The sequence below is a fragment of the Bos grunniens genome, chromosome 19 (genome assembly GCF_055505025.1).
Source record: "Bos grunniens cultivar Pamir isolate PY7600 chromosome 19, Bosgru_T2T1.0, whole genome shotgun sequence".
Lineage (NCBI taxonomy): Eukaryota > Metazoa > Chordata > Mammalia > Artiodactyla > Bovidae > Bos > Bos grunniens.
Window position 1 is genome coordinate 21,820,113 of NC_141183.1, and position 71,083 is coordinate 21,891,195.

General features: G+C 42.9%; 3 protein-coding genes and 1 long non-coding RNA gene across 4 annotated transcripts; 3 read left to right on the forward strand and 1 right to left on the reverse strand.

Moving 5' to 3' along the window:
* Positions 1-10,331: 10,331 nt before the first annotated feature.
* Positions 10,332-14,776, forward strand: LOC147351627 (keratin, type I microfibrillar 48 kDa, component 8C-1-like). Its single transcript, XM_086355367.1, has 7 exons — positions 10,332-10,734; positions 10,838-10,920; positions 11,443-11,599; positions 13,091-13,252; positions 13,347-13,472; positions 13,644-13,864; positions 14,310-14,776. Exons 1-7 carry the CDS (start codon positions 10,387-10,389, stop codon positions 14,386-14,388), a joined length of 1,176 nt encoding a protein of 391 aa, XP_086211493.1. The 5' UTR covers positions 10,332-10,386; the 3' UTR covers positions 14,389-14,776.
* A 7,594-nt stretch (positions 14,777-22,370) lies between these two features.
* Positions 22,371-29,502, reverse strand: LOC147351628 (uncharacterized). Its single transcript, XR_015146879.1, has 4 exons — positions 29,369-29,502; positions 24,499-24,588; positions 23,561-23,685; positions 22,371-22,607 (listed from the first exon to the last, which is right to left on the reverse strand). It is a non-coding gene; the product is annotated as an uncharacterized LOC147351628 (long non-coding RNA).
* LOC147351629 (keratin, type I microfibrillar 48 kDa, component 8C-1-like) lies at positions 26,516-32,980 on the forward strand. Its single transcript, XM_086355369.1, has 7 exons — positions 26,516-26,896; positions 28,637-28,719; positions 29,992-30,148; positions 31,012-31,173; positions 31,268-31,393; positions 31,565-31,785; positions 32,555-32,980. The coding sequence occupies exons 1-7, from the start codon at positions 26,549-26,551 to the stop codon at positions 32,673-32,675; spliced, it is 1,218 nt and encodes a 405-aa protein (XP_086211495.1). The 5' UTR covers positions 26,516-26,548; the 3' UTR covers positions 32,676-32,980.
* Positions 32,981-50,232: 17,252 nt separating this feature from the next.
* Positions 50,233-55,704, forward strand: LOC147351630 (keratin, type I microfibrillar, 47.6 kDa). The gene is made up of 7 exons (XM_086355368.1): positions 50,233-50,635; positions 51,630-51,712; positions 52,768-52,924; positions 54,240-54,401; positions 54,496-54,621; positions 54,793-55,013; positions 55,230-55,704. The coding sequence occupies exons 1-7, from the start codon at positions 50,288-50,290 to the stop codon at positions 55,336-55,338; spliced, it is 1,206 nt and encodes a 401-aa protein (XP_086211494.1). The 5' UTR covers positions 50,233-50,287; the 3' UTR covers positions 55,339-55,704.
* The last annotated feature ends 15,379 nt before the right edge of the window (positions 55,705-71,083 follow it).

Genomic DNA, 71,083 nt, shown 5'->3' on the forward strand with positions numbered 1-71,083 from the left:
CCCACCAGGCTCCCCCGTCCCTGGGATTCTCCAGGCAAGAACACTGGAGTGGGTTGCCGTTTCCTTCTCCAATGCATGACAGTGAAAAGTGAAAGTGAAGTCGCTCAGTCGTGTCCGACTCTTAGCGACCCCATGGACTGCAGCCCACCAGGCTCCTCTATCCATGGGGTTTTCCAGGCAAAAGTACTAGAGTGGGGTGCCATTGCCTTCTCCTCTTTTCTGCAAAGGTTCATTAATACCATTTTTTCTAGATTTCATAAATAGGTGTTAATATATGATAATTATTTTTCTCTTTTTGACTCACTTTGCTCTATAAAACAGGTTCTAGGTTCATCCACTTCACTAGAACTGACTCAGATTCGTTCTGTTTTATGGCTGATTGCTCTGGGTCTTTGTTGCTGCACATGAGCTTTCTCTAGTTTTGGCGAGTGGGGGCTGCTCTCTAGGTTTGGAGCAAGGGCTTCTCATTGCAGTGGCTTCAGTACTTGCTGAGCACAGGCTCGAGAGCATGGGCTCAGTAGTTGCGGTGCATGGACTTAGTTACTCTGAGGCATGAGGAATCTTCCGTTGTAGTTCCGTCACTAAGTCATGTCCAACTCTTTGCAATCTCACGAACTGCAGCACACTAGGCTTCCCTACCCTTCACTATTTCCTGGAGTTTGCTCAAACTCATGTCCATCGAGTCAGTGATGTATCAGGATCAAACCCATGTTCCCTGCACTGGCAGGCAGATTCTTAACCACTGGGTCAGCAAGGAAATCTCTATTTTTAATGTTTGTAAAGTTCATTTTACCTACTTTTTCTTTTGCTATTTGTGCTTTTGGTGTCATCGCCGAGAAATCATTGCCAAATCCAATGTCATGAAGGTTTTCTCTTTATGTTTTCTTCTAAGAGTTTTATTGATTTAGTTCTTATGTTTAGGTCTATGATCCATTTTGCAAAAGACATCACTGGAATTTTGATACAGAGTGCATTGAATCTGTGGGTTACTTTGGGCAATAATATCTTTGTAACAAGATTAAATCTTCCAATCCGTAAATACGGAATGTCTTTCCTGTTACATTGTTGTTGCTGTTCAGTTGCTAAGCCATGTCTGACTCTTTGTGACCCCATGGACTGAGCACCCCAGGCCTCCCTGTCCTTCATTATCTCCTGGAGTTTGCTCAGACTCACGTCCATTGAGTTGGTGATGCCATCCAACCATCTTATCCTCTGTTGTCCCCTTCTCCTCCCACCCTCAATCTTTCCCAGAATTAGGGTCTTTTCCAAAGAATCGGCTCTTCTCATCAGGTGGCAAAATAATGGAGCTTCAGTTTCAGCATCAGTCCTTACAACGAATATTCAGGATTGATTCCCTTTAGGATTGACTGGTTTGATCTCCATGCTGTCCAGGGTACTCTCAAGAGTCTTCTTCAGCACCACAATTTGAAAGCGTCAACTGTTCATCATTCAGTCTTCTTTACCATTTAACTCTCACATCCAAATGACTATAAATGATTTTATAGTCATTTTTCATGACTACTGGAAAAACCATAACTTTGACTATAGGGACCTTTGTCAGCAAAGTAATGTCTCTGCTTTTTTTTTTCTTCATTAAAAAAATAAATTAATTTATTTTAATTGGAGGCTAATTACTTTACAATATTGTGGTGGTTTTTGCAATACATTGACATGAATCAGTCATGGGTGTACATGCGTCTCACCATCCTGAACCCCCCCTCACCTCCCTCCCCAACCCATCCCTCTGGGTTGTCCCAGAGCACTAGCTTTGGGTGCCCTGCTTCATGCATCAAATTTGCACTGGTCATCTATTTTACTTATGTTTACATATGTAAACATGTAAATTTTACATATATTACATTACATAATATACATGTTTCAATGCTATTCTCTCATATCATCCCATCCTCACCTTCTCCCACATACTCTAAAAGTCTGTTCTTTACATCTGTGTCTCTTTTGCTGTCTTGCATATAGGGTCATCATTACTGTCTTTCTAAATTCCATATATATGTGTTAATATACTGTATTGGTATTTCTTTTTCTGGCTTACTTCACTCAGTATAATAGGCTCCAGTTTCATCCACCTCATTAGAACTGACTCAAATGTATTCTTTTTTTTTTTTATAGCTGAGTAATATTCCATTGTGTATATGTACCACAACTTCCTTACCTATTTGACTGCTGATGGACATCTAGGTTGCTTCCATGTCCTAGTTATTGTAAACAGTGCTGCAATGAACATTGGGGTACACTTGTCTCTTTCAATTCTGGTTTCCTTGGTGTGTGTGCCCAGCAGTGGGATTGCTGGGTCATATGGCAGTTCTATCTCCAGTTTTTAAAGGAATCTCCACACTGTTCTCCATAGTGGCTGTACTAGTTTGCATTCCCACCAACAATGTAAGAGGGTTCCCTTTACTTCACACCCTCTTCAGCATTTATTACTTGTAGACTTTTTGATGGCAGCCATTCTGACTGGCGTGAGATGGTACCTCATTGTGGTTTTGATTTGCATTTCTCTGATAATGAGTGATGTTGAGCATCTTTCATGCATTTGTTAGCCATCTGTATGTCTTCTTTAGAAATGTCTGTTTAGTTCTTTGGCCCATTTTTTGATTGGGTCATTTATTTTTCTGGCATTGAGCTGCGTGAGTTGCTTGTATATTTTGGAGGTTAATTCTTTGTCAGTTGCTTCATTTGCTATTATTTTCTCTCATTCTGAAGGCTGACTTTTCATCTTGCTTATAGTTTCCTTCATTGTGCAAAAGGATGTCTCTGCTTATTAATACACTGTCTAGGTTTGTCATAGCTTTTCTTCCAAGGACCTAGCATCTTTTAACCTCATGGCCGCAGTCACCATCCATAATGATTTTGGAGCCCAAGAAAATAAGATCTGCCACTGTTTCCACTTTTCCCCCAGAAGTGATGGGACTTGATGCCATGATCTTAATTTTTTGAATGTTGAGTTTTAAGCCAGCTTTTTCACTTTCCTCTTTCATCCTCATCAAGAGGCTCTTTAGTTCCTCTTTGCTTTCTGCTATTAGAGTGGTGTCATCTGTATATCTGAAGTTAGACATTTCTGCCAATAATCTTGATTCCAGTTTTTGATTAATCCAGTCTGGCATTTTCCATGATATACTATGCATATAAATTAAATAAGCAGGGTGACAATATGTGGCTTTGACGTACTCCTTTCCCAATTTTAAACCAGTTCATTGTCCCATGTCTGGTTCTAACTGTTGCTTCTTGGAAAGTCTTCTTTCATTTCTTTTGGCAATGTTTTGCAGTTTTCAGTGTATAAGTCTTTTGCCTCCTTGGTTATGCTTATTCCTAAGTATTTTATTCCTTTTGATGCTATTGGAAATATAATTTCTCCCTAATTTCTTTTTCAAATTGCTTATTGCTAGTGTTTAGAAATGAAACTCCATACCTTGATTTTAGACCCATGTCAGAATTCTGATTTATAGAACTTTACAATAACACATTGTATTGTTTTAAGTCACTAGACTTGAGGTCATTTGTGACAGCAGGTATACGAAAAAAATATAGCTTGCATCTATTGAATATCAACTACAAGTTAGGTAAAATACTAGGAACTTAATTAATCTTTATAAGTGCTGCAAATTAAATTCATTGTACAGATGAGGAAACTGAGCCTTAGAAATACGCTCCAAATCACAGTTAGTCATTAGCAATTATGGGATTTGAACCAAGTTCTGTCTATAGATATCCATAAGATACTATGGATACTATAAGGATACTTATAGCATATACTTATATCCATAAGATACTATGGAGAATAATTTAAAAATTGGAGCAGATTGACACATCCAGGTCAGTGTGTGCTCAGTCATGTGTGACTCTTTGTGACCCCATGAACTGTAGCCTGTCAGTCTCCTCTGTCCATGGAATTTTCCAGGCAAGAATACTGGAGTGGGTTGCCACTTCCTACTCCAGGGGATCTTCCTGACCCAAGGATCGAACCAGCATCTCTTGCATCCCCTGTATTGGCAGGAGGGTTCTTTACCACTGCACCATCCAAGTCACTGACATGTTTCAAAGTTGTCTTCTACACACAAATTCCAACTTTAGAATTCTCAACTTGATTGCGCTTTGGAATAACCCAGAACACTTAAAAATATGCCGAGGCTTGAGTCTGCCCTCAGAGAATCTGATTTAATTGGTCTGGGATGTAGCCTGGTCACTGGGAATTTTTGAAGCTATGTATATAGTTCTAATGAGTCAGTTTGCCAGGTTACCAGAATCCGGGTTTTAGTTCTAATTTTTGGCAAATCTATTTAGGAAATGGCATTCCAGTCAATTATGAGCCTCAGTCATATAGAAAAAAATTTTTATTATCTAATTTCATTGTCTATCTGATTCACAAGATTTCTTTTTGAATGAATTTCAAAAAATCAAACCCATTAATAAATTACAAAGGTTTGCATAAAAAAACAAACAAACTGGGTATTAGAAGGATATGTGAAAGTGAAAATGTTAGTTGCTCAGTTGTCTCTTTATGACCACATGGGGTGTAGCTCGCCAAGCTCCTCTGTCCATGGAGTTCTCCAGGCAGGAATACTGGAGTGGGTAGCCATTCCCTTCTCCAGGGGATCTTCCTGACCCAGAAATCAAACCTGTGTCTCCTGCATTGCAGGCAGATTGTCTGAGGCACCAGGGAAGCCCCTTAGAAGGACATAGACATTGTCAAAACAGAAAGGTCTAAACATGCTCTGAGCAGAGAGTATCAACAGAATAAAGGATAAATTCTGGCCAGAGACAAAGCTTTTTGGATCTGTAAACTCTGTCTTTGTAGCTACTCCTTAATTTTATAAATAAATGTCCTACAGTTGCTTAAATACTCCCATGTGGCTTTTAAATTGCTTATAGGTGCTCATCACCAAACACACACACCAGGATGTGGTTCTCAACTTGATTGTGCTTTGGAATAACCTAGAACACTTAAAAATAAGCTGAGGCTTGAGTCTGCCCTCAGAGAATCTGATTTAATTGGTCTGGGATGTAGCCTGGCCACTGGGAATTTTTGAAGCTATGTATTTAGTTCTAATGAGTCAGTTTGCCAGGTTACCAGAATCCGGGTTTTAGTTCTAATTTATCTTGTCATCAGCTCTGTGTCCTTGGACAAATATGTAGTCTCTCTGAGCCTCAGTTTTTCCAAAGGTAGAGTGGAGGTAACACTCTCCTCTCTATCGGCTTTGTATATCTACCAAGATGATCATGGAAGACCATGTTTATGGAAAGACTTTGCAAACCAGATATTTTTATTATGATTATTAATCATTTTGATTATTGCTGACTTAACACATAGCTAAGATTCTTAAGAATAAAAAACAGTGGTCTTCTTTTTTCTTTCATGCCCAACGTTAGAACTTTTATATCATCCTGTTCTTTTATGCCACTGTTTCTTTCTTCAAATCCCCCACCCAGCTCTGCAGCAGGAGTATATGCTTTACTAAGCATTAACCTGATACTCTGACTCCAGATCCACCTTCTGCTGGGGCCCAGTTCCTTCTCAGTTGTACATCAATGCTCTTGATGACCTGTTTTACTGGCTCCTGGTTGTCCTGGTCTGAACTCCTAGCCAAATGGACATACCATTCTCACACTTTGATTTTTCCCCAGGCTTACATTCTGGATATTTTTGCTGATTCTTTTTATTTCTGTTTCCCTCTTATTTTATATTTGCTTTGGGATAGAGGTAAGGCACTTTCCCCCATCTTCATATCTGATGTTAAAGCCATGGTTTCAGTTCTCTTTGGGGTCGGAGGCTGCTGTCAGGAAGATCAGGGCTGTCTAGGAGTGCTCAGCAGTTTCCTTTATACAAGCCCATCACATCACTTCCAGGATTCATGCCTCATCGCAAGCTTGTAGGACTGTCACTTTTTGACCCCTAGTTTACTGAGGAGCAAAGCAGTGTGCAGTAAGTCTAGGTATGTCTTCCTGTCTGTACTCAGAACTGGCCTCAGAACTCATGATCTCGTTTCTGTGTTTTCTCCTAGTTCTTGTGCTTTGACACATCTTGATCTCTAAACAGTGTCTCATGTCTAATTTACAACGAGTTAAATTGGGCTGGGCAAACTTGAGTCTACACACTTGTGTCATTTGCACAAGTTAAATCTATCCCTAATATCTTAGATTCTTCATCTCTGTTAATCAATGACAGTAACAGAATCCAAACACCCAGTGTTTTGGGTGAGGATGGAATACTACGTGTGAAGTGTCCTAGAAGACCATCGGACTAGAAAGATATCCATTGCTATTCATTTCCAGCCTACATCACTATCTGGTCCTCAGTTTTCTCCTTCATAAGTTCAGGTCTTTCTGGCTTCAGATTCTTTGATTCTAGAAAACAGAACTTACTTCTGAGGTGAACATTTACAGGGTAAGGCAGGTAGACTTTCTCCCAGATTCTAAATTGCCTAGGTCATGCCATTGTGCATTTTCATTTGCTTAGATGTTAAGAAAAGGCAATCTGATTTTCAATCTGGACAGATCAATCAATTGTGCAAAAGGATAGAAATTTCTCTTGGGAAAAAGTAAATGAGTGAAACTTGGTTATTTACCAAGTTCAGGAAGGTACTATGGTGCGTAGCGGGGTATAAGGACTGCTTGAGCAGAGAGGCCTTTGGAGGACTGATGAGGTAAGGGGAGTGGGGAAGAAGGCCCCAGCGGGGACCAGAAACAAAAACTATAAAGAGAGGGACGATAAGCGGAAATGAATCTAAGGTTTCTTTCCTCTCACAAAACCAAAGAAGCTTCTGTGCCAAATGTTCACACTGTGTTTAGGTATCCAGGCTCAGGAGTTAGACATCTGAATAGTTCAAATCCCTGCTCTGCTACTTATAGGCTTTGAAAATTCTGAGCCTTTCTCGTTCTGTTCCCTTATCTGTAAAATAGGAATAATTTTATAGGTCAATCTTACTGGGTTGTTGGGATGATGAAATGAGAAATGTGCCATAGCACTTAGCACCAGTTTGGCACATAATAAGTAAATTCGTGTGTGTGTGTGTGTGTGTGCTCAGTTGTGTCTGACTCTTTGCAACTCCATGGACTGTAGCCCGCCAGGCTCCTCTGTCTATGGAATTTTCCAGGCACGAATGCTGGAGTGGGTTGCCATTTCCTACTCCAGGGGATCTTCTGACCTGGGGATTGAACCTGCAACTCCTGCATTGGCAAGTGGATTCTTTACTACTGCATCACCTGGGAAGCTCTAAGTATTCATGAAATGGTGGCATCATCGTCGCCATCGTCATCATCAGGGGCAGCAGTAACACTATCATTATTTTATGAATGTTCACAGACAGCTGTAAGGCTGGAGGATTCCCAGAGGATGAGAAGAGCCTGTTTCAATGCAAGCACCAGAAAGGAGGCTTGTTGGCAATATCACCCCATGCGGAGAACTCTTCCTCCTCAAGAATCACCCCAAGTGAGGTAAACAAACCTAGAAGATGAGGAAGTTAGCAGAGAAAGTAGGGACAATAGACCGTCTGTCAACTTCCTAATCTAGCCACTAAATTAATGTTCATATTTGCATTTTTGTTGATTAACTCATGAATATAGTCCGGTGCCTCTACTATTCATGAGATGAGTAAGGTTTGATCACCACTGGGTTGGCTTGGACAACCTGCCTAGGTGTCTGCTCAACAAAATTGAATGTTCACAAAATTCTTCACCTGAGCCATTTGAGCCAACAGTAGGAAGGAGGAAGGTTACAGAAGTAACTATCATCACCCCCACTCATATTCACACACAACGTCTTAGTTACCTTTCACAATGAACCCATGAGGTGGGCAGCATTATCATTACTTCAAATTAAGAGATCAAGAAAACAAGAGTCAAAAAAGGGATCCACTTCTCTGAGCTCATACTGTCAAGAAGGATGTGCACCCAGGTCATTTAGATTCAAATGTGGTCCTTTCTGCTCTTCAACACTGCTTTTAAAATCTGGACACATTCTTGTAAAGTGTCTTATATTGTGTTCCCTGGTGGCTCAGAGGTTAAAGCATCTGCCTCCAATGCGGGAGACTTGGGTTCAATCCCTGGGTCGGGAAGATCCCCTGGAGAAGGAAATGGTAACCCACTCCAGTATTCTTGCCTGGAGAATCCCATGGACGGAGAAGCCTGGTAGGCTACAGTCCGCGGGGTCACAAAGAGATGGACATGACTGAGCGAATTCACTTTCACTTTTCATATTGTGTTCCACGAATAATCTTTTGGGACTTCTTTCTGAACCATGATTTTGTTCCTTTATGGAACAAAGGACAGCTGGAGAGGGACAGGGAATAGAAGGTGATCTGGGGAAGGCTAATTTATTAATATTTGTTACTTGGCAATAAGGGAGACTCCCTAGGGCTGGGAAGGGGTCAAAGGGTATCTGAACCCAGAGCTGATGGAGAGCTGTGTACTTATCAGGGTGGTGCCCTCTTCTTAGGGATGAGAATCAACTGCATTCTCATGGGCTCTGACTGTCTGAGAATATCTCAGGCTGGAAAAGTCATATCTCTAGGGGTATTCAGTGCTCTCAAAGGAGTAAGTCTAATAGCAAGGAAGAGAAATTTCTAGAGGCTTTGAGATAAGGTTGCTATGGATACAAAGATCCCTCTGAGTGCCTGATTCTGGTTTTACTTTCTTGTTGAGTCTGAAGTAGTCTGCTTTGTATTTAGGCTTCGACACTGACCCTTGAACTCTCACTCTGTGGAATATTTCCGTCATAATTTTTCTTCTAGGTATTTCTTCCCATTCTCACTTTTAGGGAGATTATGGCTTCAGTGCAGGTTGGTTGACGTTTTTTTGTAAAGAGCCAGATAGTAAATATTTTAGGTTTTGCAGTCTAAATGGTATTTGTTGCAACTACTCAACTTTCATGTAGCACAAAGGCAGCCATAGACAACACCTAAATGAAAAGGCCTGGCTGTGTCCCAACAAAACTTGATTTACAAAAAAGAGGCTGCCGGCTGACCTGTGGGCTGTAGTCTGCAGCTTCAGTGCCATTCCCATCTGTCCAGAGGTTTCATTTTCTAACCATGAACACTCAGTTATTTTCTTTATTTAAAATAATTTTATTTATTTATTTTTGGCTGTGCTGGGTGTTTGTTGCTGCGCGTGAGCTTTCTCTACTTGTGGCGGAGCACAGGCTGCAGGCGCACGGGCTTTGGTAGTTGTTGCGGTACACAGACTCAGTAGTTGTGGTACACGGGTTTAGTTGCTCCAGGACATGTGGGATCTTCCCTGACCAGGAATGAAACCCATGCCTCCTGCATTGGCAGGAGGATTCTTAACAACTGGACCACCAGGGAAGTCCCCTATTTTTTTATTTTTTAAAAAATTTTATTGAAGTACAGTTGATGTACAATATTGTGTTAGTTTCAGGTGTATAGCCGAGTGATTCAGTTACGCATATACATATATGTATTCTTTCTCAGTAGCTCAAACGGTAAAGAATCCTGGTAATGCGGGAGACCTGGGTTTGATCCCTGGGTCAGGAAGATCCCCTGGTGAGGGGAATGGCATCCTACTCCAGTGTTCTTCCCTGGAGAACTCCATGGACAGAGGAACCTGGGGGGCTGCAGTCCATGGGGTCACAAAGAGTTGGACGTGATTGAGCGACTTAGCACAATACACAGCACATTCTGTTTCCGTTTCTTTTCCTGTATAGGTTATTATGGAGTACTGAGTAGAGTCCTCTGTGCTTTACAGGAGGTCCTTCTTGGTTATCTATGTTACATATAATGCTCAATTATTTTCAGTCTCTTCGGGTATTGACAAATTCCCTAAGCCCCAATAAATACTCTCCCTGAGTAAGGCTCAGAATCCTCATAGTTAATACAGAAAAAGCTTCTGCTCTAAGGATGGGTTGAACTGAACAGTGAAGCATGGGAAGACTTGAGAGAAGCTGGCTGGCCATTGAAAAGACTATTCACTCCACACTCTCTTTCCAAGGAGTCCAATGAAAGAAATTCATGGGCGAGGAGTTCCTGATTCTTAAGCAACTCCACCCCATGTCCCTGGCTGTCCTCCCCTCTGAGTAATGGGGAGAGCCACTTGGGGCCATGATGATTCTACCTCCTTTGAAGCCATCTGATGAAACTCTGATATCACCAGCCATGAGCACCCTGGAGGAGCCTGTTATGACACAAGCTGAATGGAATAATTTTATGAGTTGAGGGGGGACTCTTGGGAGGCACCTAAGTAGCGTATTTTGGAGAGAAAAATTAGCCAAAGCATTAGGAAAGGAAACTATGTGGAGTGCCAAGACCCCACCCACCATTATGGGTATAAAAGGACCATGGAGAAAGGAGAGACTCAAACCTCATCCACTTCCACCTCCATCAGTTCACCTGCCCTTCCATCACCTCTCCCAGCACCATGCCTTACAGCTGCTGCCTGCCCACCTTGAGCTACCGTTCCAGCTGCTCCTCCCGGCCCTGTGTGCCCCACAGCTGCCGTGGTACCACCCTGCCCGGGGCCTGCAACATCCCTGCCAATGTGGGCAGCTGTAACTGGTTCTGCGAGGGCTCCTTCAATGGCAACGAGAAGGAGACCATGCAGTTTCTGAACGATCGCCTGGCTAGCTACCTGGAGAAGGTGCGGCAGCTGGAGCGGGACAATGCAGAGCTGGAGAGCCGCATCCTGGAGCGGAGCCAGCAGCAGGAGCCCCTCTTGTGCCCCAACTACCAGTCTTACTTCCGGACCATCGAGGAGCTCCAGCAGAAGGTGAGGGGCTGGGCTGCGAGGGTGCACAGCAGCAGCTTCCTGTCTTTGAGCAATAAAATGTTCTCAAGTTCAAATGGTCCTCACTATGGAATCTTGTTTTCAGATCCTGTGTGCCAAGTCTGAGAACTCCAGGCTGGTGATACAGATCGACAATGCCAAGCTAGCTGCTGATGACTTCAGGACCAAGTACGTTGAGATTTTGGGGCCAGGTGACCTCCAAGGCCCCTGTGTGGGCCTAACATTGCCTGGAAGAGAAGAGAAAGCCATTTCTCCCTTTTTATTTCTCCTGGCATTTTTTTTTTTTTTTTTTTTTTAAGGCTGGATAGGTAAAACCATTGGCAAACAGAGATCTGGACTCATGCGCTATTTGAGCTTCAGTTTATATCACTCTTTCTGAAAGGCCTTCAACCCCACAAATTCAGAGACTGTAGTGAATTGTTCTTGGTGGAGTTGATTGATTGGGTGATATATCAACCAAATTGACAGGAGAGAGAGTCCACCTCATGAGTCCCCTGAGTGCTTTCTGGTGTTAGGGTAAGTCCAAGGCTTCTCCATCCTGTTTATGTAGATCTTGAAGAAAGCATGGATACAAAGAGGCAGAAAACTGTCAGTGCAAAGAGAGCTAGGCCAATCCCATGAACACAAGACATGGGGCAGGGAGCAGGGCTTCTGCCTGGCTCATTCTCCCACTCTGGTCTGTGCGTGCAGGTACGAGACGGAGCGTTCCTTGCGGCAGCTGGTGGAATCAGACATAAACAGCCTGCGTAGGATCCTGGACGAGCTGACCCTGTGCAAGGCCGACCTGGAGGCTCAGGTGGAGTCCCTGAAGGAGGAGCTGCTTTGCCTCAAGAAGAACCATGAGGAGGTGAGAGGAAAAGAAACCATAGGCTTCAGGGATAAGCCTTTAGCATTGGGAGTCAGGAGGCAACTGCTGTCAGACCTCCTGGGCTGGGACTCTTCCCTAAGGAACTCAAGGTCAGCTCCGGGAACGGCGATGCTATCTCCATAGAGAGCAGGGGTGAGGGGAGCTCTGAGTAGTGGATGGTGTTGGAGATGCTGGGAAAGGACTTATATTCATTGAGGTCTCCTCTCTGCTGGTCCTGAATTTGGTGGTAGAGATAGAGGGGGAGAGAAAAAGGAATAACACGCTCTCTAGTCTTAAGGCTGTGGAAGTGACCATGTCAAAACACAGTGCATCATACAGGTAGAAGGAAATAAGTATTATATGAAGTATAAATATACAATAGCTGCTATCATGACATCATTATTTCCTTGCTATTACTCGCCCTACTAGAAAACAAAATCACTTAATTCCACAATTGTGTGTTCCTAGCTAGGTACTCCAAATGGAGAAAATAACACATTTCCTTTTCCTGGTGTGCCTCTGTGTTTGCAGTAGAAAGCTCTGTCACGTTTCATCCTTAGTGGATGTCACCGTTGTTCCTTGTGGGTTCAATGTCTTACAAAGCGCTCGTCACATGACTTTGACATTTTGCTGTTGCACTGATATTCTCTCCTATCACTGCTCCATGGGAACACATGTTGGTCAGGTGAAATTCTGGGAAGGAATTGGAAATACCCATTTGGGGGGAGTGTGTCCCACCTGCAATGAGGTTGACTGTGATCCTGGGTGGGCATCTTGGACGGTCAGGGAGATAGTTGGACCTCAAGGAAGTTTTAAATTCTGATTCTGATCTTATTCTACCATTTTAAGCGGAAGCCCTTAGTGATGACTCACTGCTTTTAAACAGTAAAAACACATTTTTGCTACATGTCTTCCAGGATAGGCATGTAGAATGGGAAGTTTAGATTTATCTTTTGCTTGTCAAACTTGCCCAATGGGTATTTTATTACAGAAGCTTTTGTTATATAGAGACAATCTTTATATGTACATGTTGTATGAGCCTCAGGCTCTGGGAACAATTTGATCTGCCTGAAGGGAGATTGGGAAGTCTTCTCAGAGGCAAATCAGAGGAAAGAGGAGGATTTCAGCACTTTGGTCTAAGGGAAGAGACTGAGCAAAGACACAGATGTGGCAGAGCATGGCATACCTGGGGAGTATGGCTGGGAAAGCAGTATCTACGGGGATGTAATGGGAAAGAGGTAGGAAGGACCTGCATGTGTGAACGAGTTTGGACTTAGGCTTACGGGAAAGGTGAGCTTGTTTCAGTGTTGGGGGAAGGGAATGGATGTGATGCCTGTTTGGGTTTATTCCTACACCTTATCTGTGTCAGTTTGGGGGAATGATCAGAATATTCCTTTCAGTACATTTTGGGCAGCGTTGTGCTCACTTCCCTGCAGCAGGAAGATTGCAGACCCATTTCTGTGGGTTCACTTCTTCTCCTCCCTCCCTCAGGAAGCCAATTCACTGCGGAGCCAGCTGGGAGATCGCCTCAATGTGGAGGTGGACGCCGCCCCCACTGTGGACCTCAACCGTGTGCTCAATGAGACCAGGGCTCAGTATGAGGCCTTGGTGGAGACCAACCGCAGGGACGTGGAGGAATGGTACATCAGGCAGGTGAGCATCTCGGCACGTGGTCTCTCAGGACCCTCAGCCCCTTGGGGCCCTTCAGGTGGGGTCTGATTGTCTCTTCTGCCCTTTGGTGTTTCAGACTGAGGAGCTGAACAAGCAGGTGGTGTCCAGCTCAGAGCAGCTGCAGTCCTACCAGGCAGAGATCATCGAGCTGAGACGCACGGTCAACGCCCTGGAGGTGGAGCTTCAGGCCCAGCACAACCTGGTGGGTATTGATGAGACTCCTGGTGAGGAGGTGAGGTTGGGGAGTCAGGGGCACTGGGATGCCCTCCGGACCACCCTCTCCTGAACTCTTGGAGCTGGTGACTTGTTTGGAAGCAATGGAGAAGCCCCTGAAGCAGCAGCTCTGTGACCTTCCTCCCCTTCCCTCTGATAGAGAGACTCCCTGGAGAACACCCTGACGGAGACGGAGGCCCGCTACAGCTCCCAGCTGGCCCAGGTGCAGGGCCTGATCGGCAACGTGGAGTCACAGCTGGCGGAGATCAGGAGTGACCTGGAGCGGCAGAACCAGGAGTACCAGGTGCTGCTGGACGTGCGGGCCCGGCTGGAGTGTGAGATCAACACCTACCGTGGGCTGCTGGACAGCGAGGACTCCAAGTGAGTAGGGAGAGAAGGGATCCTGGGAAAATGTGTGGTGGGTCTACAAGACACTGGGCATGCCCATGTTGGCCATGTTTTCAGTTCATCAAAGAGCACACATTCATGGAGTGTCTCCTTTGTGATGGTTAGGCAAATGTGAAAGCTCAAAGGTGAAAGGCAGTCATTCCCTGCCTCGGGGAGCTAACAGTGGAGGGGTGGTGGTAGAAACTGTTACAGTAGCAGCTGTTGGGTAAGGGAGACTGTTGAGTTCTGTGAGATCTCAAGAGCATTAGATAACAATTGTCCCCCTCTGCACATGGCAGAGAGGGAGAGAGGTTTGGTAACAATCAAAGTTGATTGCAACGAACTTCAACCACTGAGAAATCAGATGTATCTCGTGAAGTACCTCAGCACTCTTGCCAGTCTTCTCCCCAACCCATTCTAAATATTTGTGTTCTTCCAGGCTCCCCTGCAACCCGTGTGCCACCACCAATGCTAGTAGCATCTCCTGTAGGTCCTCCGCTCAAAATCGTTGCTGTTAATTCAAAAACCTGCCTTCTCTTTGAAGACGACAATGAAGCCTAGAACAAGCACAGGAAAGATCCCCAGGTCCTGCCTTGGCTGCAGCTCAGTTACCATTTAGATACCTTGTCAAGCCAGCTCTGAAATTTCTACCCATGGAAATGCTCTCCACGAGCCAAGACACACCTCATCTGCTTCCGATGTTTGGAAAACTCCCTCCGGCTGAAGGTCAAGTCTCTGTCTCTGAAGACAGTCCAGCAATCTGAGCTCCAGGTTTTACTTTAGGGTGTTTCCTCTAGGTATTGTGTTTCTTGCTTCCTGCTTTCCTAGCCTCTTTGATATTCTCTGGAATGCAAGGAGGCTACTTCATTTACTTCCCAATAAACTTTATTTCTCTGGCATAGTAAATGTGTTTCTCATCCATATGCATGCATTGTAAAGTACTTGTTATGGCTGTTTCATAAGAATAACCCTTCATTAGGAGGATGAAATGAGTTCAGTAACTGTCCTAGTCATATGCTCCACTGGTAAATACAGAGGGAGAGAGAAGGTTGTCCTCCTGGGAGGCTCCCACCCAGGAAGACTATGCAGAAAAACTGGCTTTTAAAACTCATGCTTTTTTTTTTTTTTCCTGGCCATGGCTGCAATTGTGAGCATCCTCCCCAAACCTTACACCTCTCTCCCACTCTCATCCCCATCACTCTGGAATTCTCTGTTTACATTTCTCTCTAACTGTGAAGACTAGCTCCTGTGGAGACTGTTCAAGAGGAGCTCTCCTCTCGTCTCAGCCTCTTGGCTGCACACGTGTCGCCAGTGGAGATGCCTACTCTTTCTAGAATGTACCTACAACGATTTCCATCACCCTGCACATTCTGGGTCCTCTTGTTAGATCTCTGTTTGTTCTGTCTTCTGATTAGCCTGCCTTCCTCTTTCTGTCTCAAGTGGAGGAAATGCCTGGATTTGTGAGCCTGCGTTTCTCCTTCTACATCTCTGCTCATGGAGAACTCACACCTCTATGCTGACAACTCCAAAATCTTGCACCTCAGCTTGAGTTCCAAGTCTTCACACATAGGACAGTTTCACTTGGTATCAAGTCATCACATCGCATTTAATTGGACGACAACTTGTCTTTGCCAAACTGGTGCATCTTGTTACCCACTTGTTATACTCAACACTTTGTAATCTAAGGACCCTTTAATGCAGACGGGTGTATCTCTTTACCTCCCTCTCTTCAAAGTTATTCTTTCCACTGGCTCTTTGCTCATATCTGGAATGTTCTTCCATAACCTTGTTATCATTTCATTGCCTATCATTTCAAGAAAGGCCAGTGTTCATTAAGTCTCCCTACAACAACCATGAATCCTACCCCACCCTCACTTGCCTCCTCTCTGAATATTCAACACTTTCAATTCTATTGGCCACTGTCTCAATGATTCATTCATTTTGATGCTGACTGACACAGCCCCCAACAACCATCTGTTGTGTAGTACTATGTGTGGTACTGCAGACACACAAATAAGTGAACCCCAATCCTAGACCCCAGTGTGTTAATAGTCTAGAGTGGGGAAGACAAAGAGACAAACATCATACAGACAAATATAAGTGTGGCTCCATAGTTCAAAAAGATACCTGCACTCCAATGGATACTGCAACACTATTTTTCAATAGCAAACTAAATGTCCATCAACAGAGGAATGGATAAAAAGATGTGTTACATATGTACAATGGAATATTACTCAGTCACCAAAATGATAGAAACTGTGTCATTTGCAGAGACATGGATGGACCAAGAGAATGTCATTCAGAGTGAAATAAGTCAGGAAGTGAAAAACAAATATCATATATTAACACTTATATGTGGAATATAGAAAAATGGTATAGATTAACTTGTTTGTAAAGTAGAAATAAAGACAGAGACATAGAGAACAAATGTATGGATACCAAAGGGGGAAGGGGGTGGGTGAGATGAATTGGGATCAACATATATACACTGCTGCTGTTGCTGCTAAGTCACTTCAGTTGTGTCCGACTCTGTGTGACCCCATAGACGGCAGCCCACCAGGCTCCCCCATCCCTGGGATTCTCCAGGCAAGAACGTTAGTGCGGGTTGCCATTGCCTTCTCCAATGCATGAAAGTGAAAAGTGAAAGTGAAGTTGCTCAGTTGTGTCTGACTCTTAGCGACCCCATGGACTGCAGCCTACCAGGCTCCTCCATCCATGGGATTTTCCAGGCAAGAGTACTGGAGTGGGGTGCCATCACCTTCTCCGCATATATACACTACTATATATAAAACAGATAACTAGTGAGAACCTACTATATAGCACAGGGAACTCTACTCAGTGCTCAGTGGTGACCTAAATAAGAAGGGAATCCAAGGAAGAGGGGCTATACGCATACATGTGGCTGATTCATTTTGCCTTACAGCAGAAGCTGACACAATAAAATTTCTCATAAAATGTTGCTCAAGAAAGGTGTAAATAAAAATGATGAATTTCCAAGATGTGAGAGTGTCAAGAGACTCTAAGAAGAAAGTAGCACTCAATCAAAGCTTTGAAAACCCAAACATTGTTCCTATAAATTTCACCTGCCTGCATCATTGATTATAGGTCCTTCAAGAGAGAGTATCTTCACCTAACTGAAGCCTAGTGTAAACCATGGAGCACTGTAAGTGGAATAAGGAACAGTAACACTAATGAGGGTTCATGAGAAGGTTATTAAAACTTTATATAATGCCCACAGTTGCAACTTCAATCAACTATTACTGTATGATATTAGCATAATTCTGAAATAGAGTTTGATGGGATTTGGTTAGACAGATGAATGTGTGCAAGTCTAAGCAGAGGGAAAGTTTTTTAAGCATTAACTTTGCCTGATAGGGAGATGAGAGAGCCTGAGGTGTGTTTAGAGCCTGACATACCAATTTCTATCTTGGAGCAGAGGATTAATGTGGTTTAGCAGAAGATGATACTGCAAATTAGTTAGGGAGGGCCATATCTAACAGTTCTTTGAATGGTTACCTGTAAGATTTGCTATTAAGGTAGGTTGACATAGGATCTATAGGGCAGCTATGTATATGATGGATTGTAATGGGTCCTAGAAGTTTGTGAAATAGAAGGAAGATCAATTGGGAGGCTGGTGAGAGAAAATGAGAACTGAGATGGTTGGTGGTGGTGGGAAGTAATGGTGCAAGTGGTGGGGTGGATTTCAGAGGCACATGGAAGCCAACTGCAGGTAGAGAAACAATGGAGAGAAAAGGAAAGAAACAGTACTGATTGACTATCTGGCAGTACTGATTGACTATCTGGTATGGTCAACATGAATAAAGTTTTTGAGGCTTAGAAAGTGAAGTAACAGTGGTTCTCCAGGAGAGAGAGCTGGAAAAGGATGACTAGACTTGGGAGAGATGTCAGAAAGTTACCTAAATAAAGATGATAATAGAACTGTGGGAGTTGTTTAGACTGTCAAGGAGAAGATCTTGGAGTAGGAAAGAATCTTGGGGATCATTGTAGAGGATGACAGAACAGGCCTGGAGTTCTCCAAAGTCCTTGACCTGAGGTTTGCCTTGGTTTAGCTTGCTAACATCTGCTGGATCATGGAAAAAGCAAGAGAGTTCCAGAAAAACATCTATTTCTGCTTTATTGACTATGCCAAAGCCTTTGACTGTGTGGATCACAATAAACTGTGGAAAATTCTGAAAGAGATGGGAATACCAGACCACCTGATCTGCCTCTTGAGAAATTTGTATGCAGGTCAAGAAGCAACAGTTAGAACTGAACATGGAACAACAGACTGATTCCAAATAGGAAAAGAAGTTTGTCAAGGCTATATATTGTCACCCTGTTTATTTAACTTATATGCAGAGTACATCATGAGAGACGCTGGACTGGAAGAAGCACAAGCTGGAATCAAGATTGCTGGGAGAAATATCAATAACCTCAGATATGCAGATGATACTACCTTTATGGCAGAAAGTGAAGAGGAACTAAAAAGCCTCTTGATGAAAGTGAAAGTGGAGAGTGAGAAAGTTGGCTTAAAGCTCAACATTCAGAAAACAAAGATCATGGCATCCAGTCCCACCACTTCATGAGAAATTGATGGGGAAACTGTCAGACTTTATTTTTCTGGGCTCCAAAATCACTGCAGATGGTGACTGCAGCTATGAAATTAAAAGACACTTACTCCTTGGAAGGAAAGTTATGACCAACCTAGATAGCATATTCAAAAGCAGAGACATTACTTTGCCAACAAAGGTCCGTCTAGTCAAGGCTATGGTTTTTCCTGTGGTCATGTATGGATGTGAGAGTTGGACTGTGAAGAAGGCTGAGCGCCAAAGAATTGATGCTTTTGAACTGTGGTGTTGGAGAAGACTCTTGAGAGTCCCTTGGACTGCAAGGAGATCCAACCAGTCCATTCTGAAGGAGATCAGCCCTGGGCTTTCTTTGGAAGGAATGATGCTAAAGCTGAAACTCCAGTACTTTGGCCACCTCATGTGAAGAGTTGACTCATTGGGAAAGACTCTGACACTGGGAGGGATCGGGGGCAAGAGGAGAAGGGGACGACAGAGGATGAGATGGCTGGATGGCATCACTGACTCGACGGACGTGAGTCTGAGTGAACTCCGGGAGTTGGTGAAGGACAGGGAGGCTTGGTGTGCTGCGATTCATGGGGTCACAAAGAGTTGGACACGACTGAGCGACTGATCTGATCTGAGCTGAGTCTCTGAGGAGAGGGAGGCTACAGGTCATGGGGTCGCAAGAGTCGGACACGACTTAGTGACTAAGCCACCACTGAGGAAATAGATGAGGTCTCGTTATAAACAGTTGGAGAGGGAGGTGGGGATGCAACTGAAGAAGCACAGAAGTCTAAAGGAGTCAGTTTTGACAAGGGCATGATCAATAGCATCTGGGGCAAGGAATATGGGTATTCAGACAAATCCACTGGGTACAGTAACAGGGAGATCACTGGTGGCTATATGGAGAGATGGTTGGACTCTGGGTGAAGGAGTCATATTTCAAGGTGCTTTCATATCTGTCTTAGATCACCAACTCCATAGTGAACTTAATGCAAGAATTCAACTCAGTGCATTGATAGTAAACATGAATTTTACCTTGCTTTTTTCTCTGTGTTCTTTGATAAATGTTTTAGCATCTGCTCTTCCCTTTGAGGGCTTCCCTGGTGGCTCAGCCGGTAAAGAATCTGCCTGCAATGTGAAAGCCCTGGGTTCAATCCCTGGGTTGTAAAGATCCCCTGAAGAAGGGAATGGCTATCCACTTCAGTATTCTGACCTGGAGAATTCCATGGGGTCACATAGAATAGTCCATGGGGTCACAAACAGTCAGACACGACTGAGCAACTTTGATTTCTTTTTGAGGGGCAGAGCAGTCACATAATCAGGCTTTCATTTCTTTTCTGAGTGGGCCCTGAATCCAGCTCACCCAGAAGATTAAAACCATTGAGATTACATTGTCCTGGATTGTTTCACATTTTTTTAACTTTTTTATTTTAGACTGGTAGAGTTAAAAACATAGGGAATAATTTTGCATTTTTCTAACTTGGCTTGTCTCTTAGAACCTCCCTGGACTCCATTCCTATTGAGAATCCAGGACTAAGTGTAAGAGAAAAAATGTGTGCTCTGGAGAGGCTTTGTGGAGTGGTCCCTGAATCCTCTCTGAAGTGTCTATATCTCTCTTTGCTCAGCTCATTTTGCTCCTGAGGTGATTCATTCTCCAGGTCCTCTGCTACTTGTCCCTCAATAGAAATCCTGTGTGAGTATCTTCTCAGAGCCAAATCTGCTGGCTTAGTTCCTATATCACCATCACAATTTCTCTCCTCAATGCAGTGAGGCTGGATAATTAGTAAATTGGTAACATGGCACCCCACTCCAGTACTCTTGCCTGGAAAATCCCATGGACGGGGGAGCCTAGTAGGCTGCAGTCCATGGGGTCTCTAAGAGTCGGACACGACTGAACGACTTCACTTTCACTTTTCACTTTCATGCATTGGAGAAGAAATGGCAACCCACTCTGCTGTTCTTGCCTGGAGAAACCCAGGGATGGGGGAGCCTGGCGGGCTGCTGTCTATGGGGTCACACAGAGTCAGACACGTAGCAGCAGCCTTTATGGAACAGTCTGTGGAAGCCTTATATCCTGTTCTTATAAGCACCTCTAATTTGGGCTGATTTGGGTGGCCTGGTGTTGTTATTGGACACTGTTTCTGATTTTGTTGTCACTCAGTGAGCGATACTTCATCACTCTTTGGCATTAGTCGATCCCCCTGATCTGTGTGCACCTAGTGACTCCACTCCTGGCCTCTCCTTGCTGTGTGTAAACATTAAAACTAGGTAATTTATTTTAACTGGAGAATAATTACCTTAAAATGTTTGTGGGTTCGTCACTCAGTCGAGTCCAACTCTTTGTGGCCGCATGGTCTGTAGTGCACCAGGCTCCTCTGTCCATGGGATTCTCCAGGACAGAATACTGGAGTGGGCTGCCATTTCTGTCTCCAGGGGATCTTTCTGGCCCAGGAACTTAAGCCAGGTCTCCCTCATTGCAGGCAGATTCTTTACTGGCTGAGTCACTAGGGAAGCCCTTTACTTTAAAATGTTGTGATGGTTTTTGCCATACTTCAGCATGAATTGGCTGTAGGAATACATGCGTCCCCTCCCTCCTGAACCCCCCTCCTACCTCCCTTCCCACCCTATCCCGCTTGGTCAGATGTTACTTCACATCTCCCACAGAATACATTTTACATTTCTGGTGGTGAGAACTTCAGGTGCAGTGCCTGGCCATCAGGGGAGAAGGTTTTGGGAAGGAGGAGAGAGGCTTCTGATGCCTTTAAATTCCTGCCAAAGGGAGGATGCCTCAGCACATCTGCCCTGACTCTACTCCATGGTTAAGAGTTTGCGTGTGATCTCTCCCACAGAAATAGCCTTGGCTTCCATAATAAATAGTATCCTTCAACCTCAACTGCAATTTGCTCACATCTGGAGACCAGAAGCCTTACCATGGCGTCTGCCACAATTACATGAGCAGGTGTAAAACCTTTCTGTTTGTTAGCGGTTGATTTGCTCATCATTTTTATTGAAGGATCATTGACTAGGGACAAGGCCATTACTAACACAAAGGTAAGAATTCACAGAACACAGTAAGTAGAAAAAATAAAAGGCAATTGCCTTCCAGAATTTCTGGGAAGTGAATTAAAACTTGGCTGTTTTCTTAATAGATACAGGTCCTCTCAACCATCATCTAATGACCACTATGCAGTGATCATAGTTACTTCTATGCAAGATGTGAGATGGTTGCCTTTTCTAAACATTGCCCTCCACTTTTGAAGATACAGGATACTTACTTCTGGATTATTCCTAACTGAGGTGAAAGCTACAGTAATGGTTATAGGGATCCCCATGGACATATTTACCAGTCTACAATACACTATTCCTTTCCTATTCCTTAAAAAGTGCTGTTGTCTAGATTTTTATCTTTTGAAGCTTGGGGTATTGAAGAAGGGGAGAAAGAGAAAAGCTAATGAATTCAGCTATTCCCTGATGGCTCAGAGATAAAGAATTTGCCTGCAATGCAGAAGACTTGGGCTTGATTCCTGAATCAGGAAGATCCCCTGGAGAAGGAAATGGCAGCCCACTCCAGTATCCTTGCCTGGGAAATCCCATGGATGGAGGAGGCTGGAGGGCTATAGTTCATAGGATTTCAAAAGAACTGGACAAGACTGAGTGACTAAATAACAACAAAACAACAAATTGGCTTTACGTTATCAGATCTTGTCCAGGAATGCTTCAGTCAATTTGGTAGTGATTTTGAACTAACACACCTGTTCCACATCTCCCTAAAGGTAGAGATTCAGGCAGGAGGAGCAGATTGTGGATTGTGAATGTGGGCGAGGATATAATTACCTTCAAAATGAAACCACTAGGTGGCATTTTAGGGGGCTCCTAAGAGCTCTGGTCCTTGATGTCTTAGCCCAGAAAGAATTCACCAAGAAGCAAACTGATAGATAAGAAGTGATTTATTAGAATAGGATACTTGTGAGGCTTATGAGTGGGTGGACAAGAGGGTGCTGCCCCAAGAACTTAGAGGGCTACCATTTTACAATCAGAGGAAAAAGTGAAGAGGGGGAAAAGACTACTTTCTTCCTCATTCTTGAGTAGACGTCGTGCTTCCAACATCAGCTCCTCCTCCAAGTTGGGTTGGGGGGTTTTCTTGTCTCTACATGGTCAAGCCAGAACTGTCATGGCACAATGGAAAATTATTTCAGGTTTCAGTATAATGAGGATCTTTACTTTGAAATGTCACTTTTCCATAATTTTTCATCTATGTAGAGAGCATATCCGAGGAGTCATTAATTTACTGAGCTCACTGGGCAGAATGTGGGTCTCATGACACCATTGTTTTGTTGTTTTGGGTCATGTCTCATGCTTCTGCTGCATGATTTTTTTTTCGCTAAGCATGCCTGCTGTTTTATGGTTAAGCAAACATGCTTTCTTGAGTAATCATCAACTAACAGGGTTTACTACACTTTTTCTTTACTTAAAATTCTGTAGTGGGATGAACTATATAATTGCCTACTTTGTGCCTATCAAAAACATACTTTCTGGAAGAATACAAGTTTATTCCAATGCTGCTGTCTTTTATGAATACATAGTTGAAGTTCCACACTGGAAATGACTTTCAGAATCACCCAAGAAAACATACATTATAATTTTATAGTCACAATGTGTATCTGACCCACTGAAGATGCTATTCAGTTTGGTTTTTATCCAACTCACTGGACTGGGTCCCAAAATAACCACACTCTCTTGGAGATAAAGACTTGTTTTCAGTGAGGATAACCAAAAGAAAGAGCCTAGTGAGAGCAAGTTAGAAGAAGGGGTGATCTGAGTAAGGCTATATGGGAAGAATTAGCACGTAGCTACTAAAAGGAACTTTAGCTACTAAAGGTAGCTACTTTAAGGCATATTTTTCATATCTTGAGCACTGATAGATTGAACATAAAATCCTCATGTTTCATATCTCCATCTGGAATAGTAAAAGGGTAGAATATGTTTGCCAAAATGTACAGATGGTCTTGAAATACCAATAAAGCATGTAATTTAAATCTAAGTGGGGCACATTGTTTACTTAAGAAAAACCAGTCCTATGTAGGGGCTTCCCAGGTGGCACCAGTGGTAAAGAACCTACCTGCAATGCAAGAGTGCTGGTTCAGTCCCTGGGTTGGGAAGATCCCCTGGAGAAGGAAATGGCAACGCACTCCAGCATTCTTGCCTGGGAAATCCCATGGACAGAGAAGCATGGCAGACAGCAGTCTACGGGTGACAAAGAGTCAAACATGACTGAACACGCATGTATTAGTCCTATTTAAGTCATTCTCTAGTGCCTCCTTTGAGCAGGCCTTTATCTTAAAAGACTCTTGTGTGTTAATTGATCAGGTACTTTGGTTCAGAGGATGAAGAATGTCACATACCTTATATTGCAGTCAACAAGACATCAGACACTGCAGCCACCCCCTGAGGGGATTCAGGATAGAGAAAAACAAGATACCATCCCAAAATGTTGTTCAGTTACTCTCAGTTGTGTCTGACTCTTTGCGACCCCATGGACTGTAGCATGCCAGGCTTGCCTGTCCTTCACTATCTCCCAGAGTTTGATCAAACTCATGTCCATTGAGTTGATGATGCCATCCAACCATCTCATTCTCTGTCGCCCCCTTCTCGTCCTTCCCTCAGTCTTTCCTAGCATCAGAGTCTTTTCCAGTGAATTGGCTCTTTGGATCAGGTGGCCAAAGTATTGGAACTTCAGCTTCAGCATCAGCCCTTCTAATGAGTATTCAGGGTTGATTTCCTTTAGGATTGACTGGTTTGATCTCTTTGCTGTCCAAGGAGCTCTCAAGAGTCGTCTCCAGCAGCACAGTTCGAAAGCATCAATTCTTCAGATAGCTGAGGTGCATATCAAAGGAATGATTTCACTGTGCCCAGACTCTTACATCTTCCCATATGTAGAAAAGTGCTAAATTCATTCACTTGAGATATTTGGTTTTCTTTAATTAACAATTATCCTTTGATAGTCTGACTACCTGGTTTTTATTGCAAAACTCCCATGCATCCTGGATCCTCCCTTACCTCTTTGAAGCAGTCTCTCAGAGCTCTCTGAGAGGCTGTCTTCTGGGCTTAAGCCCTCAGGAAGTCCACTGGATAAAACATAATTATCAACTGAAAAAAAAAGAAAGCACGTAACTTAATGTGATGACTTTTTAAGAGTCACGTCCTTTGGAAAGGGCTTCCCAAGTGGCGCTAGTGGTAAAGAACCCACCTACCAATGCAGATATAAGAGATTTGAGTTTGACCCCAGGTTGGGAAGATCCCCTGGAGGAGGGCATGACAACACACTCCAGTATTCTTGCTTGAAGAATCCTATGGACAGAAGAGCCTGGTGGGCTATAGTTCATAGGGTCGAAAAGAGTAGGACACAACTGAAGTGACTTGGCACACGTAGCTCGCATATCATTTGGAAAACTGGGATCAGGCGTTTTGACATCGAACCCAGTAAATCTCCCTTTCCCCCCAAGCCTTAGTGGGTATTACATTTTCTTTTAGTAGATTTCCTTCCACTAGAGTAGAAGTGACCTTTGGTTCTTTGATAGAGAACAGACTTTTAATTCTTGGTCAATTATAATTTAGGAGGTGATATTGCCTAGTAGTGCATTCAATTGCACTCAATCCTTTTGTGCATCATTGCATCTCGCAGTGAGAAGATTGGAAGAGGGAGATAGTGTGAAGGAGAGAGCAAGGCCATTGGAATCAGAGAAGTGGGGGTTGTAATGCTGGCTCCACACGCAAGAGCTCTGTGACCTTGAACAACCTCTCAAAGGTTTGGCATCCTCATTTGCAAACCCTGCAGTGTTATGTGTGGACTTAAAGAGACAGTATAAATAGGGTGCTCAGCACAGTGGGTTCTCAGTAAGCAGAAGCCATTCTAACAACATGAGAAATGGATATTTCCTGCCATATCAGTAAACAAAGGGTGTCATAATCTTCAATGATTGCAGCCACCACCGTTGGTGAGCTGTTGAACCCTGAAGGAAGTCAGGAAAGAAAGAATACCTGCCATCTAGCCATCAGACTGCAGCCATTCCCCTCGATGAGCCCTGAGGAAACTCAGGATGTGAAATCACAGGATACTGGCCCCAGAGAGCTGGGATGCATATCAAAGGAATGATTTCTGTGAGCCCAGACTCTTGCATCTTCTCATACACAGGAAACTACTAAATTCCTTAACTTGGGATATCTGGTTTTCCTTTAACAATTATCTTTTGATGTTCAGACTACCTGTCCATTGTTGCAAAATTTATGTATAACCTGGCTCCCTGCCTTGCCTCCTCAAAGCAGTTCTCTCAGAGTTACTTGAGATGGTGTATCCCAGGCCTGAAGTCCTAAAAATTCCTGCTGAATAAAACATAACCCTCAACTTTTAGGTTCTGAGTATTTTTTAAGTCAACAAATGTCATACTATGTACAAGTACAGAGTAAAATCTTCCTGAAGAGTAGGTGCTCCCAAGATGTTAGTTTTCTTAATGTTCTGTGAACATTGAGTAATAACAGAAATGGAGCCTGGGGGCTTCCTGAAGCCCCCTAGGAAGAGGGTAGAATTGCCTCCACCTGGCAAAGGGGCCTTGGACAAGATGGCCTCATAATCCTTTCCGATCTCAGCTTCCAGGATTCCCTACTGAATAGTCTGCTTTTTCTCACAGAGTCTCTACTGAGCATGACGTAGATGAGCCACTGACCTTTCCTTGTGTAGGAGAAGAAGTGCCCCCAACTCTGGAGGACAGGACATAGCTATCACTAACTCTATAGCCCATGAGTGAGTGCTGCTGTTGGAAAGATATGGGTGGGTCACTTTGAAGCTTTTCCTTAACCAACCAGCATGATTGTTGATGAGTCCTGACTTAGCAAGAAGCCCAAGTAAAACATTTTATGAGGTAAAGGACTCGCGTGAGGTGGCTAAATAACATGGAAAAATTGGTAGAGAGGGTAAAAGAGGGTAACGCTAAGCGTGGCTACCACACCCACCGCTGGCAGAATATAAAGAGCTGGAGAAGACCAGGGCTTACACCACAGAAAGGAACCAGGCTTAGAAACAGACCTTCAGAGCTCTGCTCCCTCCAGCACCATGTCTTACAGCTGCTGCCTGCCCAACCTGAGCTTCCGCTCCAGCTGCTCCTCCAGGCCCTGCGTGCCCCCCAGCTGCTGTGGCACCACCCTGCCCGGGGCCTGCAACATCCCCGCCAATGTGGGCAGCTGCAACTGGTTCTGCGAGGGCTCCTTCAATGGCAGCGAGAAGGAGACCATGCAGTTCCTGAACGACCGTCTGGCCAGCTACCTGGAGAAGGTGCGGCAGCTGGAGCGGGACAATGCAGAGCTGGAGAGCCGCATCCTGGAGCGGAGCCAGCAGCAGGAGCCCCTCGTGTGCCCCAACTACCAGTCCTACTTCCGGACCATCGAGGAGCTCCAGCAGAAGGTGAGGGGGTGGGCACTGCCAACTGATGAGCTGCCAGTTGAAGAACTACTTATCTAAATTTGACAGACCTACTTCCAAGTGGATTTAAGTTTGGTCAAACCTAATGTTGAAAATGATAAGGACAGAGACATAGAAGTCACTGGCTTACATAAGACACATCACGTCATCCTAGAGAATCGATGTGGGATGCCCCAGGAAGGAGAGGTACAGACAGGGGAGAGGGTAAGGCATTAGACCAAAGTCATAGCAACCTAACACTGCTTCTTGTTTAAAACCAGACTGACTGATGCTTTAGTCCTATTATGGTATTCTGGTCTTGTTTTCCGAGCTTATAGCATTAAAAGGGGCTTCCCAGGTAACTCTAGTGGTAGAGAACCGACCGGCCAATGCAGGAGATGTAAGAGACGTGGGCTGGATCCCTGGGTTGGGACGATCCCTTGGAGAAGGAAATGGCAACCCATTCCAGTATTCTTGCCTGGAAAATTCCATGGACAGAGGAGCCTGGCAGGCTATAGTCCATAGGGTTGCAAAGAGTTGGACACAACTGAAATGACTTTAGCATACAAGCATGCAGCATGCATAGCATTAAAACATAATAATATGCACCTGAATTATTTCTTGGAGCTAGGAATTTCCTGCGTGAATCCTTAGATATTTCAAGATATAACAAGACAGTGTGTCTATAACAAAGTAAAAGAGCCACCAGCTCCAAAATCCTCCCTAGTATACACAGAGCGGGCTTGCATACACATGAGAATTCAGGGCCAAAAATATGGGAGTAGAAGTGGGATAAGTACAGAGTGAGCATAGAAGTGGGGCTTAATGCATCGTGTAGGTCAGGGAGGGCTTCTCAGAAGAGGCACTATCTGAGCATGGTTTGAAGGATGAAGAGGAGTTTATATTCAATTGCACAAGCCCTTGATTCTCTGACAGAATTAACTGTCCACCATTCAGTAGTTCTGGCAAAGTGAGTGTCAGAAAGGCGGTGTGGGATTTGAAGATCATGCACTGATTTCTGCACATTTAGTGAGAATGAGGCACAGTGCTGGAACAAGAGATAAAGTACTGAGTGAGACAGTCTCTTTCCTTCAGGAGCTCACAGTGTAATAGGGGAGATAGGAAACAAATAACCACAGTGAAGGTGATTAGATGTGTAACTGGCTAGGTGCAAGTTACTGTGGGAGCACCAGGAAGAAGTGACTCCTGCAGGAACTGGGGAAGGAAGGGGAATGTGACTTACGTAGGGGGTCTTACTAGGTGGGTGAAGGCATCCAGGCATTCCAGGTAGAGGCAGAAGCTTTGTGCAAAAGCTTTGTCCAGGGCAATGTGAGGGGAGAGTGGAGAGTGGTCAGCAGGGCTGGAATGGTGGTGTGTGAGCATAGGATAACCAACTTGTCTTTGTTTGCTTGGGTTTTTTTGGGGTTTAGCACCCCACCTCCCACTAAGCAAACAGGAACACTATGAGAGATTTGGTTCCCAGTATGTTCAGTTACTGCAGGAAACAAGAGGCAGACCAAGAAGAGAAGAATTTATGACAAAAGGCACATTTTCTCTTGACTGTTTTAGTTTTGAAATGATCAGTTCTATTAATGAATCCTCCCCTTATCCTCAAACTGAGAATGTGAGAAGACTTGAAGCTTTTTGGAAGGAATATCTGTTTGAAAGAAAATAGTTTTTAATTTTAAGTTATGAGACATTCATTCTTACTACAACTGATTTCACAATTAATCCTGTGCCCAGATCCTGGCCAACAAGGCAGAGAATGCTAGGCTGGTGGTGCAGATCGACAACGCCAAGCTGGCTGCAGATGACTTCAGGACCAAGTAAGATTTCTCTAATGATCAGACCAATTTAGTAATGGACAGGCTGAGTTGCAAAGTGATGAACTCTGTCCTGGAAGCATGCAAGCAGAAGCTGTCTGTGATCATAGTGGGAGGTTTCTTGCATTCAGTGAGTTAGGTTAACTGTCAGTCTCCTCACTGGAAGCAAGCATTCTGTGTTTTAAATTTAGTTTGAAGGAGCTCAAGCAGTCATCTATTCACTCTCTTTTTCAACTTAACATCTGGATCAACTTTAAAAGTATATTCCACACAAGTCTCTTAATACAGTTGAGTTATGATCAGCCCATTGGAAAAAGTTAAATGACACAATGAGAGCCAAAATTCATTTCAGAGAATCCATCAGTTTTTCTAGGTATGACCATTATAATCGTCAAGAATCCATTGCATTTTTATGAGACTTTATAGTTTGCAATGTGATTCTACCTATATCATTTTTTCATCTTTGGACCAACCTGACGCATGTTTTTTTTGGGGGGGTGGAGCAAGATGAAGTAGGAAAAAATAGCCTTATTGCTTTGCCTAGGGGGCCACAGAGGGCTAATGTCCTTAAAACTGTGTGTCCCTGACATGTCAGTTTGGTTCCCATTTTACAGATGAGGAAATTGAGGTTGAGAGAGATTAAAGAGCTTACCACTGTCCTCACGGCAGGGCTGAATCTCACTGCCTTCTAATCCAGTGCTGCTCTCATGATACCAGGTTGCTTCTCAGGGTGGTTGGTAAGGATGGTGAGGAGGTCCATAGCGGGCTAGTGAAGTCACCAACTCACTTGAGAATGGAAGATGACAGGGCTTAGTTGTTAGCAGCCTGTGATGGGGAATCAGAACAAATGAAGTTAAAGGTAGATTTAAACTATACAGTGGCTTCCCTGGTGGGTCAATGGTAAAGAATCTGCCTGCAAAGCAGGAGATATGGGTTTGATAATCACTGGGTCAGGGAGATCCCCTGGAGAAGGAAATGGCACCCGCACTCCAGAATTCTGGCCTAGGAGCCAGGCCTGGGTTGCAAAAGAGTCAGACATGACTTAGTGACTAAACAACAACAAAAACTATACAGGGGTGCCCCACCAATACCTTCTCTGTGGGTCTCAGGGAGGAAATAGCCTTTTCACTCTGTGCAGTGGTCTTTTTCCCTTTCAAAAGACTGCAAAAATTCCAAATATTTCACAATGTAATGAATTAGACCAGGTGAGCCAAGTAAAGCCTAGGAAAAAGTCTTCCTCTTTGACCTCCTTTGACTGCTGTTTGTGTGTGCAAGGTACCAGACAGAGCTGGGCTTGCGGCAGCTGGTGGAGTCAGACATCAACGGCCTGCGTAGGATCCTGGATGAACTGACCCTGTGCAAGTCCGACCTGGAGGCCCAGGTGGAGTCCCTGAAGGAGGAGCTGATCTGCCTCAAGCAGAACCATGAGCAGGTAAGAGAGTCCCAGCCCCTGACATTCCTATACTGAGAGTCCTGTAACTGCCCTGAGCAGGGTAATATAGGTCTTTAGGTCTTTGCTAGACATCCTAGAGCTGAGAACATTTTGCTGGATGCTCAAAACACCCTTGGTGGGTTGTTGGGGAAGCTTACTTCTTTTACCTAAAAGGGTGTGGTCATCTAATCTATTTCCATTTGGGGCTAGAGCTTTAAAATACTTTCTACTGCTTGATGAGATTGGTTGTCTTCTGAATAGATTGTCTTCCCATTAATGACTTAGACTGAAAGGAGATAGCAAACTTCTTTATGTGTCACCTAGACAGTAGAACCCAAGCTAGAATAAATGGATGGAAGGATGGATGGATAGATAGAAAAATAGAAGAAATGAAGGCACTGAAATAGTGGTTGATTCAGACCTCATGGTTGAATGTAACACTAGGATATCAGAAACATGTCTCAAACATTAGATGTTTAGATGAAGAGGAAAAAACCCCTCATGGACAGGGTGTGATGATAAGACATGAAGTAAATGGGACCAGTTAAGCCTAGTTTCTCTCTATTTAAGTAGCATTTAAGTGGCAACAATTATAAACCAGTTATCATGCCAGGTTTATCACTGAGCAAAAGAAAAGTAAAAAAGAAATGGTAGAATCTTGGAGTGGCAAGAAACATTAGCAATCAAGCAGCCTCATGATACAGATGTGGAGACTCTCAGACAGGAGGCCTGACTCACAGGAAGTAACTTCATCGAGTTTTATATCAATATGTGTCCTAAATTCTAATGCAACCTTTCCACCACAAGAGAATTCATATATAGATTTCTTTCTATGAGTTCATTCTTTCCCCTTCCTCCATCAGGAAGTCAACACCCTGCGGAGCCAGCTGGGAGACCGCCTCAACGTGGAGGTGGACGCCGCCCCCACTGTGGACCTCAACCGTGTGCTCAACGAGACCAGGGCTCAGTATGAGGCCTTGGTGGAGACCAACCGCAGGGACGTGGAGGAATGGTACATCAGGCAGGTGAGCATCTCGGCATGTGGTCTCTCAGGACCCTCAGCCCCTTGGGGCCCTTCAGGTGGGGTCTGATTGTCTCTTCTGCCCTTTGGTGTTTCAGACTGAGGAGCTGAACAAGCAGGTGGTGTCCAGCTCAGAGCAGCTGCAGTCCTACCAGGCAGAGATCATCGAGCTGAGACGCACGGTCAACGCCCTGGAGGTGGAGCTTCAGGCCCAGCACAACCTGGTGGGTATTGATGAGACTCCTGGTGAGGAGGTGAGGTTGGGGAGTCAGGGGCACTGGGATGCCCTCCGGACCACCCTCTCCTGAACTCTTGGAGCTGGTGACTTGTTTGGAAGCGATGGAGAAGTCCCTGAAGGAGCAGCTCTGTGACCTTCCTCCCCTTCCCTCTGACAGAGAGACTCCCTGGAGAACACCCTGACGGAGACGGAGGCCCGCTACAGCTCCCAGCTGGCCCAGGTGCAGGGCCTGATCGGCAACGTGGAGTCACAGCTGGCGGAGATCAGGAGTGACCTGGAGCGGCAGAACCAGGAGTACCAGGTGCTGCTGGACGTGCGGGCCCGGCTGGAGTGTGAGATCAACACGTACCGTGGGCTGCTGGACAGTGAGGACTGCAAGTGAGTACTGAGCAGGTGGTACCCCTGGCATGGTACAGGCACAGTCCTACCAAAAGACAAAACGGGGGCTTCCTGGGTCAAGTTTCTGATGCCAATATATCTGCAAAGACTAGAGTTTAATACTGCAGCAGTGGGAAGTGAAGGGTGTTTGCTGCTGTCACGACCAGGCCTAAAGGTATTGTCTGCTCCAAAAGATACTCCTGAGCCTGACTGTTTCCTCTACTGGTGAGCTTTTGGAGGCTGATGGGTAAATAAAGCTTTGTACCTTCAGCAAAAGGGAAAACAAACCTGTAACCACCATCACATGTACTTGAATAATGCTTTTGGATTTAATCCCCAGTTTCACACCTATTGTTTCATGGACCCTGGCTGGGATTCCCCTGAGACAGGCAGAGTGGGGATCTGGGGATCTGGGGATCAGGGCAACCACCTTATGGATGAGCATTTGAGTATCAAAAAGGGGAGGTTACTCAAACACTTCTAGGGTCCAGCACTTTTCGCCTGAGTATTTTCATGAACATGATCTGTGCGGTAGATATTATCAATCTATCTCACAGGTGAGGAGGGATGAAGGGCTTTCCCCACAACTTCAGGCTTATCGATCTGGTTCCATCTCAAGGCTTATTTAGGAGTGATCCGAATAACACTTGGCTTCCTAAGAAGTCAGAGAATGGCTTCTATTTGTCCCCTGTCTCCTTGGGTTGAACTCCCTCCTTTATTTTTGTTATTATCCATCTTATGCTGATGAGCTAATGGTTCTGTGTCCCAGGCTGCCCTGCAACCCCTGCGCCACGACCAACGCATCATCAGTCGGGTCCTGTGTCACCAATCCCTGCACCCCCTGCGGCCCACGCTCCCGCTTTGGGCCCTGCAACACCTTTGGGTGCTAGACAGCCAGGGCCAGCAGGAGGACTGTGAAGACAGAGGACCATTGATGGACCAGCCCTGCTCTCTGACAGCCATCAGCCATTGGATAGTACCCCAGTCACCACCATAATTCACAGTTTGGAAAGAGAATGTCCAGGCCCACCTGATCCTCTTAATTCAAGGCCAGTTTCTTGTGACCTGATGGTCTGACAGGTTTGGGCTGGGGAGTTGTCACATGAGGAGTTTTGTGGTTCTCTCTGCTGCTTTGATCTGTCTTGCAGTTCCCCAAATCCCCTTGTTAACCTCCTAATAAACTTTCCTCTTGCAAAGCAGTGATGATTCTCATTTGTATTCATTCCTTTTAAAGTGTTCATTCTATGTGTTCATGCTTCATATAAAAGCCACTTGAAAGTGAAGGAGGACTTGTCATTTAATCCTCTCCTTAAAGGTCTTTATTACCATTTGTTAACATTCACTAAACACAATGTGTCCCAGTAGAGACTCAGGCCAGCAGGGAACCAGTGGGACCACTAAGGCAAGAAGTCTCATCTGAATATGATAAACATGTTAGTTATGGGATCTTACTAAGTAAAGTCCAATGGCTAACATTTCTCAAACATTCCACCTTTCCTTTTCCAAAGGCCTACAAAAGGACAGGCACTAACATTTATTAAATGCCAACCAAGCACTAGAAACTGCATGACTAATTTTTTTCTCTTATGGTTATAGTAAGTAGCAATGTTAGGATCGAACCCAGAGCTTATTCTCTGAATGTCAGTTACATGTGAGGTGTGACTATGAGAGGGTAAAACTGATTTTGAATAAACATCCTTCATGATTTTTACCTGGGAAGGGAGGTTGCTATTAGTACCCCAAACACATCTGCAGAAGCTCTCCTTCAGCAAATACTGAAGAACTCATAACAGTAAAAAAGGGTGATCTCTGTTTCTCTTCTCTCTTGAAATTTTTTATCCACTGGATGGATGAATGGATAAAGATAAATATACATAATGGAAGGAAAACAAAGAAGAAAATCCTGACATTGAGACAACATGGATGAACTTGGAGGGCATTATGTCAGGTGAAATAAGCCAGACATAGAAAGACAAATACTGCATGATCCTGCATATATGTGAAATCTGAGTCACATTCATAAAAGCGGAGTAGAATGGTGATTTCCAGGGGCTGAAGGATGGGAGAAATGGGAAGATATTGGCTAAAGGGTACAAAATTTCAGTTATGTAGGAGGAATAAGTTCTGGTGATCTAATGTACAACATTATGATGATAGTTAATAATACTGTGTTGTGTAGCTGAAATTGACTTCTGTTTGTTTCCAAGACAAGCCATTCAAATTCACAGTAATCCAAGTCTATGCCCCAACCACTAATGTCAAAGAAGCTGAAGTTGAACGGTTCTATGATGACCTATAAGACCTTTTAGAACTAACACCAAAAAAAAAAAAAGATGTCCTTTCATCATAGGGGGCTGGAATGCAAAAGTACGAATTCAAGAGATACCTGGAGTAACAGGCAAGTTTGGCTTTGGAGTACAAAATGAAGCAGGGCAAAGGCTAACAAAGTTTCACCAAGAGAATACACTAGTCAGAGCAAACACACTCTTCCAACAACACAAGAGAAGATTCCACATGTGGACATCACCAGATGGTCAATAACAAAGTCAGATTGACTACATTCTTTGCAGCCAAAGATAGAGCAGTTTTGTACAGTCAGCAAAAAAATGACCAGGAGCTGACTGTGGTTCAAATTATGAACTCCTTATTGCTAAATTCACACTTAAATTGAGGAAAGTAGGGAAAACCACTAGACCATTCAGGTATGACCTAAATCAAATCCCTTATGATTATACAATTGAAGTGACAAATAGATTCAAGGGATAGATCTGATAGACAGAGTGCTTGAAGAACTATGCACAGAGGTTCATGACATTGTACAGGAAGCAGAGATCAAGACTATCCCCAAGAAAAAGAAATGCAAAAGGCAACATGGTTGTCTGGGGAGGCCTTACAAATAGCTGAGAAAAGAAGAGAAACTAAAGGCAAAAGAGAAAAGGAAAAATATATCCATCTCTACCTAAATGCAGAGTTCCAAAGGATAGCAAGGAGAGATAAGAAAGCCTTCCTCAGTGATCAATGCAAAGAAATAGAGGAAAACAACAGAGTGGGAAAGACTAGAGATCTCTTCAAGAAAATTAGAGATATCAAGGGAACATTTCATGCAAAGATGGGCACAATAAAGGACAGAAATGGTATGGACTTAACAGAAGCAGAAGATATTAAAAAGGGGTGGCAAGAATACACAGAAGAACTATACAAAAAAGATAGGAATGACCTAGATGTGTGTGATCACTCACCTAGAGTCAGACATTCTGGAATGCCAAGCCAAGTGGGCCTTATGAAGCATCACTATGAACAAAGCTAGTGGAGGTGATGGAATTCCAGTTGAGCTATTTCAAATCCTAAAAGATGATTCTGTAAGGTGCTGCACTCAGTATGCCAGCAAATTTGGAAAACTCAGCAGTGGCCACAGAACTGGACAAGGTAAGTTTTCATACCAATCCCAAAGAAAGGCCATGCCAAAAGAATGCTCAAATTACCACACAATTGCACTCATCTCACATGCTAGCAAAGTAATGCTCAAAATACTCCAAGCCAGGCTTCAATAGTACATAATCCAAGAACTTCTAGACATTCAAACTGGCTTTAGAAAAGGCAGAGGAACCAGAGATCAAATTGCCAACATCTGTTGGATCATAGAAAAAGCAAGAGAATTCCAGAAAAACATCTACTTCTGCTATATTGACTATGCTAAAGCCTTTGACTGCGTGGATCACAACAAACTGGAAAATTCTTTAAGAGATGGGAATACGAGACCACCTGACCTGCCTCTTGAGAAACCTTTATTCAGGTCAAGAAGCAACATTTAGGACTGGACATGGAACAACAGACTGGTTCCAAATTGGGAAAGGAGTACGTCAAGGTTGGATATTGTCAACATGCTTATTTAACTTATATGCAGAGTATATCATGTGAAATGCTGGGCTGGATGAAGCACAAGCTGGAATCAAGATTGCTGGGAGAAATATCAATAGCTTCAGATATGCAGATGACACCACCCTTATGGCAGACAGAGAGGAAGGAACTAAAGAGCCTCCTGATGAAAGTGAAAGAGGAGAGTAAAAAAGCTGTCTTAAAACTCAGCATTCAAAAAACAAAGATCATGGCATCTGGTCCCATCACTTCATGTCAAATAGATGGTGAAACAATGGAAACAGTGACAGACTTTGTTTTTGGGGGCTCCAAAATCACTGCAGATGGTGACTGCAGCCATGAAATTGAAAGACATTTGCTCCTTGGAAGAAAAGCTGTGAGAAACCTAGACAGTGTATTAAAAAGCAGAAACATTGCTTTGTGACAAAAGTCTGTCTAGTCAAAGTTATGGTTTTTCCAGTAGTCATGTATGCATGTAAGAGTTGGACCATAAAGAAGGCTGAGCACTGAAGAATTGATGTTTTTGAACTGTGGTGTTGGAGAAGACTCTTGAGAGTCCCTTGGACAGCAAGAAGATGAAACCACTCAATCCTAAAGGAAATCAGTTCTGAATACTCATTGGAAGGACTGACACTGAAGCTGAAGCTCCAATACTTTGGCCACCTGATGCAAGGAGCCAACTCACTGGAAAAGACCCTGATGCTGGGAAAGATTGAAGGCAGGAGGAGAAGAGGACAACAGAGGATGAGATGGTTGGATGGCATCACCGACTCAATGAAGATGAGTTTGAACAAACTCCTGGAGTTAGTGAAGGACGGGGAAGGCTGGCATGCTGCAGTCCACGGGGTCGCAGAGTCAGATCCAACTGAGCAACTGAACTGAACTTATACTTGAAGTTCTCTAAGAGGATATATCTTAAATATTCTTAAAACAGACACAGTCACATATAAAAGGGAACCATGTAGAGGTTGATAGATAAGTTATTTAGCCTGATCGTAATATTCTTTTCACAATATATGCACAAAAGTAACAGCATTTAGTTATATATCCAGCAATACCTTAACAGCCCTCTGGGTGATTCTATTACATTCAAATTTCAAGAATGTTAACAAATTTAGCAAATATTGGCAATACATACGAGTATCATGGTATCCTGTTATTTTAAAATCCTGTTTTCTTATTCATAGAGAAAATAAGCATTTGAAATATTTTTTATTAGTCATTTGAGTTTCTTATCTGTAGGTTCAATTTAATTCCACTTGAAGTAATAGCACTTAAAATGTACCTACAACAGTGCCTGGAACTGTCTGAGGTGTCAGGACAAAAGTGAATGAAACTAAGACCAGATCTCAAGGTGGGGAGAGTTCCTTTCAACTGAGGGGAGATGGGCAGTAAAGAATCAAATAAACCTCATCAAGAAAAAAAGGGGTAAGAATCAAATCAACAAAATTAGAAATGAAAATGGAGAAATCACAACAGACAACACAGAAATACAAAAGATCATAAGAGACTACTATCAGCAACTATATGCCAATAAAATGGGCAACTTGGAAGAAATGGACAAATTCTTAGAAAAATATAACTTTCCAAAACTGAACCAGGAAATAGAAAATCTGAACAGACCCGTAACAAGCACGGAAATAGAAAATGTAATAGGAAATGTTCCAGCAAACAAAAGCCCAGGACCAGACAGCTTCACAGCTGAATTCTACCAAAAATTTAGAGAAGAACTAACACATATCCTACTCAAACTCATCCAGAAAATTGCATAGGAAGGTAAACTTCCAAACTCATTCTATGAGGTCACCATCACTCTAATATCAGAGTGATATTTGATGCCACAAAAAAGGAAAACTACAGGCCAATATCACTGATGAACATAGATGCAAAAATCCTTAACAAAATTCTAGCAAACAGAATACAACAACATATTAAAAAGATCATACGTCATGACCAAGTGGGCTTTATCCCAGGAATGCAAGGATTCTTTAATATCTGCAAATCAATCAATGTGATACACCACATTAACAAATTGAAAGATAAAAACCATATGATTATCTCAATAGATGCAGAGAAAGCCTTTGACAAAATTCAACATCCATTTATGATAAAACCCTCCAGAAAGCAGGCATAGAAGGAACATATACCAACATAATAAAAGCCATATATGATAAACCCACAGCAAACATTATCCTCAGTGGTGAAAAATTGAAAGCATTTCCCCTAAAGTCAGGAACAAGACAAGGGTGCCCATTCTCACCACTACTATTCAACATAGTTTTGGAAGTTTTAGCCACAGCAACCAGAGAAGAAAAAGAAATAAAAGTAATCCAGATTGGAAAAGAAGAAGTATTTTTTCAAACAGTCATCTCACCGTTTGCAGATGACATGATCCTCTACATAGAAAACCCTAAAGACTCCACCAGAAAATTACTAGAGCTAATCAATGAATATAGTAAAGTTGCAGGATATAAAATTAACACACAGAAATCCCCTGCATTCCTATACACTAACAATGTGAAAACAGAAAGTAGGGAAACAATTCCATTCACCATTGCAATGAAAAGAATAAAATACTTAGGAATAAATCTACCTAAAGAAACAAAAGACCTATATATAGAAAACTATAAAACCCTGATGAAAGAAATCAAAGATGACACAAATAGATGGAGAAATATACCATGTTCATAGATCAGAAGAATCAATATAGTGAAAATGAGTATACTACCCAAAGCAATCTATAGATTCAATGCAATCCCTATCAAGCTACCAACAGTATTTTTCAGAGACCTAGAACAAATAATTTCACAATTTGTGTGGAAATACAAAAAACCTCGAATAGCCAAAGCAATCTTGAGAAAGAAGAATGGAACTGGAGGAATCAACCTGCCTGACTTCAGACTATACTACAAAGCTACAGTCATCAAGACAGTATTGTACTGGCACAAAGACAGAAATATAGATCAATGGAACAAAATAGAAAGCCCAGAGATAAATCCACGCACCTACAGACACCTTATCTTTGACAAAGGAGGCAAGAATATACAATAGAGAAAAGACAATCTCTTTAACAAGTGGTGCCAGGAAAACTGGTCAACCACTTGTAAAAGAATAAAACTAGAACACTTTCTAACACCATACACAAAAATAAACTCAAAATGGATTAAAGATCTAAATGTAAGACCAGAAACTACAAAACTCCCAGAGGAAAACATAGGCAAAACACTCTCTGACATAAATCACAGCAGGATCCTCTGTAACTAAAAGCAAAAATAAACAAATGCGACCTAATTAAACTTAAAAGCTTTTGCACAATGAAGGAAACTATAAGCAAGGTGAAAAGACAGCCTTCAGAATGGGAGAAAATAATAGCAAATGAAGCAACTGACAAAGAATTGACCTCAAAAATATACAAGCAACTCCTGCAGCTCAATTCCAGAAAAATAAACGAAAAAAAATTTAAAAATGGGCCAAAGAACTAAACAGACATTTCTCCAAAGAAGACACACTGATGGCTAAAAAACACATGAAAAGATGCTCAACGTCACTCATTATCAGAGAAATGCAAATCAAAACCACAATGAGGTACCATCTCATGCTGGTCAGAATGGCTGCTATCAAAAAGTCTACAAACAATAAATGCTGGAGAGGTTGTGAAAAAAAGGGAACCGTCTTACACTGTTGGTGGGAATGCAAACTAGTACAGCCACTATGGAGAACAGTGTGGAGATTCCTTAAAAAACTGGAAATAGAACTGCCATACGACCCAGCAATCCCACTGCTGGGCATACACACTGAGGAAACCAGAATTGAAAGAGACACGTGTACCCCAATATTCATTGCATCACTGTTTACAATAGCCAGGACATCAAAGCAACCTAGGTGTCCATCAGCAGATGAATGGATAAGGAAGTTATGGTATATATACACAATGGAATATTACTCAGCCATTAAAAAGAATACATTTGAATCAGTTCTAATGAGGTGGATGAAACTGGAGTCTATTATACAGAGTGAAGTAAGTCAGAAAGAAAAACACCAATACAGTATACTAACACATATATATGGAATTTAGAAAGATGGTAACGATGACCTTATATGCGAGACAGCAAAAGAAACACAAATGTAAATAACAGTTTTTTGGACTCTGTGGGAGAAGGTGAGGGTGGGATGATTTGAGAGAATAGCATTGAAACATGTATATTATCATATGTGAAACAGATCGCCAGTCCAGGTTCAATGCATGATACAGGGTGCTCAGGGCTGGTGCACTGGGATGACCCTGAGGGATGGGATGGGGAGGGAGGTGGGAGAGGGATTCTGGATGGGGAACACATGTACACCCATGGCTGATTTATGTCAGTGTATGGCAAAAACCACTACAATATTGTAAAGTAATTAGCCTCCAATTAAAATAAATTAATTAAAAAAGAGAATCAAGTAAGCATAACTGTTTCAAGTGGTAAGTGCTATGAAGAACAATAAAACTAGTGCTATGGACCAAATGTTTTTGTGCCCCAAACTCATATGTTGAGATCCTAATCTCCAATGTGACAGTATCAGGAGGTGGAGCCTTAGGCAGCTGATCAGATACAGGGGTGACGCCTCATGAAAGTTAACCAGGAAGGCTTAATGTTGAATTCACATTTGATCTGCTCTGTGACTTTAACCCTTATCTTGTCACTTTTGTTATTATGTGCTCAGTCTCTTCAGTTGTGTCAGACCCTTTGTGACCCCATGGACTATAGCCCTCCAGGCTCCTCTGTCCATGGGATTTCCCAGGCAAGAATACTGCAGTGGGTTGCCATTTCCTCCTTCAGGGGATCTTCTCAACCCAGGGATCAAACCTGTGTCTCCTGTACTGTAGGTGGATTCTTTACCACTGAGCTACCAGGGAGGCCCACTGCAGCATTTACTGTTGAATAAAATTCACATATAAGTGGATCCATGAAGTTCAAAGCCCTGTTTTTCAAGGGTCCACTGTATATATATAATTATTATACTATAAAGTTCACCTATATAAAGTATCTAATTCAATAATTTTTATATTTTATAACATTTCATCACCCATTAGTAGCTCTTCCCCATTTTCCCTACCCCCAGGCCTAGGCAATCATCATTGTTTCTATGGATTTGCCTATTTTAGATATTTGTTGTGAGTGGAATCACACAGTACGTGGTGTTTTGTGACTGACTGCCTTTATATAGCATCACGTTTAAATTTAGAGCCCAGGAAGAGATAGCCCAGTTTTTTCTTTTTCTTTCTTTTTTAAAAAAAGTCTTCCTGTGGTAATGAGCATCTTTTAAAGATTTCTAGGTCACCTTTTCACTAAGGGTGCAGTCTTTTGAGAGATGTTTCTTCATTGGTCTGAGTTCTGACTCTCTCATAAAGACCAAAGGACTTGACCCTGGTCTCTCATTTCTCGAATTTGATTTACTCTTTTTCAATCTAGGCTCTTTCACAGATTCTCCATGTAAGCTTGAGCAAGTCATTTCCCTCTTTGGGTCAATGTTTTCTCATTTGTAAAACAATGAGTTGAATGAGATGACCACTTGGGCTGTTGGTAGCTCCAACATTCTAAGATTCTAAGCTTCCTCTGACTTAGACATTGTTTCCATAAAAGAATTTCCATCACCATCTATACGTGTGGGGGAAATCTGTTCTAAGAAAGTGGTTCATTTTCTTAGAATGGGCTTGCAGTACTTGGCAGTACATTTCCCTAAGGGTGATGCCTCTTTGCATTCTCTTGACATGAAGCTCAGATCTTGACATGACTTCCCTTATGAAGCTCACATCAGTCAGTTCATGAGCTACAGGTTGTATGATCCCATAGCAAGCTTGTTTTCCCTTCATCACTTTTTAATAACTCACCTTTGGAATTGACAAAGTCAGCAGTAATCACAAAGGTGTGAATGCCAATCATGACAGAGACTTTATTTCCAGAATAACAAGCTTGAGTGCGATTTACTGATCGTTTTGGACTAGGATCTTTACTTGTGTCCTTTAAGAACTTTTTATTTCTTTAGAGGACTTGTAAGAATTTCCTTTTGGGGTTTTTTTTTTTTCCTTTTTGGGTTTTTAATGTAAATTTTATTTCTTTTTCTTGTGAGGAAGTAATTAATATATACATTTTCAGAAAAATTTGGAGAGGACAAAAGTATAGAGAAGGAAAAGAAAAGCATTCATAATCTTACCATTTAAAAGCATCCAGTGTCATCACTGTAGTGTGGTTCTATTTATCTCTCAATTATCATTGTTAAAGTCATATTTTAAAGTTTGTTATGATGATATTTATTTGTGGTAAGTGTAAAGCTCTTGAGTAGGGTCACCATCATTTGAACAGTTGTGATTCTGAGTTCTTCCAAGTGACAGGATATACTTGTAGCTGAATTGCTCCAAACTGTTAGGATATAATAGTGTCATTGATGTAGAAATAATAGTTGGAATCAGGGAGACAACAAGGAACTTCAGTATTGCTGAATTCTACTTACTTCCACACTCATCCTTCATTCTTCTTCAACAGAGTCTATCTATGGATAACAAGATTTTGTTCGTTTTTATTTTTTCTCACTGACTTTGATTTCTGCCCTGAGGTAATGGCAGATCAGATTGTTGTGAAATTATTCAACATTTCTGCAGCATGGTTATTGGGGCTGGAAATACAGTGAGGATCAGCAGATTTGAGTTCTAACTATATTACCCTAAACAAGCCATTTCTCCATTCTGAACCTCAGTTTCTCCGTTTGTAAAATGAGAGGATTGGGTGAAATGAGCATTAAGATCCCTGACATTACTTGCTCCAAGTTTCCCCCTCTTTTCACTATTTTGGCATTTGGGATCTACCTTAGGAAGTGGAAGGGAAGAAGGGAAGAGCCAAGTGCAAAGCAGTCTTTGATCAGTAGCTGTAGCAGAGATGCTTGGACTCTGCTGCAAGCATCCTTCTCCAAGTTCTGTTCTGTCCCTGGCTTGGATGACAATAAGGAGCCTCTTCTTCACTCTGTATAATAGGTTCCAGTTTCATCCATCTCATTAGAACTGATTCAAATGTATTCTTTTTAATGGCTGAAGTAAGCCAGAAAGAAAAACACCAATACAGTATACTAACGCATATATATGGAATTTAGAAAGATGGTAACAATAACCCTGTGTACAAGACAGCAAAAGAGACACTGATGTATAGATCAGTCTTATGGATTCTGTGGGAGAGGGAGAGGGTGGGGAGATTTGGGAGAATAACATTGAAACATGTATAATATCATGTATGAAACAAGTTGTCAGTCCAGGTTCGATGCACGATACTGGATGCTTGGGGCTGGTGCACTGGGATGACCCAGAGGGAGGGTATGGGGAGGGAGGAGGGAGGAGGGAGGAGGGTTCAGGATGGGGAACACAGGTATACCTGTGGCGGATTCATTTCGATGGGTGGCAAAACTAATACAATATTGTAAAGTTTAAAAATAAAATAAAATTAAAAAAGAAAAAAAAGGAGCCTCTTCTCTTCCTGGGCAATGTATATAGGCACACAACTGAATTCTTTCCTCATTGCCTCCCTTTAGGATATCAAATAAGTCTCATCTTATGCTTAGTGGCAAAATAGAAGTAGATGAAATAGAAGTAAAATTATACACATGGGCAGTTCCAAGTGCTTATGCTTCCTGGGTAATTAGTCCCAAATCACTATTATGAATCATCAAATCCAAACAAGCTTGACATCTTTAAACTGCTTAACACACATTCTAATTATTGTAAAAATTCTATATTGGTAAGACTAAAGCTTTATAATCAGGTATACAAAGTGATTGTGACAGCACTTTTCTAAATAATGAACATCTCAACTCTGGGTATTTAAGGGTCAGTTTACCAAGGCTCATTTTGGGTGTTAAACAACTTGGGTGCCATATTAGAGATGTCCTGGGGACATAATCAGGTCTCTGTCCATGGTTTCATCTTAGGAGGTCTCTTTACTGCCCTTGACAATTTTCACCTTCACCTTCATGTTGGAGCTCTCTCCTCCCTGACCTTCTGTGAGCAGGTCTGCTCTCCCAGCCTGATCTCTGGTTGGGAAATTCCCCCAAATTTGGTCCTCAGCCCCTTGTTGCTTTTTTCTTCATATACTGTCCTTTGGCTCTCTCTCCAACTCTCACATCTGTACTAGGTTCGTATCTGCCCTTTTCATCCCCAACTCATCTCATGAATTCTAGTCTAGCAACTCCAAGGACTTGTTGAAGATTTCCTGTATGAAAATATACAATGCTAATCAAAATTGCATACAATGTTTATCAGAAATAAACTACATCATCCCTCTCCTTAGAACCTTCAATGGCTCCCCATTTCCTTCCTTTGTCCTTTCCCCTTCATTTCTTCTTCCTTCCCTTCTTCCTTCCCTCCCTCCCCTTCCTTCTTTCTGTCATTGAAGTTAGTTTACCCACAATATTGTGTTAGTTTCAGGTGTACAATATAGTGATCTGACAATCAAATACATTTCAAAATGATCTCCACAGGTCCAGTGACCATGATACAAAATCACTGCAGTATTCTTGACTCTATTCCACCATCACATCCTGTAACTTATTCAGTTTATAACTGGAAATATGTATCTCTTAATTACCTTCACCCATTTTGCCCAACCTCCAAACCCCTCCCCTCTAGCAACCACCAGTTTGCTCTTTGTATCTGTGACTCTGTTTCTGTTGTTGGTTCATTATTTTGTTTGTTTGCTTGTTTTTTTAGATTCCGATTATAAGTGGGATGGTAAAGTATTTGTCGTATTCTTTCTGACTTATTTCACTGAGCATGATAGCCTCTAGGTCTACCCAGTTGTTGCAAATGGAACATTTTCCTTTTTTTTTTTTTTTATGGCTGAATAGTATCTTTCACACCTTCTTATCCACTCATCTATTGATGGGACATTTAAGTTTCTTCTGTATCTTGGATATTGTAATCAATGCTGCAGTGAACATAGGGGTGCATCTATCTTTTTGAATTAGTGTTTTTGTTTTCTTTGGGTAAATACCTAGAAGTGAAATTTCTGGATATTTTGGTAGTTCTATTTTAAATTTTGAGTGATTGCTATTCTGTTTTCAACAGTGGCTGCACCAATTCACATTCCCAACAACAGCATATGAGTATTCCCTTTTATCCACATTCTCACTGATACTTATTTGTTGTCTTTCTGATGGTAGTCATCCTGAGAGTGGTGAGGTGATATCTCATGGTAGTTTCTAAAAAAATTAATTTATTTGTTTATTTTAGTTTTGGCACTGCTGGGTCTTTATTGCTGCACAGGCTTTTCTCTAGTTGCAGCGAGAGACGGCTACTCTCTAGATGTGGTGTTTGGGCTTCTCATTGAGGTGGGTTCTCTTGTTTCAGAATACAGGTTCTAGGGCTTTACACTGTGGTGCACCGGCTTAGTTGCTCCAAGGCATGTGGGATCTTCCCAGATCAGGGATCAAACCCGTGTCTCCTGCATTGGCAGGCAGATTCTTTACCACTGAGGCACCAGGGAAGCCCTCTTGTTATAGTTTTGATTTACATTTCTCTAATAATTATCAATGGAAAGCATTTTTTCATATGCCTGTTGGCCATCTGTATGTCTTTGGAGAAACTTGTATTTAGGTCTTATGCCCATTTTTTGATTGGGTTATTTGTTTTCTCATATTGGGTTGTATGAGCAGTTTATATATTTTGAAAATTAAGCCCTCATCAGTTGCATCATTTGAAAATACTTTCTTCCTGTCCATAGGTTGTCTTTTCATTTTGTTTATGGTTTCTTTTTCTGTGTAGATATTACATTTAATTATTGATTACATTTTGAGTTTATTTTTGGATATGGTGTAATAAAATGTTCCAGTTTCATTCTTTTGCATGTAGCTCCCCAGTTTTTCCAGCACCATGTATTAAAGAGGCTCTCTTTTCCTCACTGAAAATTTTTGCCTCATTTGTCAAAGATTGATGATATAAGTGTGAGCTTATTTCTGGGATTTCTCTTCTGTCCCATTGATCTATATTTCTGTTTGTGTGTGAGTACCATACTGTTTTAATTTCTATAACTATGTAGTAAATTTTGAAGTCAAAAGGCATGATACTTTAGACTTTTTCTTTCTCAAGATGTCTTTGATTCTCAGGGTCTTTTGTAGCTCTATACAAATGTTAAGGTTATTTGTTCTAGTTCTGTGAAAAATTCTGTTGGTATTTTGACAGGGATTGCATTGAATCTGCATATCTTTGGGTAATATGAACATCTTTATAAAATTAATTCTCCTGGTCCATAAACACAGTATATTTTTCTCTTTATTTGTATATCTTCAATTTCTTTCATCAAAGTCTTATAGTTTTTAGCATACAGGTCTTTCACCTCTTTGATAGATTTATTCCTAGATACTTTATTATTTTTGATACAATTATAAATGGAGTTGTTTTCTTAATATCTCTTTCTGATAGATCATTTTTCATGTATAGAAACACTACAGATTTATATGTGTTAATTTGTATTTTGCAACTTCACTGTATTCATTTATTCTATTTTTTGGTGGCATCTATAGGGTTTTCTGTGTGCTGTGTGCTAAGTCGCTTCAGTTGTGTACAACTCTTTGTGACCCCATGGACTGTAGCCCACCAGGCTCCTCTGTCCATGGGATTCTACAGGCAAGAATATTGGAGTGGGTTGCCATTTCTTCCTCCAGGGGAATCCTCCCAACCCAGGGATTGAACTCCCTTTCTTATGTCTCCTGTATTGGCAGGCAGGTTCATTACCACAACACCACCCAGGAAGCCCGTACAGTTTTCTATATATAGTATAAAGTCATATACAAATTATGAAAGCTTTCTTTGTTCCTTTCCCATTTAGATTTCTTTTCTTTTTGTCTCATCTAATTGCTATGACTAAGACTTCCAATAATATGCTGAATAAAAGTGGCACAAAAGGCATCCTTGTCTTATTTCTGATCTTAGAAGAAATGTTCTTAGCTTTTCACCACTGAGTATGAGGCTAACAGTGGGTTTATCATATATGGGCTTTATTAAGTAGAAGTATGTTCCCCTCTATGCCCACTTTGTTGAGATTTTGTATCATGAATAGATGTTGAATTTTGTCAAAAGCCATTTCTGCATCTATTGAGATGATACATGCTTTTTATTTTTCCTTTAGTTAATGTGGTATAACATATTGATCGATCTGGAGATATTGAACCATCTCTGAATCCCTGGGATAAACCCCACTTAATAATGGTGTGGATCCTTTTAATATATTGTTAAATTTAGTCTGCTAATATTTTGTTAAGAATTTTTACATCTGTGGTCATCAACGATATTTACCTGTAACTTAATTTTTTGTAGTGCCTTTGTCTGATTTTGGTATCAGGGTAATTCTGGCCTAGTAGAAAGAATTGAGAAGCATTCCTTCCTCTTCAATATTTCATAATATTTTGAGAAGCAAGTACCAAATTTCTTTAAATGTTTGGTAGGATTGACCTGTGAAGCCAACTGGCCCTGGACTTTTGTTTGTTGGGAGGGTTTTGTTTTTTTTTTTTTTTGCTTTTTTCTGATTCAACTTCGTTACTTGTAATTGGTCTGTTCAGATTTTCTATTTCTTCAATCTGAGAAGTTTTATGTTTCTAGAAATTTATCCATTTCTTCTTGGCCATTTAATTTGTTGGTGTTTAATTTTAGTAAACTCATGATAATTTGTATTTCTGTGGTGTTAGTTGTAACTTCTCTTTCATTTCTGGGTTTTTGGGGCCTTCTCCTTTTCCTTGATGTGTTTAGTTAAAGTTTTATAGATTTTTAAAAAATATTGAAAAAAAACTGCTTTTAATTTCATTAATCTTTTCTATTGTTTTTTTTTTTTTAGTTTCTATACCACTTATTTTCATTCTGATCTTTATTATTTTCTTACTTCTAGTAACTCTGGACTTTATTCTTTTTCTAGTCCCTTTATGTAGAAGGTTATGTTGTTTATTTGAGATTTTTCCTATTTCCTGAGGTAGGTCTATATTGCAATGCACTTCCCTCTTGGAACTGTTTGCTGTGTCCCATAAATTTTGGATTGTTGTGTTTCCATTTTCACTTGTCATAGAGTGCTTTTTGATATCCTCTTTTACTTCTTCAGTAATACTTTGATTGTTGAGTAGCATGTTGTTTAGACTCCACATATCTATTTTTTTCAGTGTTCTTATAACTGATTTGTAGTCTCATATCATTATGGTCAGAAAAGATGCTTGACGTGATTTCCATTTTCTTTATTGAGACTGGTTTTGTGGCCTAACATACAATCTATTTTGGAAAATGCTCCATGTTGATGTGAAAAGAATATGAATCTGATGTTTTGGGGTGGCCTGTATACATCTATCAAGTCTATATAATCTAGTATATCATTCAATGCCAATATTTCCTTATTAATATTTTGTTTAGGTGATCTATCTATTATATAAGTGGGGTACTGAAGTGTCCTACTATTATTGTATTGTCATCTATTTCTCTCTTTATGTCTGTTAGTATTTGCTTTATGTATTTAGGTGTTGCTAAGTTGGGAGCAGGTATTATATCTTCCTGCTGGATTCATCTCATTATTGTTATATAATGTCCTTTGTCTCTTGTTACAGTCTTCATTTTAAAGTCTACTTTGTCTGATGTAAGTATTACTACCCCAGCTTTTTTTTTTATTTCCATTTGTGCAGAATACCTTTTCCCATCCCCTCTGTGTGTGTCTTTAGATCGGAAGTGGATCTCTTGTAGACAGCAAGATATTTTTTTTAAAAAAAACCCATTCAGCTACATGTAAAATAATTGCTTATTTATTGGTTGTCCTGGATCTTTGTTGCTGCAGGCAGGCTTTCTTACTCTCTAGTCGTGGTGCTCAGGTGCTCAGGCTTCTCATTGCAGTGGATTCTCTTGCGGAGCATAGGCTCTAGAGTACAGGCTCGTTAGTTGTTGTGCATGGGTTTAATTGCTGTGTGGCATGTAGGGTCTTTCCAGATCAGGGATTGAACACTTGTCCCTTGCATTGGCAGGCAGATTTTTAATCACTGGACCATTAGGGAAGTCCCCCATTGAGCCAAGGAATGATCAGTTCCTTTAACATTGATCAGCTAGTCAACCCTAAAGGAAATCAGTCCTGAATTTTCATTGGAAGGACTGATGCTGAAGTTGAAGCTCAAATACTTTGGCCACCTGATGTGAAGAGCTAACTCATTGGAAAAGACTCTGATGCCAGGGAAGATTGAAGTCAACAGGAGAAGGGGGTGGCAGAGGATGAGATGGTTGAATAGCATCATCAACTCAATGGACATTAATTTGAGCAAAATTTGGGAGATAGTAGAGGATAGAAGAGCCTGGCATGCTGCAGTCCATGAGATTGCAGAGTTGGCTACAACTTCACAACTGAATGACAACTGCTTTTGTGGACTGAAATACATGGAGAGATAAGCATATAAGTCATGCAGTGTTATGCTCAAAGTGAAATGAAAGCTAAGAGAAGAGGCAGAGATAACTTAGGGAAAGAGGTAGTTCATTTATTTAAGCAGCATGGTATGATGGAAAGAATAGAGATTTGTGTTGGAATCCTGGCTTCACAATATATTAATCCCTGTCCTGTATGTCTCCATTTGCCCATCTGTACAATGGGGATATAATCAGGTACCTTGAAGGGTCATGGTGAGATGTGAATAACAGCATGATTGTGAAGAGTGTCTAGTACCACTTTGGGCTAGTACAGGTATTCAACAAGTATGAGCTCCTTCTGACCACAGCCCTGGTCCTATCTTCTGTTTCTCACAGTGCCCTGTATGAACTTTGACCCTGGTGACCATCTGCTATTTTATTGATTGACATGATTATGGATATGGTTCCTGATATGCCTATCATATCAGGAAACAAAACCACTAGGAACTATTTTAATGGTCTGAGAGGATCTTCCTTGGTGGCTCAGATGGTAAAGAATCCAACTGCAGTGCAGGAGACCTGGATTCGATCCCTAGGTTGGGAAGATCCCCTGGAGGAGGGCATGGCAACCCACTCCAGTATTCTTGCTTGGAGAATCCCCATGGCCAGGGGAGCCTGGTGGGCTACAGTCCATGGGGTCACAAAGTCGGACACAACTGAGTGACTAAGCAAAGCACAGCACAGCACAGAAAGAATCTATTCCTCTTTCTAAAACCATGAATTTGGAATTTGACTTAGTGAATGATAAATGGGTAAGGGTTGTTTGTCCATCTCAGCAAGAAGAGCCAGAGACTTGCCACAGAGTCAGGGCTGTCAAGCCAGAAAGAGCAGAAGCAATAGTGTCCCTGGACAGACCACACCCCAGTAATGAAGGTCAGGGCTTTCATGAGTCCAGCCCTTTGAAGCCACACCATGAAGCTCTTATTTCACTGATGCCCAGCATGGAAGAGGAGTTCTGACTTAGCAAGAAGCCCAAGTAAAGTCTTTTATGAGTTGAGGGACTCTTCTGAGGAAACATAGCAAACCAAGGGGAGGGGCTTTTGACAACCAAATGAGTAAGAAAAGAAGGGTTGTCTTCCACATCCACACCCTCTGCAGAGGGGGTATAAATGCTCCCAAGAGGAAGGAGACTCACAACTCTGGCTTGGTGAACTTGGACTCTTGTGGCACCTCGCTCCCTCCAGCACCATGTCTTACAGCTGCTGCCTACCCAACCTGAGCTTCCGCTCCAGCTGCTCCTCCAGGCCCTGCGTGCCCCCCAGCTGCTGTGGCACCACCCTGCCCGGGGCCTGCAACATCCCCGCCAATGTGGGCAGCTGCAACTGGTTCTGCGAGGGCTCCTTCAATGGCAGCGAGAAGGAGACCATGCAGTTCCTGAACGACCGTCTGGCCAGCTACCTGGAGAAGGTGCGGCAGCTGGAGCGGGACAATGCAGAGCTGGAGAGCCGCATCCTGGAGCGGAGCCAGCAGCAGGAACCCCTCGTGTGCCCCAACTACCAGTCCTACTTCCGGACCATCGAGGAGCTCCAGCAGAAGGTGAGGGGCTGGGCACTCCATTGCCTCCAGCAGGAAGTTGTAGGGAGGGAATCCGAGATATGGTTAAGGAACAATATAAGCTATTCGATTGCCATTTTGCTTTTTCATTTTGTTTTCCTGAGGGTCCATTTTAGGACCAAGACTGTTAGATCTGAGTATTTGCATAGTGTTAGCCTTTGTGGAGGTAGCAGCACTTTGCATAAATAAGCTGTAATTAAAAGCTGCCTCTGAATGCTTCCATGTATTTGCCGACTCTGGAATTATTACCCTGAGGTGTGAGAAAAGACAGCCCAAGAAGGAAGCTGAGAAAGCGAGACTTTTTGTAAGAACTGGGCCAATTTCTTTCTCCCTTATCTGGGCTTTTGGCTGCTCTGACCACTTGTTGATGTCCTCTTCTGGGTACTTAATTATCCTGACTCCATCATCTTGATCTAGAAGCCTCTGGGCTTCTCCTGGTGCCCAGTGCCCAGTGAGGGCATAGAATAGTTGATTAGAACAAGAAAAAGTGTAAGCTCCCTAGGAGGACCCAGCTATCCAGGATGGCTGGGCGCACATGGCTCTGTCTCTGACTCAAGCCCCTCCAATTGTTAGCCGACATATTTATCTTCTCCATTGAATTGAAAGTTTCTTGAGGGCAGGATTTAGTGCTTACTCATTTTTGTATCTTTAGCTCCTGCAACCATGCCAGACATAGAGTAGGTTTTTAAAGATAAATAATGTTAGTTATTATTATTATTATCAGCTTCTCAATATTTCTTATTAGGAAAGAAAAGGAAAAACTGTGTATGTACTGATACTTTCCTGGCATATGTCTGCATTCTTCCTCCCTCAAGTTTGAGCTCTCTAATATTGAGCAACTATTGCACATGGGCAGTAATCTTAATATAAGATCCACTGTGATTTCTCATTCTATTTCTTCCATGTAAGTGAATTAGTAGGGATGCTGTTAACTAAAGATAACCAAGCTCATTCTAGAATGTTTTGGGTCTTCTAGATCCTGTGCAGCAAGTCTGAGAATGCCAGGTTGGTGGTACAGATTGACAATGCCAAGCTGGCCTCAGATGACTTCAGGACCAAGTGAGTGGGAAAGGGGGCTGTTGTCTTGCCTCTTTGCTCTCCTTCCTCTTAACCTGTCTTCTATAACAACAAACATTGACAAAGTTTTGCTAACCAGAACTCGGAAACCCTTCTCCAGAGTCAGACTCCTTGCCTGCTTTTCTTTTCAGAGGACATCTTTGAATCCCATCCAGTGTAGAAGTCATGGTCCCCTGATGCTCCACTAAACACAGAATCCAATTAGGAGACTGGAGGAAGTATATTAATTTTGGAAATCTCATGGTTTATGGGTTTTTATCACATTAAATCCACTGTCTCTTCATTTATTAGAAAATACTTGTTGGTGTTCAGTCACTCAGTCATGTCCAGCTTTTTGTGACCCCAGGGACTGTAGCACGCCAGGCCTCCCTGTCCATCACCATCTCCTGGAGTTTGCCCAAGTTCATGTCCATTGCATTGGTGATGCCATCCAGCCATCAGTCCTTCCAATGAATCAGGTGACCAGAATACTGGAGCTTCAGCTTCAGCATCAGTCCTTTCAATGAGTCAGTTCAGTTGCTCAGTTATGTCTGACTCTTTGTGATCTCATGGACTGCAGCACACCATGCTTCCCTTTCTATCACTAACTCCCAGAGCTTGTTCAAACTCATGTCTATTGAGGTGGTGATGCCATCCAGTCATCTCATCCTCTGACACCCTCTTCTCCTTCTGCCCTCAATCTTTCCTAGCATTAGGGACTTTTCCAATGAGTTGGCTGTTTGCATCAGGTGACCTAAATACTGGAGCTTCAGCTTCAGCATCAGTCCTTCCAATGAGTATTCAGGGTTGATTTCCTTTGGGATTGACTGGTTTGATCTCCTTGCTGTCCAAGGGACTCTCAGGAGTCTTCTCCAGCACCACAGTTCAAAGGCATCGATTCTTACCAGTGCCTTTTCCTCCAGGCACTTTGGCTCCATGTTGAAAACTTGAGTCAACGAGATGGCTGTAAAAACCACAAGCCTCAACTCCCAGATGTCTGACAAATCAAACCAAACTAGAGTCAAGGCCAGGCCTGACCCTGATTCTCTGCATCACAGGTACGAGACAGAGGTGTCCTTGAGGCAGCTGGTGGAGGCAGACCTGAATGGCCTGCGTAGGATCCTGGATGAGCTGACCCTGTGCAAGTCTGACCTGGAGGCCCAGGTGGAGTCCCTGAAGGAGGAGCTGATCTGCCTCAAGCAGAACCATGAGCAGGTGAAGCTCCCTAACAGGACCAAACTTGCTGAGGCCTGTTTCCAACCACAGTGGGGTGCGGGAGAGGCTCAACTAGCTGAGGAATCTGTTTTCCAAACAAAAAGGGATTTGTAGAGAATGAGTCATCTGATAGGAAGCAAGGGTTTTTCTGCTGGTGGCGAGAATGAGGGTGAAGGAAGTTGGCAAGCTCAGTAATAAGGAAAGGTCAACAGCCAGGCAGCACCCACAGCCTCTTCCATTCCCATGGTGGAGCACATGGGGCCACAGAAATCTTTTACCCCAATTCTTCAATTAGTCACTGGGGACACCAGCAAGACCACCCTGTAGAGAGGGATGAGCTGGAAACACAACCCCACTCTACTCATTCAGAGCTCCTTCTGTTATTCGCGGAAAAGCACTCACATCATTGCTTCATTAGTTGCATGATAAAGAAGACAGATATTTTGTGCAAATTTTAAAATCCAGAACAATGTAAATGGTGATAGTTAATATTAATTGAGTGCTTGTTGTGTGCCAAACACTGTGCTAAGTGCTTTAGAACTCCAGAGATAGTTCTCATCTTACACATGAAGCACTTGAGGTTTCTAAAATCTTCTAGTCTAGAAAGTGGTAGGCATGAGATCCAATTCATTAGCCTTGAAATGAGCAGATAACTATTTCCTTTATCAAAAGCTAAACTGGTGAAATCAAGAAATGACCAGTTAGGTCTATTCTCTGCCAGGATGGCAGATTATGAAGTACGCATTCTTTGCTTCCTCTTTAGCTGGGTTGTATCCTTTATTTATTATTATTTTTTTTTAATAAGTGCCCAGACATCGCGTCCTCCGCGCTGGCGCTAGAGCGAAAGCTGGGACAACCTAGGCTGCGTCCGTCCCTCTGTCCACTGCAGCGCCGCCTCCGAGACTCCACTCCCCCAGCGGGATCGCGCCCTATCCTTTTTTTTTTTTTTTTTTTTTTTAAACTCACAGCTAAGATTCAAACCATAGGCTATATGGTATACTGGCAAGAACACTAGACTGGGTGTTTGGGCTTTTAAAATTATGGTCTAGTGCATCTCAACTCAGTCCAAACCACTGCACCTCCAAGTAAGAAGTGGTATACTGAGTACAAGGGTGGAAAGAGGCCATGGACTTGAAAGCACTCTGTAAAGTAGAAGACACAGGTTACTCACTGAATATAGAACCCAGTTAATGAGAGGATCAGAGGGAATGGGGCTTCTGAAAGCTTAAGAATAATCACCAATGGAATTGCACTCTCCCAGAAGAGAGCATCAGGATCTTCTGAGATACTTTGAATTGTCCCCTTCCTCCACCAGGAAGTCAACACCCTGCGGAGCCAGCTGGGAGACCGCCTCAACGTGGAGGTGGACGCCGCCCCCACTGTGGACCTCAACCGTGTGCTCAACGAGACCAGGGCTCAGTATGAGGCCTTGGTGGAGACCAACCGCAGGGACGTGGAGGAATGGTACATCAGGCAGGTGAGCATCTCGGCATGTGGTCTCTCAGGACCCTCAGCCCCTTGGGGCCCTTCAGGTGGGGTCTGATTGTCTCTTCTGCCCTTTGGTGTTTCAGACTGAGGAGCTGAACAAGCAGGTGGTGTCCAGCTCAGAGCAGCTGCAGTCCTACCAGGCAGAGATCATCGAGCTGAGACGCACGGTCAATGCCCTGGAGGTGGAGCTTCAGGCCCAGCACAACCTGGTGGGTATTGATGAGACTCCTGGTGAGGAGGTGAGGTTGGGGAGTCAGGGGCACTGGGATGCCCTCCGGACCACCCTCTCCTGAACTCTTGGAGCTGGTGACTTGTTTGGAAGCAATGGAGAAGCCCCTGAAGGAGCAGCTCTGTGACTTTCCTCCCCTTCCCTCTGACAGAGAGACTCCCTGGAGAACACCCTGACGGAGACGGAGGCCCGCTACAGCTGCCAGCTGGCCCAGGTGCAGAGCCTGATCGGCAACGTGGAGTCACAGCTGGCGGAGATCAGGAGTGACCTGGAGCGGCAGAACCAGGAGTACCAGGTGCTGCTGGACGTGCGGGCCCGGCTGGAGTGTGAGATCAACACGTACCGTGGGCTGCTGGACAGTGAGGACTGCAAGTGAGTAGGAGGCTAGTAATGGTCTCCTTGGGGGCTCGTGAGGTGGCTATGAGGATGAAAGATCTTCTTGATGGAAATTAACTTATAGTTTCAAGCTTTTGACTGGAGGCACTCAGGACGTAGCAATACAATACTCTTATACAAAGTGTGTTTCGTATCTTTCTAACTCTTCACTTCACTTTCCTGTAACATGCTGTAATGGTGTTCTGCCTTCAGGCTCCCCTGCAACCCATGTGCCACAACCAACGCTTGTGAAAGGCCCTGCATCTCCAATCCTTGTGTCTCACGTGCTCGGTGTGGACCTTGCAACACCTTTGTGCACTAGAGGCCTCAGTGCCAGCAGGAGGTCAAGGGCTCCAAAGTCACATCTCAGTTCCACTTCTGGGAGCAGCCTTCAACCAGCATCAGCTTCCACTGAATTCCCAGCTAGATCCTTTAACACAAGAGGCTGCCAAGTCCACCAATGGCTCAGTCTGTCTTCTGAGTCCCACGAAGAAATCTACAGCCGGATCAAGTAACGTCTATGCTTACAATGATACATTTGCTTAAAGTGTTATGCTCTAGCAAATACTTATCTGTGATTTTAAATAATTACAGTAAGTATGATTGAGCTGGTAGGCAAGCTGTGAAACTGAACATAATTGGAATAAATCTTCCTTGTCACTCTTTTGGTCTTTGGAGAAGTGATAAATATCCCTTGTTAATCTCTTAATAAATTCTTATTCTGGCACAAAAATAGTAATTGTCCTTTTCATTCATTCATTTCAAAATTGGGTGTCTTCTGTAGATAAAACAGAATCAGTGTTCTTCCCATCAGATGAAGGAGTCAGCACCCCAATAGATGGTCTGTTGTTCAGTCACTAAGTTGTGTCTGACTCTTTGTGACCCCATGGACTGCAGAATGCCAGGCTTCCCTGTCTTTCACTATCTCTTGGAGTTTGTTCAAACTCATGCCCATTGAGTCCGTGATGCCATCCAACCATCCCATCCTTTGTCATCCCCTTCTCCTGCCTTCAATTTTTCCCAGCATCAAGGTCTTTTCCAATGAGTCAGCTCTTCACATCAGGTGACCAAAGTACTGGGGCTTCAGTTTCAGCATAAGTCCTTCCAATGAATATTCAGGGTTAGTTTCCTTTAGGATTGACTGGTTTAATCTCCTTACTGTCCAAACTACCCTCAAAGATATCTCCCTCTGCCATGGATTTTGTGTTTTGGAGGAAGATGATAGGAAAGGGATGACAAATCCACCAGAGAGTATCTGCAAGCATTTTCTGTCAAGTTCTTCAAAGGGAATCTGAGAGAACCACAGGAAGGGAACATCAGCATCATGTACCACTCTGCCCTCAGGGAGCAGAGTCCTGTAGGACGGAGAACAGATGTTTCTAATCTACTCCAAGATTTGAGAATCAGTTCTTTTCAGCAGAGAGGATCACTGTCTGAAATATCGGCAGAGGACCACATGCACAAAACAATTCTTTAGAGTTTGGTAGAGAAGAATCAGTAGAAAATATTTTAAAAAATCAACTTCCAAAATGATTAACATGGATACAAGATAGGTCTCAAATCCACATAGAAAGTCACATTATCATTATTAATAAATGTTGCTTGTTTAGAATAAGAAGAGAAATAAATGGGTCTGAAACTCTCTAGTTCTAGTTAAAAAACTCTCTAGTTTTTTAAATTGTCTTTCAGCAGCAACAAAGAGGCAGGAAGAGAAAAAGAGAGCTCTCTCACAGGTAAGGTCCTTCCATTCAACTCTGGGCACTCCAGGCTTAAGATCAATTTCTTTCTTCCATGGGGGCCTCAGCCCACCATCACCAAGGTCGTCAGTTCCTAGACACAGTGCTGTCATAGCCCAGAAGCAAGAGTACCAGAACCTGGGAACTGCCTCCCAACCCCTCTCTTCCCTCTACGTGAAACATGCAACATGAGGCTGGGACGAGTCTTACTCACCAGATGACAGCGTCAGATGTTGTTTACTTCCTTAAATTTCAGCCTGTTCCTTTGAGAGAGCACCTGGGGCTGGTGTCTCATGCTATGATGATCCCTGTACTTGGAGGCATGGCATACATACACATAATAAAAGAAAAAAAAGTCACCAGAGAAGCCCCGTACATGTAACAATCCTTAGTATTATTGCCATTGACCCTTTTAACCTTGAATACTAATTCTTGGGCTCTGAGTCTAATTTTAAGATTGTATATTCCCAGCTTCCTCTTAGGTCCTCTTTCCCTCCCTTTGACTGGTGTAACCTGGACTCCTGTTTTTCAATGTGGAGCTGGGGGTCATACAAGACTAACCTCCCCTTCTGTAGAGATGACTAATTTCTCCCGTTATTCCTGGTGTCCCTCTTCCCTGCTTGCTCATGGAATTCTAGGACCCAGAGTAGCATGAGTTTGACATGAGAAGAGGAATCATAGAGACTGGAATGTGATGGGGAGCCTTGTGGTGAGCAATGAAAAGAATATTGTCTGTGGGGAAATGTGGGAAGATGTGGGGTAAGGAATGTGGGATGGTCTGCCACATCTCTCCTGGATGCCTGTTTTAACCTCTTGTCCCTTACAGGCACCTGCATTAGTTCCCTTTTGAGGGTAGCTGTATATGGGTGGCTCTGAGAAGGAGTCACTCACAGGATGGATTATTAAGAGGCTCAAGGGAGGGCCTTGAGCAGAAGCAACCTGGAAAGGACCTCCATTTGGCCAAGAAGATGTGGAATATCCACCTGTGGGGATTGCCGTTTGCTCTGGAAAATCCTATAGCTGCTAAGGTCCAGAAGTCTTGTTCCATTGTTCTGTTGAAGAAATTAACAGAATTGTCCTCAGTCAGTTCAGTCACTCAGTCATGTTCAACTTTTTGTGACCCCATGGACAGCAGCACACCAGGCTTCCCTGTCCATCACCAACTCCTGGAACCTGCTCAAACTCATGTCCATTGAGTCGGTGATGCCATCCAACCATCCCATCCTCTGTCATCCCCTTCTCTTGCCTTCAATCTTTCCCAATATCAGGGTCTTTCCCAACGAGTTAGCTCTTCACACCAGGTGGCAAAAGTATTGGAGCTTCAGCTTCAGCATCAGTCCTTCCAAGGAATATTCAGGACTGATTTCCTTTAGGATGGACTGGTTGAATCTCCTTGCAGTCCAAGGGACTCTCCAGAGTCTTCTTCAACACCACAGTTCAAAAGCATCAATTCTTCGGTGCTCAGCTTTCTTTATGATCCGACTCTCACATCCATACATGACTACTGGAAAATCCATAGCTTTAACTAGACAGACTTTTGTTGTCAAAGTAATGTCTCTGCTTTTTAATATGCTGTCTAGGTTTGTCATAGCTTTTCTTCCAAGGAGCAAGTATCTTTTAATTTCATGGCTACAGTTACCATCTGCAGTGATTTTGAAGCCCAGAAAATAAAGTCTGTCAGGAGCCTTCATTTCCTCTCAGGAGCCTTCATTTTTCATCCAAGTCCTTGACTTTTTCTAGAATAGTCAAGTCATTTTCAAGAAGCCAATTTTGCATGGTTTTGGGTCCACCTTGGTGATGGACAGGGAGGCCTGGCGTGCTGCGATTCATGGGGTCGCAAAGAGTCGGACACGACTGAGCGATTGATCTGATCTGAAGGTGGGATCTACTCCATGAAGTCCTAGAATACAAAATACTGTTGATGTTGAAAAAGACTCAATCCCAACCCCTGCCTCAGGCCACTGTTTGTTACTCATCTGCCCATTTTGAGGATTTACCTCATGTCCATGCCTGGTGGGTGGGACAACCTTGATTATCCAACTTGCAGAAGAGGAACTTGCTCACGGGTGGGGTGGTCTGGTTCCAGAACACCTGCTCCCAGCTGCACTCCCAGCCTGTGGGTCTTGTGCTGGTGAGGGCCCAGAATAGCAGAACTGCTGTGGGTATTGGTACTCCCTTCTCAAATGTCCTCTTATCCACAGCCACATCTGGGCTTGTTCTATGTGCCAGACAGGGATACATAGGCATCACTATCTCCATTAAAATAAAGCTTCATTGATGGATAACTGACATACAATAAACTATGCATATGTAAAGCATGCAGTTTGGTAAGTTTTGACAACTGTACACACCAGAGAAGCATCACCACACATATCCACCATCCCCCAAAGTTTCCTTATGCTGCTTTACAATCCTCCCACTCCCACTCCTTCACCGGCCCCTTCTCCATTTTACAAACAGGCAAATTGAGTTTTCCGAACATCTGGAGCAAGAACAGAGACCGCCTGGCTCTTCCCTTCTCCCTGCATATGTGGCTCATAAGGTCAGCAAGGTGTCCTGTAGTAGCAGTGTAGGGCTTCCAATGCTTGATAAGAGAGGAGCTTATATCTATTTACTGTCTACTTTTTTCTTTAAGCCAGGGAGAACAGGGAATTATGGTCACTCCATAGATGGAAAGCTGAGAGTAGATTAAGAAAACTTGGCCAAAACCTGCAGGTCAGCGGTGGAACCAGGTTCTCATCTTCCTACCCATGAAATCTGGCTTTTCTCTCCATTCCAGCTTGGATCTGGTATGGTTGCCTTCACCTCCATGCCTTCAATGGAGCTGTTTTTAAAAAATTGTTTATTTATTTGACTGTGTTGGGTCTTAGTGGCAGCACACAGGATCTTCATTGCATCATGAGGATATTTTGTTGCAGTCCATGGACTCTCTAGTTGCAGTGCATGAGCTCAGCAGTTGTAGAGAGTGGGCTTAGTTGCTCCACAGCATGTGGGATCTTAGTTCCCTGACCAGGGATTGAACCCGCATCTCTAGCATTGCAAGGCAGATTCTTAACTACTGGACCACTAGGGAAGTCCCTCCAATGGTGCTTTGACTTCTCCCTCCATTCCCAGGGGAGCTGAAATCATATTTCCTAGACTGACACCTGTCCCACTGCGCCAGGCCTCCCAGGCACATGCGTTTAAAGTACCCCTGCAACCTGAGTCTTCCTTCCTTTGAAACAGAATGCCAGAGGACACTTGGGAGATGGTCGAGAGATTCTGGAACTTAGAGATGAATGAAATGGGAAATGGACTTCTTCTAGGCCAGGTTCATAGAAGAGACATATCTACAACATTACTTGGGCTTCCCTGGTGCCTTAACGGTAAGGAATCCGCTTGCTAATGTAAGAGATGTGGGTTTGATCTCTCTACCCACTCCAGTATTCTTGCCTGGGAAATCCCCAAGGACAAAGGAGCCTAGTGGGCTACAATCCTGCTGCTGCTGCTGCTGCTAAGTTGCATCAGTCGTGTCTGACTCTGTGAGACCCCACAGATGGCAGCCCACAAGGCTCCCCCATCCCTGGGATTCTCCAGGCAAGAACACTGGAGTGGGTTGCCATTTCCTTCTCCAATGCATGAAAGGGAAAAGTGAAAGTGAAGTCGCTCAGTCGTGTCCGACTCTTCACGACCCCATGGACTGCAGCCTTCCAGTCTCCTCCGTCCATGGAATTTTCCAGGCAAGAGTACTGGAATGGGGTGCCATTGCCTTCTCCAGGGCTACAGTCTATGGGGTTGCAAAAGGGTCAGACACAACTTAGAGACCAAACAACATCAACAACATTACTTAGAAGTTCAATCAGTGGGAGCACTGAGGAAGTTTGGATTCATTTGTTTGTTCAATGAATACTTATTAAGCACTTACCCTGGGCCTGTTCTTGTTCTCAGCACCAGAGTGTCTCAGTGGAGAAGATAGGGAGGATCATGCTCACTGAGAGTTCACAGAACAGTGGAGGACACAGGCAGTAAATAAGATGCACTGAGTAAACCAGTCCAGCAGGAAGAGGATTTTATTTTCTTTATTTATTTAAGAAGAGGCTTTTAAACAATGGAAAGCACCAAGAAGAAAGGAAACCAAGGTGATGGATGGGCTCTGGGCAATAGTAGTTACCATGGTCAGGGCTGGGCTTTCCAAGAGGTGGTATCTGAGCTAACCCTGGAAAGTGAGATGCTGCAGACCAGAGGAAAAGGGCATTCCAGACAGAAGGACATCAAGGGAGGGAATGAGGCTGGTGCCTTTGAAGGAGGAAGGAGGGCCAGTGATGGAGTGACAAGCCAGGGAGGAGCCATAGGACCTGGGGCTAGCAGTAGCCTCCCCAGCTCTGGGAACATCTGATTGCATTTTTAAGTAAAGAGGAAAGCCTTAGAAAGGCTAAAATGGTGCCCCTAGCACCAGAGACTTGGCAATATAATGCTATTTTAAAATACTCATTTAGGTAAGAAGATTCTGCCTAAATCAAACATAGAGAAGATTCTTGGCTGAATTTAACATTGAGAACTGTATTACCATTTAGAGATTGATTCCCAGTATTTACCTTCAATTGGCATCTTGGGGGCATTTATTTAGTTTGGACTTTCTTCCCATTTCAGCTCTTTATAAAGTGTTTACCTTCTCTGAAAAGAGTTTGGAGCCCAAATAATAATTTTTCACAGAGATATCCAGGAACTCTTGTAGTGGCTAAAGGAGTATCTGACCAAATGGAAAAGAAATAAAATGGTAAAATTATAACACTGAAAAACATTTATTTTGGGGTTGTCTCAAGGAGGCTTCTGGGGGCTAATCACTAAGTCATCAGCCAGGGAAATGATCTAAGCTGAAGATACTCACTATTTTAACCCTCTGAGATCCACTGATGCTTAGAAACATTGATAAAAAGAATTACATATCTCTGATCTTTCACACAGAGCACAGGATAGGAATTGACTAAATAATGATCAAATTTTCACCCCCTTCCCTTGTAAAAATAAGACAATAATCTTTCAAATACAGTCCCATGTTTGGCAAGTGATTTCACAAGAACACTTGGAAATCTGGGGGAAAAAACAGGCTAAAATGACGGATTTGATTGACATTGATGTTAAAAGGAGCAATTAGTGGCTGAGTGGGAAATAGATCAGCTGACACTAACATTTAAAACTAGAGGGTAGTGGATGACTTCCCAGGTGGCGCTGGTGGTTAAGAATCCACCTGCCAATGCAGGAGACTCAAGAAACATGGGTTCAATCCCTGGCTCAGGAAGATCTCCTGGAGTAGGAAATGGCAACCCACTCCAGTATTCTTGCCTGGAAAATTTCATGGACAGAGGAGCCTGGCAGGCTACATTTCCTGGGGCTGCAGAGAGTTGGACATGACTGAGCACAGAGCACAGCAGATGGTGTGTGTGTGTGTGTGTGTGTGTGTGTGTGTGTGTAAGTTGCTTCAGTCACGTCCGACTCTTTGTGACCCTACGGACCGTAGCCCACCAGGCTCCTCTATGGGATTCTCCAGGCAAGAATACTGGAGTGGGTTGCCAGGCCCTTCTCCAGGAGATCTTCCTCACCTAGGGATCAAAGCCACGTCTCATGTCTCCTGCCTTGGCAGGTGGATTCTTTACCGCCAGCACAGAGGATGGCAGTTCTAGTCAAATGCTTTGTTCTGTTTTGTTTTGTTTCAAAGAGTGTCACTGTGCTTACAACATCTCACAGTCCTCATCCAAAACAGGAAAGTCAGATAAGAAGTGCCCAAAGCTAAAAGAACTGACAAAAAGAAGATGTGATCGTGATGAGACCTGTCCCTTGTTACTGTGAAACTCACAGACACCTTGATGAGGGTGTGTCCCAGGTAGAGAGATGGGCTCTTACCGGAGCCCATGGCAGGTGTGCTGGATGGTATTGGTCTCTTACTCTCACTTTTTGACGTGCAGGGACAAGCACGGGTCTGAAATTTAAGGGAAGTCAGGACAGATTCGCCGCTCTCTTGGTCAAAGACAGATTTATAAGACATTAAACGATGTGCTCAGCAGCGGCAAGAAATGTTGGCGTCTACATGAGATGATTTCATGTAGCAGCAGAAATGAAATTTGTGGTGGCCCTGATGAACTAAAGCTTGGAACATGACACGCTGGAGGGTGCATGTATTTAAGGTTTTTAAAATGGTTCAAAGACCAAAAGAGAGAGAATATGAAGCAAGTCCCAGAAAAGTCTTGGCTTTGAAATAGTTTACTTCTGTTTACCATCACACATTGAGGACTGAGATTCAGATAGATTCAGATAGAGATTCATCCAGATTGGATGAATCCCAATCTGGAATCAGGATTGCTGGGAGAAGTATCAACAACCTCAGATATGCAGATGATACTACTCTAATGGCAGAAAGTGAAGAGGAACTAAAGAGCCTCTTGATGAGGGTGAAAGAGGAGAGTGAAAAAGCTCACTTAAAATTCAACATTCAAAAAATTAAGATCATGGCATCCAGTCCCATCACTTCATGGAAAATAGATGGGGGAAAAGTGGAAACAGTGACAGATTTTAGTTTCTTGAGCTCCAAAATCACTGTGGATGATGACTACAGCCATAAAATTTTAAAAGATGCTTGGTCCTTGGAAGGAAAGCTATGACAAACTTAGCATATTAAAGAGCAGAGACATCACTTTGCTGACAAAAGTCCATGTAATCAAAGCTCTGATTTTTCCAGTAGTCATATACAGATGGGACACAACTTAGTGACTGAATGACAACAGCAGCAGTTCTCTATCTGAATGGCAGCCTCTATCTGAACCTCAGCCCTCAGTGTGTGCCTTGACCTGTCTGAGCTTCAGACTCTTAATCTTTAAAGTGGGGAGAATAAGACCCACCTCAGAGCTTTTTAAATAAGGATGAGATGATGCTGGTAAAGGTGCTTAACCCAATGCCTGATACACAGTATGTGCTCAGTCGCTTCAGTCATTCCAACTCTTTGCAACCCTTTGGACTGTAGCCCATCAGGCTTCTTTGTCCACGGGATTCTCCAGGCAAGAATACTGGAGTGGATTGCCATGCCCTCCAACAGGGGATCTTCCTGACCCAGGGATAGAAATTCTCTTATGTCTCCTGCATTGGCAGGCACTAATGCCACTTAGGAAGCCCCTGAAAGGGAGTAAATTCCTAGTAAACATTCATGTCCTTAGGGTCCTATCACTGTGCTGCGATCCCCAGTTCTATTGACCAGGCCCAAGGCACAGCCTTGAAATTCAAAGGTTTTGCTGACTCAGATCCTTTGACGCCCAGGTTAGGAAGCTTGCTTTAAGTTCGCTCAAGTTCAGGGCTGTAGGAAACTGACAAGATGAGGGTAACAGGCTGAGGAATCTGAGCTGGAGAGCAGAGACTGAGAAATAAGTGAATTCAGGTGTGTGTGTATGTGTGTGTGTGTATGTGTGTGTGTGTGTAGTGTTGGGAGGGAAGAGGAGGATTAAAATATCAAGCTAGTGGAACTTTCACCAATTCCGGCAATCAGAATTTCCAAACTGAAAGATAAAAATAAAGCAGACGTTTGGTGTCAAGGTCATGGTCATTTAAGTCATGCATGGAAATTGGTTTTCACTTATATCTATCTTATACATACGGAAGCAACGTTTAAGTTTATTGTGAAAGACCTGGATAAAATTTAACATGTATCTCATTTTAATAACAATTTCATACTGGCATATGCTACCTTTATCATTGTTTGTGGAGCCTGGTTGGCTGTTGACCATGGAGACAAGTTAGTGCAGAAATATTGATTATCAGCAACCTGGACACTGGGGGATGGAGCCATGTGTGGTCCATCCTGCAAGGGCACACTCGGGCCATGTGCAGTAATGTGCAAGTACACACCACCACGGAGATCGGGTCTGAGGAGGGTGTGCTCTGGGGGCAGGGAGAGAGCATTGGTGGGAGAGTTTCATGTCTGTTCTTGTTAGAGTCTTAATGAGGTCGGTTCTCCAAGGCAGCGTACCTTGTCCTGAGATGCAGAAGCACAGGTAGGCTGGTGGGAGGATGGGTGGGGAAGTCTCCAGAATCACACAACTGAGATACGGTGAGCCCCATGCTGGCAGGACTGGCTCCTGAGGCTTGACATTTGGACTTCAAGGATTTTAGAAAAGAGAATGTCTGTTTTGTTCCTCGTGTTTAACTGAGGGTTCACCTTTCTGCTCTGAGGCTGGTATTGAGAGAGAGAGAGAGACAGAGAAAGACGGAGAGACAGAGAGAGGAAGACAGAGTTAGAAAAAGAGAGAAGGAGAAGAAGAGGAAAGAGGAGGAGGAGGAGAGGGAGGAGGAAAGGAAGCAAGCAAAGGGCCAGGCAACCCGACTGACTCTACTACAGCATCTTAGCCCCTCTCAGCGTACTTCATCACTTTGGTCTTTGTGAACCTGTTTCTGCTCTATCTTGGCCTAATCTCCCAGTTCTAGTCTCAGGTTTGCCCTTTATTTGTTGTCATGTAGTCACTAAGTCATGTCCATGTCCGTCTCTTTGTGACCGTGTGAACTGCAGCATGCCAGGCTTCCCTGTCCTTCACTATCTCCTGGAGTTTGCTGAAACTCCTGCTGCCTTCGCCTCTTTGCCCTTTATATTTAATGGGAAATCCAGTTTTTCTAATCCTCAACTTGTGTGCCCAGGGACACTGTCTGCCCCCATCCTCCAGCTCACGCTGCTTTTGTTCTCCCCATTCAGGTCTATAATAACCCACGTGTGCCATTGGTGAAGTGGATAAAGGCTCTCTTTCTGGCTGGACACAGTCCACAGGTGCCTGGTTTGGCAAACAGGACATAAACTGGCCTTCAGGTCTATGCAACCCCACAGCTGGGTGCTCTTGTGCCTGGCATGATTCTTACAACTGTGTGTGGCAACCATGAGATACAACCTGCTCCAAGTCTGACCCCTGGACTCCATACAGGCCTTTGTGTCTAAATAGGCCCTTGAGTCAGATAGCTTAAAAACTTTGAAGAATTTTCACATTTCCTAACTAATCCTCATGGTGCTTTGTATGGCAGACACATAGAAGACACACAACAGGGGCTCAGTAAGTAACAACCTGCCTGCCTGCCTGAAATTGCTAACTCATTTAGGGCAGATGAGGCAATGAGCCCAGAGAGGTTGCCTGAGCAATGTCACACAGCAAGAAAACACTTTTTACTCATTAAGAGGAGATGCTCTTGGGTATCTCTGAGAAGAACAAGAAACATGTAGGTACACGGTTATTTTTTTCTAATGAGAAGGGAGTAATTCCCGTTTCTTTTAACCTTGGCACTGTGTTCTTTGAAGGCGGTATGTCATTTCTACATTAACACACACGACACTTATAGGATTAGACATGAAACTTCATTGTGAAAGAATTTTGATGACAAGAACGGGGTACAGAGAGTAATATTTGAAATAAGCCCAATATAAAAGAGACATCAAGTAAAGAATTAAAGTAGTTTGACTAAACAAAGATGGGATTAATGCCAAGAGTTTTTCTTGTTCTTCTTGGAGGTGCTTAAGTAGACCCAGAAAGTTGTCTGTGATGCGCGTAACACAGTGCTGCCTGGTGAGCCAAGACTTGAAAGCTTTGGTTTCTCCCTGTTGCTTTTTTTTACAGAGGGCAGGGCACATTCTGCTAAACAAAAAGCTGATCAACAGTGACAAAGAAAGGTACACATTCTAGAAAGGTTTGAATTTTAGTTGAGAGGGGCAGGGTGTGTCTAAAGAAACTCGTTTCTTTAGTTAAGCTGTGACTGATAATAAAGGAAGACCTGGTGAAAAATGAACCTTTTGTTTGAAACAAAGAGTTCTTTCAAACTCACACTAATTGCATATCCGATTAACTAAGTTGACTGAAAAATGCTAGTTAATGTTTATGTCTGTAATTTAAAAATCTTGGACTTGTATATATCTTTATAAAAGCATGAAATGCTAGAAGGACATACAATTAAATTCATGATTGTGTTTGTCTCTGGGAAGAAGGGATTGGAATTCAAATGGCTATGAAAGTCAAAGAAGTTCTCTCTGTTATCTCTGATGCTGAATTTACTTGAATTCTTAATATAGAGCAAATAAGAAAAAAAAAATATTGACTTACGATCAGTATCCTAAGTAGAGAAGCATAGACCTTAAGATAAATTTCCTCTGCTCTTTCCTTCTTCTTCTTCTTTTTTTCGTTTTAATGTCAAGGTCTTTAAGTTTTGTTGTTGTTGTTGTTCAGTAACTAAGTCATGTCTGACTCATTGTGATCCCGTGGACTGCAGCATGCCAGGCTTCCCTGTCCTTCACAATCTCCTGGAATTTGCTCAAACTCATGTCCATTGAGGCGGTGATACTATCCAACTGTCTCATCTTCTGTCATCTCTTTCTTCTGCCCTCAATCTTTCCCAGCATCAGGGTCTTTTCCAATGACCTTTTTAAAATTCTTGTCAAAACAAACCAGACACAGAACTGAGTAGAAAAGCAAGCCAGTCTCTTTATTTCAGCCAGTGCTGGCTGTGGTAATCCTGGGCATTAGACCTTCAAATCTTAATGGTGAATTGTTTACCTGATGGAAACTTTTGGTAGAATAAGCTGAGTAACCAAGGGGATACACATTCTTGTGCTAGGTCCTGGACTCCCAACAGCCACAAAGTAATGGCAAATGACATTTGGCCAGATCCTTGCAATTAGGTAGTCCTGTAAAGATATCTATGATTTTCATTCTTATTATAATAAGGGTAAAGGAGGGTAAGTGAGATAAAGGCCTCATTATAAAAGATCTAGCTGTTTTATGCTTTTAATCTAACTGCTTTTTCTTTATGTGCAGTATCTGAAGTATTTAATATCTCAAAGTTTATTGAAATTAGAGAAATGTGAGGAGCAGAAAAGATAGTCCATGGTGAATTGTTGAATCTCCATTCTCAAGAAGTCTGGGGTTCTCCTGGAAGCACTGTACAAGTTTGTACATAATGAGCATCCCTCGCTCCATGATAGACTGGGAAACACCATATTCAAGATGAATACGGAAGTGTTCTCAAGCACAGAAGCATCAGTAAATAAATGTATGGTTACCAAAGGTGACTACATGTGGGCAATCAAGTTTCTCTAAGACATCTGTCTTGTGGACTCATTATCCTTCTTGTTCAGATCAGAGAAAATTTTTTGTTCAGAATGAGTTTCCTTTTTCAAATACAATTCCCTGATTTTTACTAAAAATATCTTCCAATAGTATGCTTCTTTGTGAGAACTTTTACAACAGATGATTAATGTTATGTATCAACTTGATTGGGCAAAGGGATGACCAGATAGCTGGTATACATGATTTCTGGGTGTGTCTGAGAGGATGTTTCTGGAAGAGATTAGCATTTCAGGCAGTAGTCTGAGTAAAGATCACCCTCACCAATGCAGGTGAGCATCAGCTGATCCATTGAGGGTTTGAACAGAACAAAAAGGTAGAGGATGAGTGAGTTTGCTCTCACTGCCTCCACTGGGAGATCCATCCCCTCTCCCCCTTGGACACTGGCACTCCTGATTCTTAGAATTTCAGACTCTGACTGATCACTGCCTTGGCTGGGAGATCCATCCCCTCTCTCCCTTGGACACTGGCACTCCTGATTCTTAGAATTTCAGACTCTGACTGATCACTGCCTCCGCTGGGAGATCCATCCCCTCTCCCCCTTGGACACTGGCACTCCTGATTCTTAGAATTTCAGACTCTGACTGATCACTGCCTCCGCTGGGAGATCCATCCCCTCTCCCCCTTGGACACTGGCACTCCTGATTCTTAGAATTTCAGACTCGGACTGAAGTTACATCTCCAGGTCTCCTGGGTCTCTGGCTTGCAGATCACAGATCATGGGACTCAGCTTCCATAATCACGTGAGCTAATTTCTATAATAAATTCCCACTTATACTTATATCTATCCTTTTAGTTCTGTTTCTCTGAAGATCCCTGACTAATACATGGAGGCAGGGTTCCAAGATGGAAGGTACTAAAGTTTGTGGTGGCATGAATATGCCCCAAACACAAAGCACAGGATTGGGAAGCTTTTCCCGGGAATAGGAGACTGGGAATGGAGATGCATGTGCATTCAACATCAACCATCTTTTGTGATCCTCAGAGTTCTCTGACATTGGTGAGCACGTAGATATTGAATTTGCCTTCAGAGCTGGATGAAAGGGCTTCTCTTCCTTTTTTTTTTTCCCCAATGTCCTTCCCATAATTTCTTGCTAATGGAGGGAGAGAGAGAAGAAATAGACTGAGATGCGAAGTATGGTTCTGTTAAAGAGTTATTAGCCAAGCTGAAGAAATGGCTAGTATCAGACACCTTTGGCTTTGGTTTTGTTTTGGGGGAGAAAGAAGGGAGAACAAGCGAAAAATAATGACAGTAGGTCATTAGCATTCGACAGGTGGTTGGGGAGAGGATTGCTTGGGAGGGGAGAGAGACTGTATGAGGAGAGAACCACAACAATGTCTCTTATCCCCTGTCTTCTTACAGCAGACTTTGCTGGTTTTCCTGTTGACATAAACACTCTCTACGAATCAAGATGAGTTTCTGACTGTAGAGGAAGTAACACTATGTGACTTTTTTTGATAAAATATGAACCATTTATTTGTTAAAGGTAAAGCAAGAAAATGCTACTTCAATAAAATTTTTAAAAAATGCAAGCCATTAGGTTAAATATTAATTTCAATGTCTACAATAATGGTTACCTCTGCTATTTAAGGAAGACATTATTCTACTGTGTAGTCGACAAGCACATTTTTTAAAAAAGTATTTATTTTAATTGGAGGATAATTACTCTATAATATTGTGACAGCCTCTGCCATACATCAACATTAATCAGCCATAAGCATACATGTCGGAGAAGGCAATGGCACCCCACTCCAGTACTCTTGCCTGGAAAATCCCATGGACATAGGAGCCTGGTAGGCTGCAGTCCATGGGGTCGATAAGAGTCGGACACGACTGAGCGACTTCACTTTCACTCTTCACTTTTATGCATTGGAGAAGGAAATGGCAACCCACTCCAGTGTTCTTGCCTGGAGAATCCCAGGGATGGTGGAGCCTGGTGGGCTGCCGTCTATGGGGTTGCACAGAGTCGGACACGACTAAAGTGATTTTGCAGCAGCAGCAGCAGCAGGCATATGTGTATCCTCTTTCTTCTGAACCCCCTCCCACCTCCCTCCCAAAAGGGCAATTCAGCTTCCACCTGGTTCTCCTGGACTGCTATGAGGAGACCCAAGCAGCATTCAAGTAATCCCCAGCTTAAAATCTTTCCAAGTAAGGCTCCAGACATCATGGAGCAGAGACAAGCCATCCTACTGTGGCTTTTCAGAATTCCTGGCCCATAGAATCCATGAGCATGATAAAATGTTTGTTGATTTATATCACTCTTTTTGAATTGTGTATTTTGCAGCAGTAGAGATTGGAACAAAGACTTTCTCTAGAGCTTCTGGTCTGTCTTCACTTTAAGAGGGAACCAAAAGAAAGCATCAGTTACATCATGACTTCCCAAGAAATTCTAGGGGCTGGCTTTCTTTTGTCAGTTGTATTTCCAAAGACCATGCTGCTGCTGCTGCTAAGTCACTTCAGTTATGTCCGACTCTGTGCGACCCCATAGACGGCAGCCCACCAGGCTCCACCATCCCTGGGATTCTCCAGGCAAGAACACTGGAGTGGGTTGCCATTTCCTTCTCCAATGCATGAAAAGTGAAAGTGATGTCATTCAGTTGTGTCTGACTCCTAGTGACTCCATGGACTGCAGCCTACCAGGCTCCTATGTCCATGGGATTTTCCAGACAAGAGTACTGGAGTGGGGTGCCATTGCCTTCTCCTCCAAAGACCATACCTGTACCTGTAGGTATTTTCTAGCTTGTCTTTTCTTTCTTAGATTATAATTGTGTTTGATCATCTCAGTGTCTGAACTGTAGTCTATTTATGATCTATCACTGCTACTGGTTCTCACTCATGGTGTGCTTAGTCATATGTTTGACTGTGAGCTGGTCACAGTCTTGTATCTGTGAGGGTAGGCTACATTGCAGTTATTGCAGTAATAAACAACTCTCAAATTTCCCAAATCTTATCACAATGAGAGCTTATTTCTTGCTCATGCTCCATGTCCAACACAAGCGATTAGGAGGCTCTACTTACTCAAGAACTCAGACTGACAGTAGCTCCAATTCTAGATATGCTTCCACAGATCAGCCTGAGAGGGTGAAGAAAAAGTGGCAAATTGCATACCTGCTTCATAAACACATTTACACATTATTAGACAGAGCAAGTCCCTTAGTCATGCCTAACTTCCAAGGAGACAGAGAAGTGCATTACTGCAATGATCCTGAAAGGCAG

Coding starts and splice junctions, on each gene's coding strand:
- LOC147351627 (XM_086355367.1), top strand. CDS start 10,387: ATGCCTTACAGCTGCTGCCTGCCCACCTTGAGCTACCGTTCCAGCTGC. Junction 10,921..11,442: donor GCTGATGACTTCAGGACCAA/GTACGTTGAGAT, acceptor CTGTGCGTGCAG/GTACGAGACGGAGCGTTCCT. Junction 13,865..14,309: donor CTGGACAGCGAGGACTCCAA/GTGAGTAGGGAG, acceptor GTGTTCTTCCAG/GCTCCCCTGCAACCCGTGTG.
- LOC147351629 (XM_086355369.1), top strand. CDS start 26,549: ATGTCTTACAGCTGCTGCCTGCCCAACCTGAGCTTCCGCTCCAGCTGC. Junction 26,897..28,636: donor TCGAGGAGCTCCAGCAGAAG/GTGAGGGGGTGG, acceptor TCCTGTGCCCAG/ATCCTGGCCAACAAGGCAGA. Junction 31,786..32,554: donor CTGGACAGTGAGGACTGCAA/GTGAGTACTGAG, acceptor TCTGTGTCCCAG/GCTGCCCTGCAACCCCTGCG.
- LOC147351630 (XM_086355368.1), top strand. CDS start 50,288: ATGTCTTACAGCTGCTGCCTACCCAACCTGAGCTTCCGCTCCAGCTGC. Junction 50,636..51,629: donor TCGAGGAGCTCCAGCAGAAG/GTGAGGGGCTGG, acceptor TGGGTCTTCTAG/ATCCTGTGCAGCAAGTCTGA. Junction 51,713..52,767: donor TCAGATGACTTCAGGACCAA/GTGAGTGGGAAA, acceptor TCTGCATCACAG/GTACGAGACAGAGGTGTCCT.